At 35.6% G+C, this 72,089-nt stretch overlaps 3 protein-coding genes across 3 annotated transcripts; all 3 read right to left on the bottom strand.

The window, feature by feature from the left end:
• Positions 1-5,398: 5,398 nt before the first annotated feature.
• Positions 5,399-9,294, bottom strand: LOC139897614 (uncharacterized). Its single transcript, XM_071880306.1, has 3 exons — positions 9,140-9,294; positions 7,022-8,166; positions 5,399-6,611 (listed from the first exon to the last, which is right to left on the bottom strand). Exons 2-3 carry the CDS (start codon positions 7,522-7,524, stop codon positions 5,459-5,461), a joined length of 1,656 nt encoding a protein of 551 aa, XP_071736407.1. The 5' UTR covers positions 7,525-8,166; positions 9,140-9,294; the 3' UTR covers positions 5,399-5,458.
• A 7,649-nt stretch (positions 9,295-16,943) lies between these two features.
• On the bottom strand, positions 16,944-21,793 carry LOC139901270 (ranBP2-type zinc finger protein At1g67325-like). The gene is made up of 10 exons (XM_071883996.1): positions 21,719-21,793; positions 20,944-20,989; positions 19,947-20,062; positions 18,873-19,137; positions 18,677-18,747; positions 18,500-18,545; positions 18,293-18,402; positions 18,147-18,205; positions 17,929-18,013; positions 16,944-16,973 (listed from the first exon to the last, which is right to left on the bottom strand). The coding sequence occupies exons 1-10, from the start codon at positions 21,725-21,727 to the stop codon at positions 16,944-16,946; spliced, it is 837 nt and encodes a 278-aa protein (XP_071740097.1). The 5' UTR covers positions 21,728-21,793.
• A 12,661-nt stretch (positions 21,794-34,454) lies between these two features.
• Positions 34,455-41,590, bottom strand: LOC139897615 (non-specific lipid transfer protein GPI-anchored 1-like). The gene is made up of 2 exons (XM_071880307.1): positions 41,137-41,590; positions 34,455-34,818 (listed from the first exon to the last, which is right to left on the bottom strand). Exons 1-2 carry the CDS (start codon positions 41,489-41,491, stop codon positions 34,628-34,630), a joined length of 546 nt encoding a protein of 181 aa, XP_071736408.1. The 5' UTR covers positions 41,492-41,590; the 3' UTR covers positions 34,455-34,627.
• Positions 41,591-72,089: the final 30,499 nt, after the last annotated feature.

A 72,089-nucleotide genomic window follows, 5' to 3' on the forward strand; every position in this document is an offset into this window, starting at 1 on the left:
TAATCATTCCAAAAGTGGCAAACCCAACATTCTTGGAGAAGTCTCTTGATTGATATTTAGGGAAATTTCAGTTTGGTCAAGACTTAGTTAGTCACATTAATGCTCTTGGTTCAATTCTAAAGGCTAGTCACTATATCATTAACTTCCTAGTTTCAATTAATCACAAGTCATGTTTCATTTGAGTTTAGTTAGGGATTAATTGAATAATGTCTCTATAAGATAATCATGAAGTATGTAGAGACATTAAGGTTAAGTTATTCTTGAACAAGCAATCACACTTAGTTACTTAGACTAGACCAAATAGACAATTGACTATAGTTTCATTGTGAACCATTTTACACTTAATCTATTGGAGTATGTTAGTTACTTGAATCCTAACTAATGAGCACATGGCAAACATATTAATCAAGTTGTCAAGTTTATGAGTATTAAGCATTATTAGCAAGTAGCAAGTAATACTCGCATAGCAAGAGATAGTTATTCTAGGATCAATCATATAGATACTTGCACAACTTATAATTCATGCACTTAATAAGTTTAATGTGCAATATAACACATTACATGATTAATGTGTAAGCACACATTAATGTCCAACACATACACAAGGGAAGAGCAATCTCTAGTTGGGACTTGGTGACCATCCTAAATGTATCTAAGTGTGTTTTAGGATTACAAGTCATTTCTAGTTTAATCTTGAGAGCATGGTTCTTCATTTAGCCTTAATTAATCACTAAGTCATTTCTAATAGCAATTATTGTTCTAGTGATATTGGCTTAAGTGTGTTGGTACTTGATGATCATACTAAGAATATCTAGATAAGAATTAAGATCACAAGTTGTTGATTAACACTTATGTGTTATGCCTAATCTTGGTTAATTTGTCATTAAGATGTCATTAGGCGTAATTAATCACAATTAGTGTTTTTATGACCAAAACTCAATTGAGTATGGAGAAGGCATCTATTCTAAGCATGTTGAGAAAGGTTTCATGAATTATAGATGTCGGGAACTAGTCAAACTTTATTTGGTCAAAAATGGTGACAGAAGAAACTGCGGTCGCACTGCGGTTGACCGTGGTGGAGACCGTGCAACTTGTTTTCACAAAACTGCGATGCAATTCAGTTTGGGGTTTCACGGTTGACTATTCGGTCGACCGTATCTCGACCGTGTGTTTTCCTGAACTTTTAATTTCATTCTTAATCCTATGTTTGACTTGGTCGGTTACAAGATAAAGTATGGATTAGTGACCTTGCGTGTTTTATGTTAAGATGTCAGTCATCACTTATGCATATGTATGTGTCATCATCAAAACATATTCTTTGGTTAATTACACTTTGGTTAATCATACTTAAGTTTATTGTTTAGTGTATTAACCCACATTCAACCAACAAGCATCATAGCCTCCTTTGCTCTCAACTTTTGCAGGACTATCCGAACTTGTCACCGTGACTACCTTCTCATCAGTACCTTCAACATCACCCTTGATCAAATGTGCAAGTTCTTTTATAAACCAGGTACCTGTATGACAACTCATTCCTGAGGATTCATCATCATCTGAGGAGTCGGTTTTGAATTCAAGATCGGACAAATCCTTGGCTTTGCGGAACTTATCATACAACTTATCACTAATTCTTTTCCCAAGACACATCTTCATTACCGCTTCTACCTTTTTCATTCGAGCGTTACATTTGCGTACGTAGCATGTGCAAGATGGATCATCTTTACCTATACAACCAGCATTTCTTATGATAACCCTTTCTTCTTCTATTTCAGTTTCACTCTTACCAACAAAAACCACGTTAGCTTTCTCAGTATCAACAGAGATCGACCAATCACACACTTCATCAGCATAAGTAGTAGTCAAAGCTTTGGATTGACCACTAGAAGTTGCTTCCTTGTTCACTGTTGGACCAGCATGTCCGGGAGTCACTTCAATTGAAGTATTATGAAAAGGATTATGAAAACCGGGCTTAGGTGGTCTTGTGCATGTCCTCTTGAAATGACCAAGCTCATCACAGTTATGGCATCTCACTTTGGACATATCAAAACTAAACTTAGTATTGCGGTTCAAACTCAAAGTACTCTGACCTGTTCTTTTCAAATACTTTCTAGCACGTCTCACCACACTGCCCATAGCATACAAGATGTCCATTCTCTCAATCGCATCATCATCGATCTGATCATAGTCTTCATTCTCCAGATGACCATTAATTATCTGCCCACTGATCATATCATTGTAAGAGTTAACCACGATAGCTGCTAAGGCCATATCCTCCTGAATCAGTTCTAGAGGCCTTTTCTTGATATTTTCTGTCTTGATCACAGGTGATTGAGTCTGTTGTAGAACGCCGGAATCAATCAGTTTAGCAGTTGACTTCTGTGCTTGAGATTTGGCATTGAAATAACTAGAATCTGATACTGGAGCCGAGGTCTGTGATGCATTGGTGGAAATGTAAGCTGTTTGCAAAGGAGCATGATTTCCCGAAGATGAACCAATAATGGATGAACCAGCTATTGTATCAAGTCTCTTCCTCTTTGCTTCAACCTGAATATCCTTTTCCATCAACTTGGATGTAAAAGCCGTCAAGGTTAACGTACGACCTGATGCAATGTACCTCATCTGAATCTTTTCAATTTCATTGTCCCATTTCTCAGGAAGACCATCTTTCAAAACTGTAACTGCTTTCTCATCAGATAAATCTATTCCATAATCTGTCATTTCAGCAACCAGTAGACGATATCTCTTCATAGTTTGTCCAAGAGTCTCGGAGGGAAGAGCAGCAAACACTCTCCATTCATCTTTGAGAACCTTACCCTTAGTGGCACGGTAAGTGGTTGTTCCTTCTGTGGCTTATTGAAGAGCAACCCAAAGGGTATACGAGGTCTTGTTTCCGTTCTTGAACTGTGAGAAAATCTCCTTAGACAATGCCTGAGTAAGTTGAGCATAGCACTTACATTCCAAATTATACTGTTCACGCTCAGCAGGATTAAACTGAGCGGTCTCTTTAGGTTCACCATCCGCCCCCATTTGGCCATGCGAATTCAGTCTCAATAAACTCCCATAGCCTAGAGTCGATACCATTCAAATATATCATAAAACGCGCCTTCCAGTCCAAAAAGTCCTTTAGATTATCAAGCTTGGGAACTTTATTGGAAGTTCCGGACTCATTCTCGGAAAGTATTAATTTGTGAAGTCCTGGTGAAATCATTAAAGCACTGAGTTCATTAGCCACTTGTTCATTAGTGTCCGACATTTTAATTAATTATGTGAGAATTAAATGTAAATTAAGTTTCTGATTTAAAAGACACTCGGTCGATTGTCTGAGACACACGGTCGATTGTATAAGTCACACGGTTGAGTGTATTGGTCACACGGTCGAGTGTATTGGTCACACGGTCGATTGTCTGACAAAATTTGGGCAGCACTTCGTTACAAACATAAACTTTGGTATTTCAACTCACACGGCCGACTGTCTCACTCCCACGATCGATTGTCTTACTCACACGGTCGAGTGACAATACTCACAAGGCCGATTGACTTTGAGAAACTAACACAACTTATCAAAACACACACGGTCGATCAACTATCTCACTCGGTCAATTGAGAGACACACACGGTCGATGGTCAAGATACACACGGCCGAGTGTGTTCTTGACAGATACAGGTCGACTTTTAGGGTTTTCTAGACAAAAATCTATTTTTCGATCGATTTTCAATGGAAAACACAAAACAAAAACGTAGAACACGATTGCAATGACTCCAGAAACACCTTTTGACAAAGAAAACACGAACTATAACGTAGAAAAGAGGATTAATCGATCAAAACACAATAACACCAAAAACCTAAACTTTTTGACCAAAAAAAAAACGATTTTGATCAAGCAAACCAGAACCTGGCTCTGATACCACTTTGTAGACGAATATTGACGGATCTTAGGTCTCTTGCTATCAATCCTAGAGGCGGAATACACTAGAATCGAGTAAAACCAAGATACGGGTCGTGTCGAGATCGATTTGGTCAAACCTAGAACAAAACCTAGATTAGATCGACGTCTAAACGAATGATTTCGGTGGTAGATGGTGTTAGGGTTCGGTAGAGAAAAAATATGTCGACTAGGGTAATTGGGATGTGTAACCTCTCAAAGGAGGTTGAAACCCGTATATATATAACATATCAGACACACTCGGTCGAGTGTGTCCCTCAGTCGGTCGACTGTGCTACACAGTCGGTCGAGTGTGTGGACACACTCGGTCGACTGTGTATGCAGATTAACATATTGATTGTTTAATTAATAAAGCGCACACACACACACGAACGTAATCAATAGTCACACGTAAAAGTTATTACATAACCGAATGTATTAAACGACGACATAATCTACGGCTGGGGATTCATGCACCAACACTATTGTTGTTGTCATTTGCCCAACTAGGGAGCTTGCGATACAGGTACATGTTCGACCTCGCCACAATCGTTGATGTTTTTTTTTTTTTTTTTTTTTTTTTTTTTTTTTTTTTTTTTGTGTTTAATGTGATTTTGATGTGCTTTAAACTGAACCAAGTTTAAGGTGCTTGTGTGATTATCATTGTGCAGACTCATGCAGTTGCAAAGGACCTTTTAAAGTATCATACGTAGATTCTTGGGTTGGTTATTGGTGGTGCAGCTAGATCGAAGAGGAGAAATTGAGCGTCTTGCAAAGAGAGTTAATTTATTAGTAGCTACTCCCTGGCGACTTCTTGAACATCTACAAAACACAAATGGGTTTATCTATAAGAAACTTAAGGTAAAGTTTTTTGCTCTACTTAATGTATGATGCTAATGCTTTATTGATCATGATGAAACGCAAACTATCATCTCAATTCAGTGAACCGAGGTGGAGGGTATCGAATCTTGCAATTTGATTAATAAAATAGTTGAAACGAGCTGTGAATTGAAATGAGAAACTATGAATTGAAATGAGCAACTGTGAATTAAAATGAGCAACTGTGAATTAAAATGAGCAACTATGAAGTTTAGTTTCATTTCATATAATTTAAATCTTTTGGGGTTTGCAGTGCTTCGTAATCTTTTGGGGTTTGCAGTGTATAGTATAGTATACAAAAAAAAAAACAAAAAAAAAAAAATATATATATATATATATATATATATATATATATATATATATATATATATATATATAATAATAATAATAATAAATAATAAAAAAAACAGTTAATAAGATGCAAAAAAAAAAAAGAAAAAAAAAAAAAACAAGAATGTTTGACAATAATTTCCACCTTAAGCTTACCTTCCATACCTTTGGAATTGTTTGACAAACATACAAATTTATGAAAATTTAATCCATCCCGCCCCCCCCCCCCCCCCCCCCCCCCCCCCCAAAAAAAAAAAAAACCCACCCAGAGGAATTAATAAATCAAAATGAGTGACAATACGTAGCTAATTAAGTTAGCTAGATAATTAACACCAACTTGGTTGTATCCAAGCATGACAGTTGAAATGCGTTTTAGCTCCCACGAAACCCCCTAAACATTTTTTGACGATTTTCCCATCCAATGCGTGATACGTGTGTGTTTCAAGTGAGTACCACACTAACTGCGGGAAATAGATCTTGTTCTCCATATTTGGCGTTTTGGCATCAACGCAAACAGATGTCGTACCACCAATATATATCGTGTGTTTCCCTATACCATCTATTTTCTCCCATTTACCCCGCCTACCTTTATTTAGCTTGTATACCTCAACTTCTCCAAACTCATCACCCACAATGACTAGTAAAAGATGTTCATCATCGTAACTCATCATGAAATATTGTAAGTCGCAACTACTACTTATGGGTGGTGGTGCTTTGTCTAAAACAGTTTTTCGAACCTCTCGTTTATCCAAATTTTTTAAAACAAAGACTTCTCCATCCTTACTCAATGCGTAAAGATCTCGGCCTATAAATGTTAACGAATATCTACGATCATAATTTTCATCATCTTCATCAATACGAACCATACGCCAAGATGATTGTTCCCAAGCTCCTCCTACAGAGTAGATGAAATACCACCGTCGTTCGTTAACTGTAAATCCAGCAATTATACAATTATTAGAGGAATTAGGTGTTGCTGAGAAACATAAGCTTTTTATGTAACCAAATTCTGGAAGCTTACGAACATCACTTGTGAAGGGGTTAAATAACACCAATTCTTGTTCTAGTTGTTTTTTGCTCTTAAACAACAACCAACCATACCTCGAAAAAAACATTTGGTCGTCCACAATCGACAACACCTTAAAATTCTTCTTCATGAAGTAATTATCACCCGACAGTGGATCTGTAAACGTGACAATCCCTCGATGTTTATCTACAACCATCAACCATAGTGAGTTTAACGAATAACTACGCAATCTACTTAGAGGTCCCGCTAGACGACAGAGTTTGCATGTAGCACGCATGTACAGGTACTCCACACAGACACAATGTTCCATAATCATCCCCAACACATCAAATGGAATACTGTGCAGGGGTGAACCATTATGCTTCAAAACCTTGTCTAACATTACTACTCTCTCATCCTTTTCTTGTTTGACGGTACTCGTACATTTAGCTTCGACTCGATCATATTCTAGCCTAAATGATCAAGCATTATTATTATTTTCCCCATTATTGCAATTGGCAATTGCAGTATATAAGATGTACATATATACAATATAATAATAATAATACTCCTTCCGTTCCATTTTAATTGTCCACCTAGTATGTCTCAAAAAATTATCACTTACTAGAAATAACCATCAAAAATTTTATTTATTACTTTTAATTATTTAATTATTACCTTACTTTAAAAGTACAAGGAAAAAATTGACAATTCATCAATCTATCATAGATTTGAACTTTATTTTTTTATTTTTATTTTTTATTTTTGTTGAGGTACAATTATTATGAGACGGATGGAGTAATTATATAGATACATGAACATAATAAATAAATAAATAAATAAATAAATAAATAAATAAATAAATAAAAGGAATTATAATTACCTTCCTTCCCACATCAACACACGGGTTGTTGAGACCACTTGCAAAGGAATGGGAGAAGAGATGATAGTTCTATCTCTGACATGGTACACGTGTAATATTCCGTCCATCATGTTACGAATGTGTATATAACCCCCTAACTCGGAGGCAACTGCGGGGTTATAATATATGGAGCCATTACGACCAAGATCCAGATAAAAGAAAGCGTCTTTCAAGTCATTTATTTCTTCCCACATAACTCGAGTGATATCTAAGTCATCGTGGTCTTCATTTTCGACTTCGTCCATTGTCATACCACTCAAGTCCCATTTTTTGAGGCATTCCAACTCTTCAGACTTTATGCTACCGGTGTCTAATCGAAACAAACACACATCAACAATTTTCTTAGTTATCTCATGATAAGAAACTCTAACGCAGAACAAATCATTTCCGTATCCTCTAATAAAAGTATCATCGTCATAAGAACTATAACGAAGGGAATCAGACCAAGGGCAAGCCCCAAACATCAATAGTTAAATCAAAACTTCTCCTCTGCCCTTCATTACAATCTCAACCTGTATGACTATAAGACCCAGATTACCGTCAAAATTTAAGGCATAAAATTTACCGTTGCAACAACTTAGGCTACGTAGTAATTCACCGTCATATGTTATTCTCTTGAGTTGACTAGCGTATGACATTTCAGTCCAACTCAACTTGTTTCTTTTACGATTTATCTGGCAAAAGACAAATTTAGATGAATCACATCTCGTTAATAGGAGGACTGAAGTGGGATCATCGGGAGGAGCCGTCAACAAACATTCATTAATAGATTCACCATCTCCATCTTTCAAAATCAAAGAGGGAAGACGTACAATCTTCAAATTCATTGGGTTCCAAAGAGACCACATAACATTATCGGGATGGTTTGATAGAATCAACAAGCCATGGAAACAACCTCGGATGCGTCTTCCGTAAAACTCAGGGATTTGACATTGATATTTAATCAACGGGTTGTGTAGTGTGGAGACAAACTCTGTATCAATGCCGTCTTCTTGTTTGAAGTTCTGAACAATAAACCATGGATATTTTGAAGAAAAAAGAGGCAACTTTTCACATGATGTTGAACCATAAGAAACCTGCTGCTGCTGCTGCTCATCAGCATCCATCTAATAACAATTTGATAACAATGACTTCAGTTACTTTGAATGTTAATTTAATACTATAATCATCTAAATATATAATCGGTGGGTTAAAGACTACGTTTTTAATCCTTCCTTATTATTCAGACCTACTTAAACAAATAAGATTCACGGCTCAAACTTCATTACTACCATAACCAAATTTACAAACTTAGTGTGATAAAAACAAATTAGTAAATCCCTTTGAGCCACCACCTAAAAGGCTACTGTTTGATAACGAAAAATAATAAAGTTTACAATTACATTACAAATAATAAATAAATAATACTCGTTCTTTTCACATTGTATGAGATGCAAAAATCAGAGCACGGACAATTAACTGGGAAAAACAATTATAAAACAAACTAATAAATAAACACGCTAATCATATCAGGCCGTGCAACAAAAAGACTTAATCTTTATTATTTATTTATATGTATTTATTCAATAGATCACTTTATTATAGTTTATAAATCGAACTCATTGGTGTGATAAAAAGACTTGATTTTTATCAAATAAATACATTAATAAATCCCTTTGAGCCATCATGTTTGTGTAAGTCCAACTTGAGCAAGTGTTTGTATCTTTCAATCCTTTCACTATTTTGTGAAAGATTCTTATTTATATATTTCCAGTTTTTTGCCAAAAAATAATAATAATAATAATAATAATAATAATAATAATAAAATAAACAATGGAACCCTTTATAGCTAGCAAAGCACGGACAAGTCACATGATCACCTCGAACTTAAGCTTTATTATTTATTTATTTTTTTGTAATTTTTTTATTCAATAGATCAAATTATAGTTTATAAATCGAACCCAATTTACAAACTTGGTGTAATTACAATTACAATTGCAATACCAATTGCAATTGCAGATTTAATCTTTATTATTTAATTGACTTTTTTAATTCAATAGATCAAATCAATTTATAGTTTATAAAAAATCGAACTCATACCTCAAATTTCACCGGCATCTAATAATATCGAAATCTTCACTGAATTTTTTCCAACTTCGATTATCGATCAAAATTGAGAGTAATTTTTCCAAATTCGATTATAAATCGAAACCTTCACTGTGCGAAAATCGAGTCACGTTCTATACCTGTACCCCTGTTCCTTATTTATATGAATAAATAAATAAATAAAATAAATAAATAAATAAATATATAAAATAAGTAATTATACTTGTAAGTTGTACTCGTAACTTATAAAGTAACTGAAAATACTATTTTTTTTTCTTCTTTTTTTTTTAAACGCGGAATAATAATTTTTATTGTTATGGGAAAATATCATGTTACCATACTTTACTTGCTCCGATATTTTAGGTGTTGGCGTTGACTTGACTTGGACTCTAGACCATTGATGACGGGCTCATCTTCTTCTCGGCCTAGTAGGCGTGTTTCTGTTGGGCCGCATGGCAATAGTGTTTAATGACGCGCATAAAATACGCTAATATATCGCGCAGGCGTGCTACCGCGTAACCCCTCTAACGTTCCTAAACGTCAGTAACGCGCAATATAGAGGTCGGCCAATGATATCGCGCGTCGAGTATAGCGCTACTAAGGGAATGCACTGAATAAATGCGGGGATTGAATAAGACAAAAGACAGTACAAAACATCAAGGACATAATCTCAGTAATCGTACAAGTGGAGGAACGTGGCAAAACAGCATGATATGGAGGGGACCACGCGAGTGCACGATCCAGTGCGGCAGAATAGTACAATTCTGTATCATTCTGTCCTCTCCTCCTTTTCTTGTCGCCCACGTGGCAAAGAAGAGGACAGCTACTCTTGCCTATAAATATACACATCCAACTTCTCACAAATGGATCAATCCAAGATAGAGGGAAAAAAAACTCATCTTTAACAACACTCTATCTGCGTAGTTATAATAACGGTTCTCAGGTAACGTTCCTTGAACATCAAGCCCTAACACCGTCCAATGAGCCATCGTCTCCGGTTAACCCGAATGATGGTGGGTTACGTTTAACCACCTTTTCTGAGATCATCATCTCGTATGAGGGTTATTCACGGTACTCCGGACCGAAGAGTTAAATTCAACAAACCCTTAAATCCCCCTTTATTGTTGATCATGCATGAACCGAACCCTTTGGACTATTTTATGCTTGATCAAATGGCGCCATCCGTGGGACAAGAAAGTTAAAAGGTTTAAATATATCTTTTCTCTTTATTGTTCTAAACGATTTCCTCATTTTTTTTCTTCTCAGCCCTCGTTGCGCTATCCATAACTTAGCTCACGGAAGAAAGGAATATGCAAATATGACTACTATATCTTCGCGCAAAGATGGAAAGCGCAAAGTTGACCAGATAAGTGGAGAGATTACAAAATCTCTTATCCTGCTATCCGGTTGCATAACAGCTCGTGTGCACCTATTGTGGTTTAGGGCTACTTTCCTGAATCCGGATACAGGATAAGGCGTTTACATATGGACACCGGTAGCAGCGTGGACATAATGTACGAACGATGTTTCAGACAATTTCTAGAGTCCGTAAAGCAAGGCATCCGGCCTTCAACTATGGCACTCTCTGGATTCTCGGGGGAAGCCGACATGGCCTGTAGGCACCCTGGATTTGAAACTAGAATTGAGGCATGACAATGATGAATCTAAGACGCGCACTGAAGATGTTGAGTTCTGTGTAATGCGCGCGCACTCCAGGTATAACGCCATATTAGGCAGAATATCCCTTCAAAGATTTGGAGCAATACCGGCCACGGCTCACAGATTAGTAAAATTCTCGACAAAGCAAGGAATTGCTACTCTCGAGTCAAACCCACTTGAGGCACTATGCGCTTCAGTCACGGTGAAAGAGGAAGAGAAATCAACAGGCGAGACATCGACAGGGTGTTACATCGTGATAAATTCCACTAACCCGGATCAAAAGGTGAAGATAGGAGTGGGTTTGACGAAAGAAACACAAGATAAGTTGCGCAACATCCTCATGACAAACTTAGACGTATTCTGCTGGCACAACGCCGATATAACAGGTGTTCCGCGCGACGTTGCGCAACACTACCTTAATGCCAACGTAAACATGGCACTTGTCCGGCAAAAAAAGAGGCCCATGGCGCCAGACAAAAGTGATTGGTTGCGCGGGGAAGTAAACAAGCTGGTTAAAGCAAATATCTTGCGGAAAGTTAATTATCAAATGTGGGTGGCAATTCAGTCCTGGTCCCTAAGGCCGACGGATCGTGGCGCCTGTGCGTCGACTTCAAAGACATTAACAAAGCGTGCCCGAAGGATAACTACCCTGTAACATCCCGCCTTTTCCGTTAAATTTCCATTTAACTATTTTAAGTCCGTTATATATTTGTAACATCTTCCGTTGATACGCGTTTTAAATTATCTCGTTTAGGTAATTCACGCACCCGATTCAAAGTGGAGGGACTAAACTTGCCAAGAGGCCAAAGATTTGACTAGGTCAACTAGTCAAACCTTCAACCTCATCCATTCATTATTCCATTTTCATTTTCCTTTTTCTCTCATACTTCCATATTTTTCTTAAATTCTCCATTACAAAGATTCATCATCTAAATCACATCTAGCAAGCTTCAATCAAAACAAATTACATATTTGGAATCCTTGCAACTTCCTCTTCGATTCCATACCGATTACATCTCATTTGGGTAACTTTATAAAATCACTAGATTTTATGTTCTTGATGTTTTTAACTTATAAAGTTGTTAATTAGTGTCTATGGCTCGAGTCTAACATGAATATATGATTTATATGTTCGATCTTGTTATTTGAAGTAACTAGCATGAACATGAACTTTGGTGTGTTTAATTGATGATTTGGTTGCTTAAATGTTGTTGTTATTATAAAGTACAAGTATTAAATGTGTTCCTAGTATCACTAGCTTCAATTTGATGTGTAGGTTGCTTTAGAAAACTTCATAAACTTAATTATTGATTTTGGTGGATTTGGGTTAGGGTTTGATGAACTTGAAATGAACCTTTGATGGTTTGAATGACATGAGATGTTATTAGTAAGTGTTTAGTTGTATTGTATGTTTAATTATCTTCGAAACGGCATATCATTCATGTAAATTGGTGGCCCGAATCGTTAAATTGCATTTATGAACTTGAATGCATTAAATGATGAGCATTGAATGTGATATTGGTTGTTGTAGGTATTGAATTGTTTGGTGAAATGTGTTTAGTTGTTTTCTTTGTCAAATTACCTTTCCAACAATATAAGATACGAGTTTTAAGTATTTACGGTTCATAAATTAGACTTGTTTGAAGTTTGGCTCGTTTTGACATTGAAGACGACCCAGAAATTCTGATCAGGTACTCACCGCGGCGCGGCCTGGGAGGCCGCGGCGCGGCTTAACACTGACCCAGATGGTCTAGGACCATCAAAATGCTCGACCTTCAAAACACGTTTTAGCCCGCGGCGCGTGTCTTCCAGCCGCGGCGCGGCTTAAAGCATGGGCAGATGGTTGATCACTTTTCAACTTTCATTCGATTTCAACTATGCCACACGCCTCCAATTACCCCGTAACTTGTTCTAACATGTTTATATATGACTCCTAACCTCAGAAAAATAGTTCGGGACCCACCCGAACGCGTTGACTTTTTCGTTGACCTTGACCCGACCAAAGTTTGACTTTTTGTCAAACTTAACCAAATGATTATGCAATCTTTCTAACATGATCATATACTTGTATCTTGCATGAAACTTGACAAATTGATTCACATGCCATATAATCGAGTCGTAACGAGCCATAGGACTAATTGAACATCTTTGACCTATCGTGTTTACCGTTATTGATACAACCTATTTGTTTAGGTCAAGACTAGCATTGTTCTTTGCACACGTTTACTTGTTGAAGTACTTTATTACTCGTGTACTCAAGGTGAGATCATAGTCCCACTTTTACTCTTTTGAACTTACATTTGGGATGAGAAAACATAAAAGTTTCGTTTTACTAAGTGAACACAAGTACATGAAAACAAGCATTCTACATACGAGTTTGAACAGAAATCCTCAATTCGATTATCATTAGTTACACTTGACGGGTGTAAGCGAGAACTTATGTTATATGGCCATATGGGTTTGACAAACCCTCATTCGAACGGTTCGCTACCGTTACATCGGATGAAATGTATTTTCGGGAAACAGTGTATGTTCTAACACTATTGTGATGGGGTTCTATGGAAGGAAAGTTAAGCCTTGATAATTGGGTGCTCGTGATATAACAACTTTTAGAATGTCTTACTATTATTTAAACGTTGCAAATCTTGTGGTTCGACTTACTTTTACTCACTTACTTATTTAAACCTATGATTTCACCAACGTTTTCGTTGACAGATTTCTATGTTTTTCTCAGGTCCTTGAACTTTAGGTGATACATGCTTCCGCTCATTATTTTGATACTTGCATTGGACGTCGAGTATATATGCATATTTGGAGCGTCTTTTGGCTACTTCTAAAGCGTGTCGCAATTGTTTCATTTGTACTTATAACTTGTAAAGAAACTTTTGGTTGAACAATTCTTGTAAACTTGGGAACAAACTTTACTTTTGAAATGAATGCGACATATTTTGGTCAAACATTATCTGTAAAGACTTATGACCACGTAACGGGACCTAAGTAGTCGGCGCCGTCAAACATGATTTGATCGGGTCGCTACATATCCCTTGACATAAATTGTTTGAAAGGTCGAATCCCTCGGGGGATTCGGGTTTAAGTGCTTCTTATACGCGTACAAGGGTTATCATCAAATCCCCATGGCAAAGGAAGACGAAGAAAAGACGGCATTTCACACGGACCATGGCATATACTGTTATACAAAGATGTCATTCGGTCTCAAGAATGCTGGCGCTACTTACCAACGCATGATCGATACGACTTTCGCTAAGCATATTGGTCGCAATTTGAAAGCATACGTCGATGACTTGGTCATTAAGAGTAATAGCAAGGAACAACTGCTAGCAGACATCCTCGAAACCTTCGACACACTGCGCAGCGTTAACATGAAGCTCAAACCATCAAAATGTAGTTTTGGAGAAGAAGACGGATCATTCTTGGGACACGTGATCACCACTAGGGGGATCAAAGCTAACCCAAATAAGATTGAAGCCATTGAACGCATGCCATCTCCAAAAACCAAAAAACAAGTTCAAAGTCTAAACGGTAAACTTGATGCGTTAACTAGATTTCTGTCAAAAGCAGCTGAAAGGTCGCTTCCTTTCTTCAGCACGCTAAAGAGTTGCGCGAAAAGGTTCGATTTCAAATGGACCGAGGAAGCTGAAAAGGCATTTCAAGAAATGAAAGCTCTACTTCAAAACCTTCCCACCTTGACCGCGCCAATTGCTGGAGAAACCCTTATCTTATACTTAGCAATTGCGCGAGAAGCCGTTAGCTCAGTTCTGATTGCTGAAAGAGATGGGGGTGCAGGCACCTATATAATTTTTGAGTAAAGCAGTGACTGGAAGTGAGCTAAACTATCGCTCGAACGAAAAGTTCGTATATGCGCTCGTGATAACTGCACGACGGCTACGGCGATACTTCCAAGCCCATCCTATAGTGGTATTGACAGATCAGCCGATCAGACAAATCCTGTATAAACCAGAAACGTCGGGACGACTAACGAAGTGGGAAATCGAGTTGGGAGAACACGAGATTAACTTCTGCGCTGTAAGCGCAGTCAAAGGGGGCAAATATTAGCAGATTACCTAGCAGAAACCACTTCCGATATGCCTATTGCACTAAATATGGAAAACGTTACACTATCAACGCCCGAACTTTGGGAGTTGTATACTGATGGTGCGAGTGGTCCGGAAGGAGTAGGTGCAGGATTATTGCTCACGGGTCCCGATAAGGAGGAACACACTTATGCGCTTAGGTTCAACTTTAAAGCGACGAACAATGAAGGAGAGTATGAAGCCCTGTTGGCAGGTGATATGACCAAAACGGACGCTTATGTTTTAGTGTTTAGTTTCGTCGGGCCGCACGGCCGTGTATCGAGGTCTCCCAGCGGGGATGTACTCGTATTTTAAGGTCGAGGCGTAAATCTACTACTCGTTAGGGTGAGTAAGGGAGGTATAACCTAGGGTCGTTTTTAAAGAAGTCTACAGAAGCGAACCTAAAACCTGACAAAAATAATTAACAAGGAGTAGTTGTGTTTCTAATTTGGGTTTTCTAATTTTCTAAAAGATAAAGTAAATACAGATGGGTAAAATTTGTATTTCAGATAAGGTTAAAGATGTACATGCTATGATTTCGTTAGTTACGTTGCTGAGTTGTGTAATGACGGCTCATGAATAGTTGATAACCCTTTACCCGTTATATTGGTCCTACCGCCCCTGTCAGAGGACTGACATGTCACTGGGCATAATGTATGCGATAGGCTTGAAGATTCTGAATGGGCAGCAACACCTATTCCCTTGACGCCAGAGTAACACAACTACTTGTTAACACTAGACGGCTCTTTTATTATGAGCGACCCGATAAGGCAGCATATTAATCTATCCATTTGGCCCAAACTTTCTTAAACATAAGCTAAAGTAGAGGGTATCCTTTATCCGAGAGACATGATACGTTTCCGACGCTTTCGTTAACGATTGGTTTATAAAGATCAGTTAGGTTCTTATTTAAAAGAAATCAACCATAAAGGAACGGCATGGCCAGACAGTAGTCTCCATGTGAACGTTCGGTTATCCTAACGGTTCCAATCCTTTATGGATTTAAACAAACAGTTCCTATTACTAAAGAACCCCTCAGACGGAGTGCAATGTCTAAGACCGTGTTATGGTGCAATGTACTCTTCAACAGTGAGGTCGTTTCCATGGCCATACATAGCAGAGGTATAGAGTACTACAACCATTGTGCCTCCTCGATATACGTACTACGTTTATATGCGTAGTAACTACTCTAGCATAGCCTGAGGCCGGCCTTGTACTCCTAGTATCAATTAGGGTTTCCATTACGAAAGAACCTCTGTCGAAATCCGTAGGGTAGGTTGCCTTACGACAACCGTTGTGCCTCTGACAAACGCCCTATGTATCCGGCAGTGGTATCTTACCAAGGGGTGACACAGATAGAAAAACCAGTCAACAATTGCTTTAGGTATCCACCATTCTGGTCTAGTGATACACCCAACACCTTGTGTATTGTTTGTTGGAGGTCTCAAGTTGGAGTCTCTGTCATTAATGTTCAAGGTATTTACTCAATTTATGAAGTGACTTTCATTTATGAAGTGACCCTATGAAGGTTTTACCAACCCTTATTGCAGGATTTAGGCCCGCTCCGTTGCCCCTCGGGATGGTTTAAGAATCATGTCCCTATAATGCGGTTCAAGTTTCCGCATGAAAGCGCGTGTGGGAAGGAAAATGATCGGGTGGGTGGGTCATTCTCCCGTCGTTGATTCCAAATACTTTCTTTAAAAAAAGAAGGTAACAATAGCGTTAGCCTTTAGCATTACTTGAGTTGGAACGTATCCTAACACCATATAGCATAATAAGAGGTAGATATTTTATTTTATTTTTAAAATTACAACACAGAATCATATGCATAAGAATGATCTATATACAAAGACCTATAAATAAGATTAGCGAAAATATACCCCCAGTTAGGCTTGTTGGAATGACTTAAAATGATTATTTTGAGTGTATCAACATTCATAGAAAATTGATATAATGTCACCTATGTACAGGCGTACAAGCTTTCATAATTATTAATTAATTAATTATTAATTAATAATGTTTAAAAAAAGGAACAAAAAACTATACTATCAATGAGACTGCTTCTGACCACTGAACCCCTGGTATGACCACAAACAGAGACTACCTGATCACTGAACCGCCGGACCACAATAAAAAAAATCAAAACCGAAGCAAGACTACCAGAACGAATATTTAAGAGTAACGGATTTGGGACTACTTAGTATATATGTGCACTACAGTTTATTACTCCGTATCAGTTTAGCCACAACCAGAGTAAGAACTAGCCTTGGACTTTGATACATTGGTTCCAGCTAAAAACATCTTTATTGTAAAACCGTCTTTAGACATGACCACAACGAGAACCAACATTTGATATAACAGAAACCAGGAACCTAACCAGTTCAGGTTTGGTTTTACGGTATTTTTTAAACTCCAACAAGCACATAAAACATAATAAAAGATCCAATTACTCTCAGATAATAAGATGACATATAGTAGAATGGTGCAATAATAACCCCCACAACACTTACCCAATCAACCGAATATCATATCTCGCTGAGAGGACACATGCAGAAATCTTTAAAGACCGCACTTTGCAATTTAATTTAAATATGCCACAATTTGACAACATGAACGTAAAACCAAAGTAACTCGAAAACCGCAGCAACAAGAAGACGAAGACGACGACGACGACAACCACGACATGACCGACTTTCAGACCCATACTGAGCAACTGCTGAACGACTCCTAGTACTTCACTGGAACAGTAGACAAACGTGAATTAATAAAAAATACAACAAGTATAACCATACACTACAACATAAAACTAAACTACTGTTTTGAACGTGGTGACGTTTGGTACTTTAATCTGCAGTCGGGATTCGTTATGGGCTTGATAGCACGGTGAATCGAAATGTGTATTAAATAAACAGATGCTATGTAAATCGTTAGCAATGAAAATCGGTTTACAATAATAATAGCCAAGTGTAGAGAAAAACAAAACAGCTTTAAGGAATTAAAGAATAACCGGATTAAACATTTTACAAAACCAACCTGATCATTTTCTTCTTCTTGTTTAACAGAAATCTGGGATTCTAACGGTTTGTCTGCACCACAGTTCTGTCTGTTACATTTCGTCCTAAACGGATAATTTATGTTGTTACACTTATCACATTGCCAGCTTCCCTCGGGCATATTGGTTTCGGAAATAATATTAGTACATATATAAATTATATACCAAAACATTACATATTGGTAAACCAAATTTATACATAAAGTACTTACTAGGATTCTTGACCGGTTTTGGGCCGTTCATATCAGCGCCATAAACCTATTGATTATAATAGTCCACGATAAAAAAGCAACATATATTAAGCTTTAATGTATTCAAAATTGAAATAAAGATAGGGACTCAAACCTGAGGTGCTGGTTTAGGTGTACCGCATTTCCTCATGTTACAAACTGTTCTAAACGCAAAATTGACATTTCCACATTTTGGGCATGCCCAATCATTTTCTCGGATTCCATCTGAAATTCAAAATGAGTAAAATGATGATAAAGGAGTCATACTCATTATTAAATGCCTCGCAGCATGTAAAAACAACCAGATACTCATATAGTATACCTTTCTTTTGAGACGTTTCTTCAGAGAAAAACCCGGGTCGTGGCCCCTGGTAAGTTACGAGAATCAGTTGTCAATCAATTAAAAAACACATGTTTAAAAGCTAATAAATATTTAACTTAGCATCAAAACAATAACTTGTAAGCCCCGTAAAATAAGCATGTCAATATTTATACATACCATGGCTGTCTGACCCATTGGCAATCGCAAACCAAATTGTTCCATCAACTGTGGTAAGCCATAAAGACCACCTTCACAAAAAATGTAAAACCACATGATGTCATAAAAACACCCGATAGAAACAATAAAATAGCAAAGCTTCTGAACAATACAACACAAACATGAAAAAAAAATATAAAACAACATGAATACATACCACTTCCTAACATGGGCCCACCAGAATACGGGGGTGTGTGTAGAGGTCGGTACAGATTCCCGCCGGATAGACGGGTATTGTAGTTGTAATGATAAGCAGAACCACTTGATAATGGACCATCATAAGGAGGCACAGATGAGCCATTAAACAGAGATGCACCATAAGATTGTACACCCATGTACATGGAAGACGGTGCACCAGAACCCCCATAAGGAGAAGATGCTGAATAGCTTTGTGGTGTCAGCATTTGCCTTGGAGCAGATTTCTGAAATACAAAAAAAATTTAGTTATTATAGTGGATTGAATTAATACCACAATAGGATAATGTCAAATCCATGAATACACAAAGAGCAAAATTGAAAAAAGACATGGTTAGGGTGCGTTCGATAAAACAGAATGATTAAGCACTCAATGGTTCAGCATATGAATGATTTTAGGTTCTGATTAAATTTTGTTCTATACGAAAATATGCTATTTGATAATCATTATAATTGAACTCTATAAATGATGTGAAATTTATGTACTAACCTTTTAAATGGAAAAAAAAAAAAAAAATCTAACTTTTTTTTATAGGTGTTTTAGAAGTGATTTAAGGATGATAGTAAAGAATATTTATGTGCTGAATGGGGTTTAAGAGAAACTCTAAATGGTTAGCAGTGCTGAATGACTCAGAATCATTTGTCATTCGAATGTTAAAAACAAATGCATTGAATGCTGAACAAATTAGCGTTGAGCGTTGAACCATTCAATCAAGAGGTAAACAAACACACCCTTAGTCACAAATAAAATTTGGTGTAATTTAGAACTAACGTGTTGATACTAGCGCTATTAAAAAAGAAATAACTCCACGAGGAGTGAAAGTCATATGATGACTCGAATTTTGAAGTTGGGAAATGAAGGGAATATCATTTATACAACCAACAATCATATCGACAAAAATACCTTACTTAGAACACAAAAGGGAGACAGAAACAACTTTATATCTTGTAAAAAACACCTTCACATTTATTGCCTAAGCTAAAGCTAATAGCAGCTACAGCATAATAAGTATAAAAGTGACTTGCGGGGACTTACTGAATTATGGTCAGCTGGTCGAGGCTGAGTACAGTTGCGCATGTTGCAAGTTGTCCTAAATGAGAAGTTGACATTCCCACAGCTAGGACAGGTCCAGTCATCTTCTCTACGACCGCCTGAAATCATATACACCTCCAATAAATATAAATATAAATATAAATATAAATATCAAAAACAATAACTCCATATTTCATTAGACTATTATACAACCAAAAAAGGGGTTAACCCAAAAAACAGAAGTATTATCTACATTACACATGCATGTATAAATACCTCTTAAGAGTAATTTTCATCTCACACAAAGTAGTATAGAGTAGCATTTGTATTCATGTCCTTAAATATACACATTAAACTAAATCTACAAATATTGAAGCTAAAACTATATATATTAACAGGAATATAGAACAAAACTAGCAAACTCCAATTGTACTACAAACCCTCAAAGTCTTTCAGAAGACGGTCCCATTTTACATTAAACTAGCACGATATCGTAGAAAATCAGCGGACGAAAGATGATTTATTAAGGTACAATATAATGTAAATGTATCGATAATACGTGCTTGTAGATTATAACTATGTAATTAATAGTGTATATGAAATTGTGTGTAATATAAAAAGATTATTATCAAAATATGGTAGTTTTCATAGTAGGGGGAAGATAGTATTTTTGATTGTTGAGAAGATATGAGTTTAGAACCATATGTGATAACGCTTTATATTTAATATAGATATATAAAGATATAGAAGAGTTTTACATAAGCTCAAAATAACAAATTATAAACCAAGAGATTTAATCCAGTCACCACACTTCAAATTACTGGTTATCACATAATCAAATTACACATAAGAACAAGTGACCATTGACCAGTGATGTAACCCAAAATTTACAAACTTTTACGCAGTTATGCCACATCATCGCGCATACAAATTTACAAAAGTTTTCTAACAACAATAATCACCAAAATATTACAGTATGAATTTAAGTAGCTGAACATACCATCGGTCCTGGCACGTTTGACTGCAGACGAGTTCCTGTTATCAAGCTAAAACCACAAATAACACAAAGTATTATTAACAATATATGAAAACCCTAATTTCGCATATATTATATTATTTATATTTATAATTATATATTCTACAAATACAACAACAACAAAACCCAATACCACATAAGTGGTGTATGGGGAGGTGAGATGTAGACAATCCTTCCCCTATCCGGGAATAAAGACAAGTCATTTCTCCACCTAGAGTGAAAACCCTCTCTCTGTTCGGCGGATAGAGAGATTGCTTCCGAGTGGACCTCCGGCCAATAAGTAGGAAAATTTAAAAAAAAAAAAAGATTTAATTAAAATTGAGACGCCATGAAAATGGTAAAATCAAATTTCCATAGGTTTTAAATCCCGCCTGAAATTTGATTTAGGCTCTTAGAGTCAGTCAAAGTCAAGTCGCCAATAAATAGACGCTACCTGTCGACTCAATAACTAGAGCCTTTTATATATTCTACAAATAATAAAACTAAAACAGATCAACGAATCAAGCGTATATAACAAACAATGTATACTTACAAATAATAATAAAAACACATAAATTGACTGTCGGTAAAGTGCGATTTCGGATAAAAAATAAATTAATTAAAGCGTATTTCATGACGGATCAGCGAAAGAAGTAACAGAGATGGAAGATAACAACGATTAAAGTATATAAAAGCAGATCCATTAATAACACATTCGAATTCTGCTAAATTTATAATTGTGATTAATTATAATTATAACCTGAGACATGTCGACGGCGTTAGGTAAAGTTGGTCGAATTAACCGTGAAGAAACCTGCAGACGATCAGGAGAGAACCAAAGTTTTCGTGATAAACCAAGTGGTGTCCAATTATTATTTACACTATACATCATGGGCCTAGTGTTGTCATGGGCCATGGAGAAATGTCTAAAATTTAAATTTGGCCCAATTGAGTTTGTGTAGTTTACTACTCCGTATTTTTTTATTTTTTATTTTTTTTTTGGAACGGCTTTACTACGTATTTAACATATGAATTTTTATAACGACGGGTCTAGTTATCGTTAATGTCCCTAAATGAATAATACATGATGGTTATTGTTGACTTTTAATTGACGGTTAATATTTTATTGAAGAATTTTATACACCTTAACAAGAGCCCTTAAAACTATTATTAGAAAAGTTCTTAATATTTAACATAAAATCTAAAACCTAAATGCTACTTTTCTAAACATATATAACAATTATGCCCTAAAAAATATATCTGAAATACCTTCGTCACTACCACCGCACACCATGGAAATTGAACGTTGCTCATTGCGTGTATCTTCGCTGAATTGTACGAGACCTTGTGTGTTATATGGCTACATGTAACCCGTAAAAACAGCTATTACATTTTGCGTGTTAGCGTGTTGACCAAGATTGATCATTGGATGAGATTTTCTGATACTTCTCGCGATATGTGAGAAAAGATATTCTATTAAAGCTTTATTCAGAATAATAAGATTTTCTAGGATAATTTTTTACGAGATTATTTGACATTTAAGAATTTTGAATAAAACCAATGAACTTGTATAAATAAATAGTGTGGCAATATTATTTTGTATTTTTATTCTCGCTCAAGATACGGAATTTTAAATGGTTAATATTTATTGGTACCCAAAACTGATGATTACAAAAAAATTTCCTCCTTCACTATCATGTCATGCCAACAATAACTAAGACTTCATTTAATAAAACTGAATGCTTTAGCGCTGAATGGTCCATAATCTGAATGATTCAAAGTTTTTGAATAAACTTGGTTTTGAATCAAAATAAGCTGTTTGATAATCATTTTGAATCAACGATATTATCAGGGTAAAATTACCTTATTAATGTGTTACGTGAATAAAAAGTTCAATATACTTATTTGTTAAGTCATATGGATATGATTTGAAGAAAATATTAGATGCTAAATGGTTAAGAGATTGTTTCAACTCTGAATGATTCAACATTGAATGATGAACCGTTCAGTAACATATGTTATTCAGAGTTCAGTAACAACACGCTGAATGTTGAATGGATCAGCATTCAGCGCTGAATATATTGAAACTATTCCATAGGTAAGAACTAACAATCAAAGCGTCTTATATTTCTTCTTTTATGCCTCATTTTTTTTACTGGAAGTGTTTGTTTGAAATCGGCCGCCTAAGATTAGTGTTTTACCACCGAAAAGATTATATTTCGAGGAGATTCGTCAATCAATTCTTTCTGCTGGAAAGATCGCGCAAACTTCGATCCAATGCTTCAAAACATCTACGATTATTCATTGGTACTACATGAGGTTGGATATGTACTATTATTGGATGGAGGCCTAGTTGAACTTAAATTTGAGGGGAGGTTTGTTGGATTGCAAACCAAAGTCCAATATCAGATATTAAATGGGTCGACCAACATGTTTGGTCGAATATTCCTGGATATTTGGAATATTTAGGCATGGTTAGATCTCCTCTCACTGAAAAAATTAATTAGAAGTTGTCGAATAGGACGCGTTCGACTAGCATTTTGGGTTTGGTTGACATTTGTACACATAGCAAGCGAGTTTTCTGCGGGTGACCGATTAAGAAATTTTAGGTGATGGAGAAAGTGAATAATCTTGTAAGTCACGAAACTTGAGCTTTCTAGAGCGTGTCGAGAATTCGGTAGGAGTTTTGTAATCGACAAAAGTATCGGGTTAGTGAGAGTTTGATGACTAGTGGGAGTTATGGAGACGGCTACGTGATGTGGATCACCTGTCTTCGCAGGATTAGTGGGTAGATTTCGGATAACCCTAGATACTCGGATACTACAATTATACCCACCAATAGCAAAGAGATTTGCAACTGACCGGTGGTACAAACTAAGTTCTTCTTGGGTAGTCTCATTTTATTCGTTTACTCGTACAGTGGGAGCGTGCTTGAAATGTAGAAGATGTGTCCGCGAAATTTATAGCTATGATATGGGTCTATATACTAGAGTGAAAACAGATTAGTTAGAAGATGTAGATTTCAAGGTTGTGACTGCGTTATTAGTGGAGCCTTGATGAATAGTCTACAAAGGCGTCTGTTGGGGTTTTCTGATTATTGAATAGGAAAATCAAAGATGCGGGATTGGACGTGTTTAGAGCGATGAGTGAGGCGGTGTTGTCTATTGAAAGATTCTTCGTAGTTGAAGTTTCGCATACATCAGTTGATCTTCTTGTGTAAGAAGATAGTGGTGCAAGAAATCGAGATGACCCAAGATGGTAACTGGAGATCGGATTGACCCTTAGCAATTTTGATGTCGAAAGACTTCTTTCCCTGCGGTGTGGAAGAGCGGCGTGTCCCGGATAGTTTATATGACGGTATCAAAAGTCTTAGCAGAGAGGAGATTGGGAGTTACTATTGATGTTTAAACAACGTTGACAGTTGAGGCAGTTATTGATTTCTACTTTCGACAAACAGTGTTGAAGACCTTGTATAGTTGGAATGGAGATCGGTGTTCGGGATTTGTTGAAAATTTTCAAGTGGAAGATTGTTGAGTTGTGAAGAGTTTGCTCCAAGTCATAAAGTGCGAGATTGTTGAATGTTTAAAGAAATTGATCAAAGGAAAAAACATTCATGTCAGACTTGGTGGACAAATCATAGGATTTTGTTGCCTTTTATGTATATTTCTAGGATTGCGAAACGTGAAGCAAGTTATTGACTTTTTTTTTAAGCAAGTTGTTATTGATATTAATATATCTTTTACTTGAAAGACAAGTTTACTTGTTGAACCGAAACTAGTTAGGAAACTTAAAGGTTTTTGTTGGTGCATATTTGTAATCCATAGTTCTATATGTCTTTTTGGTTACATTCAGTCATGTAATAACGTTTAACATTGTATTTGTGACTATTGAACTTGTGTGTTTGTGTGTGTGTGTGTGTGCGCGCGCGTTAATGTTTTATTTCAATAGTTAAACTGGCAACACAGTCGACCGACTGAGTTCACTGAGTCGACCGACTGAATACACACAGTCGACAGACAGTTAGTCGACCGACTGTGTCTGGTGACTGTATATATACGAGTTTAAGCCTCTTTTGTGAGGTTACTCATCCCTTAACCTTTAACCCTAAACTGTACCTTGTTCGTTCCAGTAGTTCCTTATGAAATGTCCCGTTCATATCAATTATAAACGTTTTATATTAATTGGTTTCGTTGCGAGGTTTTAACCTCTATATGAGACGTTTTTCAAAGACTGCATTCGTTTTTAAAACAAACCATAACCTTTATTTTATCGATAAAGGTTTATTATACATAACAAAGATTATCAAGTGATGATAATCTAAAATACACTTTTTCACACGTCCGTTACATAATGGATTACAATAATATTATACAACAATTTATTTTCCGAATGCAATTTTTAAACAATATTATACAAGCATGCTGACTCCAAATCTTGTCTTTAACTAGCATGTAACAGCGGAAGCTCTTAATAATCACCTGAGAATAAACATGCTTAAAATATCGACAAAAATGTTGGTGAGTTATAGGTTTAGCCTAGCCTATATATATATATATATATATATATATATATATATATATATATATATATATATATATATATATATATATATATATATATCAAATTGTAATAATAGACCACGAGATTTTCATATTTATAAGCAGAACCTCTCATCTGCATAAAGATAAAATCATTCATATGAATTGAAAACCTGGTAACCGACATTAACTTTAATGCATAGAATATCCCCAAACAGAACCTCTCGTCTGTATAATAATAATCTCGAAGTACTAAAGCCATCCATAATCTGAATGGGGGTTGTTAGGCCCAATAGATCTATCTTTAGGATTCGCGTCAATTAGGAACAGAACCTCTCGTCTGCCTAATTCTTAGGTTACCAAGCTAAAAGGGGTGATATTCGGTTTAATAATCCAACCATAGAATAAAGTTTCGAGTACTTGTGTCTATTTTGTAAAACATTTAAAAATCTGCATGTATTCTCATCCCAAAAATATTAGATAGTAAAAATGGGACTATAACTCACTTTCACAGATTTTCAATTCGTCGAGATTTAAACTTGGCCACGGGTTGATTCACGAACCCAAGGTGTTTTCGGCCAGCCTTCGTGTCGTGTGATCTATTGGTTGTTTGATACACCAATGGTAGGGTTGTAAGGACCATGTTGCGGGAACTATCGGTCGTTTTATACGTCGATGGTGGGGTCGTGAGGACCATGTTGTGGGATTAGTGAGGCGATAGCCGTGTTTCGCTCACATGTTTATTACGGGTGTGACGATGATTGATTTCGTACACCTTGGGTTTTGCGTTTCCATAGTCGTTTTGGGCGCTATCGGTTCTAGCCGTTGGATTATGATGTTACGGTAGTTGTGTATTGGTCGTATGGCGCACTACAAGGGATGTTTAGTGATTGGTGTAATCCGTAAGGGTTCGTTTGGTTCGGTCTTCATCGTTTCGGGTTGTTGACCTTAGGTCGATATTTGGTTGTTTTAGCATTGTACTTGGAAAGGGTACACTATAGGGTTGATATCTCGGTACGAGATCGGTTGAGTTTTCCTGATGAATGGGGGATTGAGCGGGTTTTAGTGCTCGGATTTTAGTTTCGATAAAATCACGGTTGACGATTTTAGTTGTTGAAAGTGATCCATTGGGAAGAATTGTCTAGGGAAGTTCGTATTGAGACTTGAGTGAGGATCGTTGAGTAGGTACGGATTGTTTAAGTGGAGAAGATCACGAGGACGTGATCGAGTTTAAGTGGGGGAGAGTTGTAAGACCCAAATATTTATTGTACATAATGTATTTATGGTGTACTATGCATGTATGAAGTGTACGAAGCATGTACGTGTTGCTTGCTCGAATGTCGAAGGAAACTGGACGTTGTCTGAAGTGACAAGGAGTGTACGTATCTTTTCAACCCCAAATAAAGTTTGTGTTAATGCTTCAAAGCCTTACCATTGGAAAGGAAATCTTATTACGTTCCCAACGATATTTGATTCATCGAAAACGGAGCTACGGTCAAAAAGTTATGGCCAAAACAAGTTTTTGAAAACTGAACTGTCAGTTGGAGCGGCGCCCCACCTTGTGGCGCGGCGCGCCGATCACTGCTGAAGCAATTTTCAGCCTTTTTAAAAGGTCTAAATGAAGGGTACTTTGGTCTTTTCACTTGGGGTCGATTTGGGGTCATCAAAACTGATCCTTTGATCAGTTTGGATCACATTTTCACTCATCAAACACTCTCATCTTCAAACCCTAGAGTGAGAGTAGAGCTTTAGAGAGAGAGAGAGCTCCAATTGGAGAAGAAGAAGGGTGTTTCGGGTCAAACCTCGGGTATTAAAGTTGTTCTACTCGTCAACGGCATCATTTTGGCGGTATTGGTAAGTTCTAACTCCGAATTTCATCTTAGTGATTTGATATTCAAGTTAGGGTTTGAACTTAAATTGTTAATAAACCCATTCAAACTCTTGAATTGAGTTTGTGGATGCTAGTAATCGGGTTTATTGTTATTGTTGGTGGATTTTGTGTTGGTGAACTAATTGGCCATGGTTAGGACTTGTAATTGGGTTTAATCACTAGGTTTAGTGATTATGGAAGTATTGGAACCCATTTATGGTTATTTGGTTGACTAATTTTGAATATGGGTCAAAATTAGGGTTTAGTGGTGATTATGACCCAATTGTCGATTTAATGAGGTTTGTAAACTTAAAATGGATTAAGTTGAAGTATTAAACCGAGTTAAATGTGTTTTGGTGTCAAAACTTGTAAAGGGTGAGATTTTGACCTTTATGGGTCAAAATTAGGGTTTAAGTATCTTTTTGGGCAAGATAGGTGTTTATCACCTATGATCGGGTTTAATTGGCGTATTAAGACCATTCTCACTTGTGTTAGTGATTATTGGTTAATTTTGGGCGCGGTTTGTGCTTGGAAGTGCATTTGGGTCGAATTTACACTAAGTGTCGAATTGGGTTGGTTTGTAAATCCAATCTAAGTGTGTTGTTGAATTTGTGATAATGGAATAGGTACTTTCCATTGACGAGTTGCGGATTACTTGGAAGCATTCATCAAGGCGACAAGGTGAGTGTTAATATCCTATATGCATATGTATGTGTAGGATGGGTGCGGGTCGGGTGAAGTGGTTCTCGGTTATAGAGCTCACTTCACATATAGGTGGATTGATGGACTTGGATATAGGTCCAATTGGCACGGTTGTGCGTTTTGGTTGACCACCTTTGACGAGGTGCACACTTTGTGTGTACGTTATCACATGGGCGTGTGATGTGGATTATATAACCCCAATGGCGAAGGGTTATTATTGTGAGTGGAATAATTATGCGTTCATGTTTAGGGCGTATTTGTTTGTGGATGTTATGGTAGCATCGAGTGTGAACCACGAGCCGGTAGCACTATAAAATAATTGATGTGAACCACGAGCCGGTAGCATCGAGTGTGAACCACGAGCCGGTAGCACTATAAAATAATTGATGTGAACCACGAGCCGGTAGCATCGAGTGTGAACCACGAGCCGGTAGCACTATAAAATAATTGATGTGAACCACGAGCCGGTAGCATCGAGTGTGAACCACGAGCCGGTAGCACTATAAAGTAATTGATGTGAACCACGAGCCGGTAGCATCGAGTGTGAACCACGAGCCGGTAGCACTATAAACGAGTGAGACTCAAATGCGTATGGTGTGAACCACGAGCCGGTAGCACCATAGCGTTATGGTTAACCTTGGGTGTTTTTACGCGTTGTTATATATGTATATTGTATACGTATAATGTTGCATTGTCGTTATGTGGCTAACCTTATAGGTGTAGCTAATTGGCATCGTTCACATCGTTACTGTGAACTTATATTTGTTGATATTATTAGCTTGGTGCTTAGTGTTTGTACGGTACGCCTAGACTAGCTTGCCTTTATGCTTGGACGTTCGGTATGCGGTATTTGTTATTTGGGTGGCGAATTCATTTTATACATATATATGTATGTAGTATATTATCACTCACTAAGCGTTAGCTTACCCTCTCGTTGTTGACTTTTTTTATAGATTGCATGCGGACGGTGGCTCGGGTAAGCGCGAGGACTAGAAGACTTGCATAGTTGCTTAGAGACTTGCTTCTGGATTGTTTAGGATTGGGTAGCGTATCCCCGATCGCCATGCTCGGCTTTATTGTGTATTAAAAGTTTTATGGTCAAAAACGTGTAATTGGTACTTAAGTGGTAATTTGGGTCGATGTGGGCCCCGCTTTGTAAAACTCGTCCACACCTTAGTTATGTGCTAGTTTAACATATATAAACTTGTGTCTAAAAGCGTTTTGGTTAAATGTGTCGGGAACTCGCTTATCTTTTTCGCACTTAAAAGTCCCGGGGACAGCCCGTTTTGGCGCGGCGCGCCAGGTAGGGGGCGTGGCGCGCGGGTATGCTGTTCAGGAAAAAAAAAAAAATTTTGTTGTGAAAATTAACGGGTTTTGTCGTGGTTTGGTTTGGGTTGTTACAAGTGGTATCAGAGCATGGTCTAAAGGATTTAGGTGACTTGAGATAGGTGCCTAGACTTAGACTTGTGTGTGCTTAAATTGTTGCGGGACTTGTAGGATTACGGGTCAGAATGGGTTTGGTTAGTGCCTTGGCTATAGGTTGACTAACGTTTATATTAGTAATGCGGATATTATTAATATGTTGTTGTGTTGTGATAATAATTCTCGCGTGTGTTTGTACCGCGTAGAATTTTGGTTGTGTTCGTGTATATCATCGAGCGAGACGGTCGTTGTACTAACGAGTCGATGCGGCATGTGTGCGTAATAAGAACTTGCAAACCTTATTACGGGTGCAAATCGTGTCTAACAAGTGATGTACGATGAGTGTTTAGCAAGATGGGGATGTTTCGTGCGTACGGTTTTACACGTTCGTGGATAAATCGTTTGGCATTCTTTAGAATGACGACGCGAAACGAGACCGAGGTGAATGACGCGGAGTTTAACACTAGGGTTGCGGCCGCCGTTTCGGAGCAAATGGGTGCATTAGAAGAAAGAATGGAAAGGAGCTATTCCGAACTTCAAAGTAGTGGTGAAATGGAGCGTTATCTTAAGAGCTTCATGAGGACTAAACCCCCGATGTATGATGGAAAGCCGGATCCTTTAGTAAGCACAACTTGGATTTCGGACGTCGAAGGGTGTTTCCGTACTATTGATTGCCCTCCCGAGAGAAAGACGAGACTCGCTACGAGTTTGTTGCGGGGTAGGGCAAGGGATTGGTTGGATGGTAAGATTGATCTTGTCGGTGGCGAGACGTTTATGGCTTTATCGTGGGACGACTTTAAGGAGGAATTCTTCGAGGAGTTCTGGACTTCGGCCGATTTCTGGGAATTGCGTAATGAGTTGCGAAATTTGCGACAAGGATCTATGGATTTGAGTACTCTCAAGACGACCTTTATGGCGAAGGCTCATTTTTGTCTGGAGTATTTGGGGAATGATCGTTTGTTGATGGGAGATTTCTATCGGACCTTGAATGATGACTTGAAAAGTAAAATTAGCCGGGGTCAAGCGAAATCATTTTCGGAATTATTCGACTTGGCTAGAGGTTTCGAGTCGTATTCACGATCGAAAAAGGGTGAACCTTCAAGTGAGCGAAGGGTCGTTTCTTATGGTGCTCCGAGTAAGAGGGCTAAGGGTCCGAGTGTGAGCACGGGTGGTACGCGAACGGGTATGTCAGATTCTAGTGCGGCCAGGAGACGTTAAGGTACGTTTAATTTTGATAAATATGTCTTTTGATTATTTATTAAATGCCGTTTGAGTTTGAGTTGTTAAATGCATTGTGTTGTGCATGTTATTGTTACGGGTGACGTTCCTAATGGAAGTACCCTATGTTGATGTTTGATTGACGGGCGAAGGGCGTAAGACTGGTGCAACCAAGCATTCCTTAGTATTTGGAAAAATGTTTCTACCAAGCCATGGAAATGGTTTTGGTGTTCGATTGTTAAGCGCGTGTTCGCTTTTATGTTGAAGTGATGAACCAGGAGGTTCGTCGGGTGATTGGAACCCTTGAGATCGAGTGTTTAAAATCTCGATGTGTGTTGGTAATGGAGTCTTTATGACGCGACATTAGGTGCCTCTTTTATACCTACTAGCGTGGTGTTCGACTCCGAGTGTGTTGTGGTTACATTGTACTTAGGGTACCGGGGTGAAACCCTTAGGTACATGAGTGACTAGGTGGAATTTGACAAACTAAAGCAATTAGATGATTGCGAGGGTGTAGTTTGTGTAATTTGTGGTACACTTTTCGTTCGAAGTGCTTAAGGATTGTTTGAAATCCTTCGCGTGCTCAAGGACAGAGCAAGATGTGGTGATGGGTCGTGTGAACCCAATTGTTGGTAAAGTCTACCTGTGGTAGCATTGTGAGGTTGTACGAGGTGTGGATATGGAACGTGGTTCTAAGTGGGGGAGTTACACTCCCGCACGAGGAAGTTTTAGTGTGAGATTTCGGATGATGCTATTGGTAGATCCGGAAAATGTTGTCGAGACCTGGTTGGGTCGATTTGTGGTAGAGTACAATTTCGGATAAATTGTACTTATGGTTTGGATTTGAATCATCACCGAGATGGTAACGTGGTAAATCTCGTTGAGAGATAATGGACGTGTTTGGCGAGCAAGGTGAAATCCTCCGGTTAAGGGAGGTGTATGTCGGGTTCTCTTGTGGAGAATTATTGTTTGGTACCTATGTTTGGTATAGGTGGTTCTTGCTCGATTATGGTATGGTTGTTTGATGAAGCATGATCTTTAGGGTCCGCTGACTTCATCATGGGAATACGTGATTGGTGGAGCATGACTTTCAGGGTCCGCTGACTTCATCATGAGCGTGGTGTTATATCGGTGAAGCATGATCTTCGGGTCCGCTGACTTCATCCGGTGTTGAGATTGGTGGAGCATGACCTTCGGGGTCCGCTGACTTCATCAAGGGAGTAGTGTTATGTCGGTATGGTGTAACACTATCGGGAAATGCGAGTACCGGTGGGAAATGCGAGTACCATTCCTATGTTGAGATTGTGAATCGCGTGTGGTTTCGGATTCACGATGACGCGTGTGGTTTCGGTCATCTTAACTAAATGAATCTCGTGTAGTTCGGATTCATGGTGACTCGTTTAGTTCGGTCATCTTATTGAGGTAGTAATCTCGTGTGGTTTCGGATTACTAAGGCTCGTGTAGTTCGGCCAACCTCGATGTTATGGAAGTGAATCTCGTGTAGTTCGGATTCACGAATGACTCGTGTGGTTTCGGTCATTGTATTGAGGAGTGAATCTCGTGTAGTTCGGATTCACAAATGACTCGTGTAGTTCGGTCATTCCTCCGGGATAGTGACTCTCGTGTAGTTCGGATTCACTATGGCGCGTGTAGTTCGGCCATTCCCGATTTTTGTTGTTGTGAAGGTAGTGAGTCGCGTGTAGTTCGGATTCACTAGGGCGCGTGTGTTTTCGGCCAGCCTTCGTGTCGTGTGATCTATTGGTTGTTTGATACACCAATGGTAGGGTTGTAAGGACCATGTTGCGGGAACTATCGGTCGTTTTATACGTCGATGGTGGGGTCGTGAGGACCATGTTGTGGGATTAGTGAGGCGATAGCCGTGTTTCGCTCACATGTTTGTTACGGGTGTGACGATGATTGATTTCGTACACCTTGGGTTTTGCGTTTCCATAGTCGTTTTGGGCGCTATCGGTTCTAGCCGTTGGATTATGATGTTACGGTAGTTGTGTATTGGTCGTATGGCGCACTACAAGGGATGTTTAGTGATTGGTGTAATCCGTAAGGGTTCGTTTGGTTCGGTCTTCATCGTTTCGGGTTGTTGACCTTAGGTCGATATTTGGTTGTTTTAGCATTGTACTTGGAAAGGGTACACTATAGGGTTGATATCTCGGTACGAGATCGGTTGAGTTTTCCTGATGAATGGGGGATTGAGCAGGTTTTAGTACTCGGATTTTAGTTTCGATAAAATCACGGTTGACGATTTTAGTTGTTGAAAGTGATCCATTGGGAAGAATTGTCTAGGGAAGTTCGTATTGAGACTTGAGTGAGGATATATATATATGAATCGAATGATGTTATGAACATCATCACTACCTCAAGTATAGTAGGCAAACCTACTGGAAATGATGAGAAATTAACTTGAGCTTCAAAGGATCTTTGATGGCTTGGAAGTTCTTGAAGTAGAATCATAACACAAAAACAAGTTCAAGTAAGATTACTACTTGAATTAAGATTGTTATAGTTATAGAAATTGAATCAAAGTTTGAATATGAGTTTTACCTTGAATTAGAAAGAAAAAATTACTGAGATAATTTGGATGTTCCTGATCTTTCAAGTGTTCTTGGAGTAGGTAATTAGAGAGGATTTGTATGTGAAATTATAGAATGGAAATGATGTAGTAAATGATGGTGGTGGTGGCGTGATTTTATCATGGAAACAAAGGCTCCTCATTTTGTTATTTTGTGTAATAATTCATACTTGAAGACAAGTAATGGTTCCCACATGTTGGTTAATCATTTAAGGCTGCTAAGAGCTGATCATTGAAGTGTATATACTAATAGTATATACATATAGAAGCTGAGTATTGTACGAGTACGAATACAGATTGAATACGAGTAAATAGTGTGGTACTGTAGCAAATAGTATTTTATTGTAGCAAATAGTTTTTTTGCTGTAGCAAAGCGAAAATTTACTATAGCAAATAGTTTTTACTGTAGCAAATAGTATTTTACTGTAGCAAATAGTGTTTTACTTGTACATCGTTGATTTAATTGTATTTCTTCTTATATAGATATATAAAATAAAAACTTACATCATAAAAAAATAAAAAAAATAAATAAAACGATTATATAATTATCACAAGTTATGATGTTCGTGAATCATCAGGCAAACTGGGTGGTCAATTTTCTACATAAACTCATTTCAATTAATTAAGTCTTAACAAGTTTGATTGCTTAACATGTTGGAAACATTTATTCATGTAAATATTAATCTCATATAATATATAATCATGAAAAAGTTCGGGTCACTACACCTTACGTCCATAACTCGCAGAATAACACTGTTAGGAGTCGTTCTAATCTAGTTTTTACACCTAGGTTCGACTAATTCGTCCCCGATACGACCCGTTATTCGATTGATCATCTTTTAGTATTTTTCGCCTCTAGATCGAGTCACAAACGATTCGAAGATCCTTAATACATCGTCTACAGTTTTAAATTTAATGTTTCCTCTATAAATAGGCTCATAACCTCATTCGGTGTGTACAATAATAAAGAAAAAAATCTGTAGTTCGCACCCGTAAACTAAGCCTTCTCCATGCGATTTTAGTTGTGATATAACTACGTAAAATGCTTGTGTCGTTTACTTTATTTATCGTTTATACGTTAGTTCTCAGTTTGTTGTCGTGACTTCATGATTGGTGATCAATCACCTATCTTGTTTGGGTCCGGATCATAATATATTCAATAGTATACATGGTTTGAACCTAGTTGATATCAAGGTTAAAACCGTAAATCAATGTCATACACAGAAAGGAGATGAAAGAAGTTATTATTTTACACGATAAGCTAAATTTGACAAAAGTTCATTACTCTCACGACCACTACAAACTTTAAAATGTAGGCGCCAAAACCGCTTCTTAATAAACAAGGAACGAAAGCACACAAATTGTAATTGATGCTAAGAGTACTGTTGGCGCCTCATACTTGAATCCATATGAACCGGCTGTAGTAGGAGACGATGGTGTTGATCCTGTAGTAGGAGTAATGGTGCTTGAAACATTATTAAAGATCGCAGCATCGGGTGAATTTGGCGGCAAGTTTAAGAGCTCTGCAATTGAACAAAACATACAAGTAATCCTTATTAATCATTCATTCATGTATCTAAAAGGAAAATGGATATACACATTAGATTAGATTTTTACACACACACACACATACATATCATATATACATATATATACATATATAAACACATATAGTTATTATTTTTCATTATTTAAGTAAAAAGTGTAGTTAAAAAGGTCGATGTAACGAATCAAAATAGGGTTCACATTTGACCAACAAAAGTCAATAAAGACACACAGCGGGTACCTACTAATCTTTATGTTTTACGACTACTAATTAATGCCCATAAATTCAATTGAGCATGATTAAATGAAAGCAGGGACCCCAAAAATGTATGTATATAAATATTGACGTGCTGTTTAAAAAATCTCTTTGTCTGAAAATATGAAGATGTTTTCTGAAGGTCTGTATCTGAATAGTGAAAATTGTTTGTATTTATGTCTGCAAATAACTTAATCTTGAGTACATCACTTAGACACATTTCTAAGTCTGCGAGATTGCAGTCAGAATAAGACATTATTTTATCTTATGTTTTCTGAAAAAACAAACAGTCTGTCAGTGGCGAATCTAGGATGAAAACTCAATGGTGTCCCGATTTATTTTTTCAAAGCTAATTATATTTTATGTTACTTTAGTGGTTGATTACCTCTAAAAAACTATAATTCCACAAATATATGGGGTCCTATAGCTGATTTTAGTAGTGTCTCTTACATTTCGAATTTTGATGAGTATATTGTAAAAAAAAAAAAAAAACCAAATCATATAAAATAGTAGGGTCATTGGACCCTACAAAGTTGGTTATAGATTCGCCCATGAAGTCTGCAATAAAAATATCTGCGAGCACGTAGATATAAGTCATAATAAAATTTGCAGACTAAAAAACAAATAACACCTAATTGAAGAGTTTAAGTTAATTAGCTACTATAATAGTGGAATTATTTCCCATCCATAACACCAATGAGCTTTTGTGAAATGATGTACCAATCAACACACATAAAGCTCAGCATTTGGTGTGTCATTTTGTTAATTAGTTACTAATTACTCTCTCCGTTTCAGAATTATTGTTTAAGTTATTTTTATTAATTTAAAAATAATTTTATGAATTTTTTTTTATCATTCCTTTAGTTGAATGAGTTATTTGAGTAAAAAAGTTATTATAAAGAGTATCGGTAAATTTGTTTTATATTATATATGGTACATTCTCAATTTTAAAAAGAATTTAATTGGAAATTAAATGACTTTTTATTTTATTATTATTTGAAGTAAGGGACAATTTTTTTGAAACAAACCAAAATAGTACGATAGACATTTTTTAGGATTAAGGGAGTACTTATTACTATTCCAATAGTCTCTTTTTGAGAATTTTTTAAATAAACGGGCTTAGGGTGTGTTTGGATGAAACTAGCTGGAGCTGGAGCTTATGAGGTAGAGTTGAAGTTGGAGCTTATTTTTGAAGCTGATAGATGGAGCTTATTATTATTTATAAGTGTTTGGTAAACTAGTTGTAGCTTATTTTCTAGTTCATAACCTCTATTTTCATACGGTGTGTTTGGCGACGAGCTTATAGAAGCTTATTAGAGCTTATAAGAGCTTGAGCTTATGATTTTAATAAGTTACAAGTTATAAGCTCTGTTTGGCATGCAACCAAAAGTAGAGCTTATGTAAAAAAGAAGCTCTAGAAAAAGAAGCTTTTAGAAGTAGCTTCTTGAAAAAAGTAGAGCTTATGATAAGCTTCAGCTCCAGCTCCAGCTCCAGCCACCAGTTCCAGCTCCAGCTCCAGCCATAAGTTCCAGCTCCAGTTAATTTCGTCCAAACACACTCATAAGCTACTATATGTAGCTTATTATTTAAGAGCTTATGATTTTCATAAGCTCTACTTTTTTTTTCTATCAAACGAAGTTTATGATTTGAAGCTTATTAAAATCATAAGCTCAAGCTCCTATAAGCTGTCATAAGCTCCAACAAGCTGTTGCGCCAAGCACACCCTTAATATTATCAACATTGAGAAGATAGTTTGTTTGACGAAATTAACTAATAACTGAATTTAGTAGTTATTGTCGTAAATTCCCTGCTCCTAGGTTCTTTTATCGTTCGAGCTAATTCGGCCGGATGAAAGGAATAAGAACAACACCTCCAAAGTCGGTTGATTCAGCTTCTTTGGTTGTTTAGTCTAATCGCTTGTTGAATGATGTTGTTCTTTGCTTGTTCTTCTTTTCGTCTTTGTGTTTGATGCTTGTTTTGTCCATATTGTTTTGCTATTTATGTTAGGTATTGTGCTTCCGCTATGGTTCGGTTTGAGTTAGCTAAGTCTAGTTCTGTTTTGATTCTAGTATGTTTACTTTCAATGAGCCGTTTTGTTTGTATGTTTTATAATTCCTTCATTTATTGATGAAGGTACTCTTATTGTTATAGTAATCGTTATTTTAGTCAAAAATATCATGCCACCAAACATGTTCCATAACTATTTAAAGATAACTGTCCAAAAGTTTTTTTTATACATATAGATATATAAATTATGTATTCAGTTAGTTCTTTTTTTTATACGTCGGTATTAAGATCATTGAAAGGAGCTAATAGTCACCTACTTGATCATATCCAGGAAATCACAAATCATGCTCACTTCCTACACTTGTTAAGAAAAAACCTCAGAATATTGCACCTAATGATAACCCTTTGAAGAAACCTTGCTAGATATGTACAGAACTTACTATTTGCAAGAAATCTCTAGAGAACTCAATCATCAATTGCAAAGTAAATTGAATTAAGAAAATCTGCATTTGAGGTTTGAACTTGACCTCCGGATACTCAAAAAAAAAAAAAAAAAAACAATAACTACTCAGCTAAATGAAGATAATTATTCAGTTACCTTTAATTTGAAAAACACTACATGACTAAGACCCTTTGTAACAATGTCAAAGAAACGTCGTGGAATCTGATGTGGATCAAAACCCACGCCCTAAATGGGTTAACAAGGCTTGGGTTGAAGATTGAAGTAATAGTATTAAGTTCAAGTGTAATCAATGAGACTATTTTTATCGATCATTACTTGTGTAATTTATATCTATCTATATTTATATCTATCTATATATTTATAGTAATTGAGTCCTAGAATCATAAGTATGGTATATTAAATACGTTTAACTCAATAAAATTTACCCATGCAAATTAATAGACGGGTAAAAAAGGTTAAAAATTATTATGATAAAAAAGTAAACAAAAAAATAAATCATGTTTATTTAATTATACATGTAAATATATCGATAATGTTTATTTAATTAATTTATATATATAATTATTCATATTTATAATTATGAATATGATTATGATTAATAATAATAATTATCTTTATTATTATTACATTTTAGTTATAATTTATATAAGTATGATTATTATAGGTGTAATGTTTTTTATCCATGTAAATATATAAATCATGTTTATTTAATTAATTCCATAAATAATTATATATATATATATATATATATATATATATATATATATATATATATATATATATATATATATATATATATATATATATATGAAAAATGAAAAGTTTGAAACTATTGTTATTATTTATGTCATAGGTTAATTTTAAATTTATGACAAAATTATGATAAGAAAAATGAAAAGATTAAAACTAATCATATAATTTATGACAAATACATTTTACTTTTTATGAATGAATGATTATAACTAAATTTAAATTAAGGAAAATAAAAAGATAACAGTTATTGAAAAGTTTATAGCGTAACTCTTGGTGGTGTTACATATATTTATTATATTAGTTAATAAATAATTGTTAATTTCATATCAATTGTTATTCAATATTATGAACCTTCAATTTTATTCTATTCACAAGTTTTATATTGTGTGGTGTAGTCAAACGTAATGGTTCATGTTTATATTTAGAAGTTTTTTATGTACTCCAATTAATATGTAATTACTTATTGTCACATATGAAGTCATAAAGAGATACCTTCTAAAATTTAATGGTTAATTGTAAAGGTAATATATATTTTAATATTATGAATCATACTACAATATTTATAGTTTATAGTGTATTTTGGCATCATTTGTTAACTCATTTGACCACCTTTAGTAAACTTTTCTTTATATATACTTACATTAGTACATATGACCCGAATGTGCAGATTTTATAGTGACAAACAAAACATATGCACAAAATCCTATTTAACCACTTGCATAATGGGACCAACATCAAATTTCACTTCGAGGTTAATATGTTTTCAACCAAACTCCCGCCATAACTCTAACCATTCGGAACACGAATTTAAAAATAGTGAAATTTGAGACAAGACGCGCAACGCACGGACATTGCCTTCTAGTTAAGAGAATGATGAAGTTTTGTTGTTTTAATCCGATATAATGAATAATGAATATTTTATATTAATTATTACAAAGGAAAAAAAAAGATAAGATAAGATAAAGAAAATGGTAAATATTTATGAAAACACCCAATTTTCTTAAATATATTTTTAGGGTACTAGTGTTAGTTAAATAACTCCATTTTTGTTAGATGTATAAGAGTGCTCCCAACCAAGACTAAATTTCTTCGAGGACTAACAAACCATTCAGCGCCACATCAGCACCTCCATCTCACTTCCTTCCCAGCACTAAACCAGGACTAAACACTCCCAACAATGACACTCTTTTCTCACCCACTATATTAATTAATTAATCAATTGTACAAGATTAGTAGCAAAAAGTACCACAAAACTTGCAAGCCTTCCGTCCTCAAATGTGTTGTAAATGGACGGAAACATGGACGAGATACCTAGGCACCACCCTGGACTAAAGCTGGCTAGGTGGTGCCATTGGTGTCCTCCTGGACTAGAACTTGGGGGGCTCCTGGACGGGATCATTGGGAGCACTCTAAGTATTGGGAATTGTGGGTTGAAAACCAACATCTAAAGCAACAAGCATGAGATTTACGTGTCAAATTCTTACTGATTCACGAATTATTTTAATTAATTATTTATCTATTCTGTCATTCATATTTTACCACATAATCACAACACTTCCCACTCACACTTTTAATCCACACAACCATTACTTCACACCGTCACATTATTAAAAGAAATTCACACCATAAACTCACAGACCCAACCATTATAAACGGTCTAAGAATCAAGATGAAATATGGTATCATACGGTACAAGTGACCAGTGAGCATTCTCGTACGATGGCGATTTTTCAAGGGCGTACTAAATAAAGACCATATTATTTTGGTTATTTTATTTATTTATTTATATATGTCTATGTATTTATTTCTTAAACACTTTTTTAATTAAATAATGTACTACGTAGTAATATATACAGTTTAGTTCTAGGTATGTTCTTGTTGTTGAAAAAGTTAAGGTCTAAAGGATAGTATTCTACTCCTATTAAAATAGCTCACCACTAAAAACAAAATTATTTTTTAAACATAACTCTAAGGGTGACACTAAATGATGTTAGTAAGATAATTATTGTAAATGATTATTAGTAAATAATGATGCATGTCTTAATATCTTGAACATAACTTTTAAGATTATATTTAGAAAATTTCAAAAATTTAAAAGAAACAGAACTACATCACACGTTAAACGCTAACACCAAAACCTCTAGTAAAATGTCGTCTCGTAGTGACGAAACACTATCAACGGCGTTATCACCAAATACGTCGTTTGAAAACGTTGGTTTACACCACTTTTTTTCCTTCTTTTTGAGAAGTTTTATTAATCTAATTTCATTATAATTTTATTTCGTAAAAATAAACACGTGTTAAAAACGTAACACTGCTACTGTCAAAATAATATTTTCATGGTTCTTATTTAAAAAATCGAATTCTTGTTGTCCGAATATAAATTAACATCTAAGGTAAAAAATTATTTTTTTCCTATAAGAATCGCAAATATATAAATATAAATTCCATAATCACCTAACCTATACGAACGCAAATTCGATAACCCTTAACCAACATATATAGTCATCTAGAGTGTAATCAGGACCTAAAACGTTATAGTCATCTAAAGTCAAATATATATAAAATTTTATTACTATAAAGATAACCTTTAGAGTCATGGTTAACTCACACAAAAATCTTATAGAGTATAAAATTAAATAATTAGCATTTTAAAATTAATAGTTAACCACTAGTCCACTACATACGATATTTTTTAAGTCTGTTAACAATAACCCTATAATTACGTTTAGAAAAATCCATATCCATAATTATCAATCAAATTCAAATTCAAATTCAAATATCAAATTAAAAAAAAAAGGATATTAGAGATATTACTTGGGCAATCACTGATGCTCGCATTAGCAATCTTACAAGCAGAAGGTAACTGAAGAAGCCTAGTTTCTTGAATATTCATCTTCTGTAAGGCAGGATTCGTACCATTATGAATCTGTTGTATCAAAAAACACAAACATGCTGGATTACTTTCTTTCATATTCATAACAGAATCGCAACATTTTTGTTCCGGTTTATCTTCTTTCCCAGACGCAAACGCCACACACGTCATCACTTGTGGCAACTTCTGTGAACATTGTTCCGCTAACGACTGTGCGGACCCACTGATCACAAAACCACATAGCACGATACTAACTGTTACCAGTGACATCAAACAATAACTTTTTGTTACAGCCATAGTGAAAGTATTATTGTAGTTTTATATACTCTTTCTGATATTATATTATATGATATGATATATGATGATCGATATGGTGATGTGTATAGATGGAAAAAGGTTTTTCTGGAGATAGATAGATTTATAGAAGAAAAGATTTAATGAGTGCAGTTGGAAGTTGACAGAATTAAATGATAAACTGCGATTGCAGGTTGCAAGAAGGTGTGGTTGTGTACAAGTATTTAATGAAATTTGATATCATCCTAAAAAATATACTCCCGAGGAACTAACAATAAAACACTTATCAATTCGGTCGGTACAAACTTTTAAGGACTTTTTTCGCTAAAAGAGTAAAAGGTACATACGTTTTGTTTTTTTTTTTGTTTTTTTTTTTTTTTAAAGTCAAGTATCTGAATTCACTGATGTGGTAACAACCCACACACCCGATCATTTTTCACGCACACATGCATTTTGAATTTGGGGTAAACTCAAATCGCATTACAGAGACCTGATCCTTAAACCATCCGGAGGGCAGACGGAGCTTAGTGAAATCCTGGAATACAGATAGATAAAACCTCCCTGGGGTCACTCTATAAATCGGGTAAATACCCTGAAACGTTTTAAGGAAGGAGACTCGAACTTGAGACCTATCCAACACAAGGTGTTCAGCGTACCACTAGGCCACAAGGATGGAAACGTTACATGCATGCATGTACATAACCAGTATATTCGGCCTTGGCAAGGCCTGGTTTAGTCACCTCACCGTAAAGCCGAACTTGACAACGGCGGGTTAGCCTTACATGACATCCAGCTCGAACCTCATTTGCTTTTTGATAAAACCTAATAAAAATTGGTTTTGCGAAGCTAGTTTTGTTAGTTTTATCTCAGTTTTTGTTGAACCCGGTCTCGTCAAGGCCGGATTTTAAAAACCCTAATTTCGAGCCAAAATTTCTCTACATAAATATGTAGTTTCCAGGCTCAGTTTGTTCAAATCAATTAAATTGACAACTAAATACAACACATTTTCACGACTACAAAGTGATAATAACTGAAATGATTTTATTATCTACAACACATATATTACACGAATAAAAACTGAGAATGACTTAACAACTAACTATTACAAATCATCTTCTAGTAGGACGGGTATTTCTGTTATGACCATTTGCAATGCAAATACCACTTCTTAGTCTTTGCCTGGTTCTGTTGTCAAGATCATCCATCACATTTGGTATACGTCGTGCACGAATCCTTCCTCCTTAGGTGATTAGTCTCGATGAATCGGATTAAATGATCCAAGTTGCATCTCTCAAGTATTCCTCGTCGTTATTTGGATTAAATAATTCGTTAGTGTAATTCTTACTAACCGTTACCCTTGAATCAACCTAATGATGTCCACATACAACAATGACATGAAAGACAGAAAATCTTCGGTGTTGCCATCTTCCACATGAGCACTTTTTCTCTTCAAACTTCAAAGTGAATTCGGTCCCCCATCCCCACTTTTTAAATAAAATGAGTGGACCTTGGACACACCTTGATCGATATTTTAGACTGTTGTTGTGTAGGTATTTGCTATATTTCATGGTGTTGATAGAGTTTCACATTTTCCTAGATAGCGGTGACGTGCAACTGCTAGCATCCGAGGTTGCTTGATAAAGTGAGTTCTAGTGTAATCAAATGTATATTCAATATACACTATGAGCGGCATCATATGAGAATGACGCAACATATAGCCCATTTTATCGAATCGACCTCATTCACATAATCCCAAACTGATAGAACAACATATTTAATTGATCGAATCCCACGAATGTAGAACCATTACCACTTTAACTGACATCACTTTATAAGAGTGTGGTTCTTAAAATTTTTCATTAGGTTGTTATGAATGTGTCGTAAACAAATCGATGATGCCAACCAACCATTTCATTCATCGCATTCAAGATACTTGGATGTCAACCCGAAATAACATACAACTGTCTTTTGGTATGAAAAGCGACATAAGTTTGGAACTGATGAAAAAACCAAGCCCATCTCTCATCTGTTTCTTGGAAACTATTGTGAAAGAAACAGGCGTAGTATTCATGTTAGCATTTTTGGTAATTACAGTAAGCAACTTACCCATGTAATTATCTTTCAAATAAGTATCATCGATACAAATGATAGCAATAAACCTTTGAAAGGCTCTAATAGGCGGTCCGAAATCCCAGAACACATAATTGAATGTAACCACCTAAGGAGAGGTTTGAGGACCGTGTAAAAATTGAACAACTGTATCGTTATCGTTGTAAAGTAATTCAGCTAAATACATGGGTAAATCAACAAAGTTACTTTCCCAAATTCCAAACATTCGTTCAATTTTCGATATGCCTAGCATTACATGCCTTAACGTAACTGCTTTCAACATGCCAAACATGTTTTAGTGTGCCTGGATGCAGTTAATACGATACGCAATGTTTTAATTGATTTAACCACCAATATTACTAGAAATTAAGACGTTAAACAACGATTGTTGTTACTTGGGACATTTCCATATCAATTGTGTGCATCTTTTTATTTAGAAATATGAGAGACACACTGTTAGTTTCTTTTTGAACCACTTACGGTCCACATACATTGCCTTGGTTCTTGTGGACCATTGTAATTTTTACTTGTTGTAAGACATTATGCTTTAAAATATATTGTCCTAGTATCTAGAATAATCATATATTTATTATGCTTAATATTCCAAAGCCGAACAACAAATGGGAGTTCAACTTTGCTTTTAAAAACCATCCCTATCTGAATTTCACCATTCTCTTTAGTCCAACAATCCCATTCTTTTTTGTCATTGTCATCAAACGGAAGTTGATTACGAGCATTAACTTCTTCATTAAGAAACCTGAAACGTGAAATACGGCATGTATTTGTAGAGTTTGTTCAACCTCTTACTCGTTTTCGGAGTCTTCTGAAACATCTTATTCTATGCTAAAACCTTCTCTTGTATTGTTACTTTCTTCAACTTCATATTCATGTACACTTTTTGAGTAGTTGTGAGATGTGGATAGACCAACGCCCTTAGTTGTAACAACTTGTGAATTTTTCATAATATTATGCAACTGATCCACCAAACTAGATTATTGTGTTGAAACGATTCACTCAAACTGAAATTCATATTGATCATTATGTTAAGTCTAACTTTAGTGCCATTTTTCATTTAAAATGACCAAATTGCCCTTAGTTATGTATTACAAGATTAACCTCATTTCCATTTTTATTGTACAATGTGTATATGTGACTATAAATATACATCTTTCCCTCCTTAATTAGGTTAGTCATTTTAGACATTCATAACAAACAGTCACATCACAAACCTTTTTTCTAATTTTACACACACTAGAACAACAAAAAAACACACACATACAAATAACTAACCTTCATGATTGTTAGGATAAAACACGATACAACTTAAGTGTTAGAAATAGTGTAGATTTATTACATTATTTAGTATTTTAGGTTAAAGTAGAATTTAAGCTTAAAATGTAAGTTTTGGTCCCGATTAATAACATGAAGTATTGTAAAGGGGGTTTTACTATTCTTTTACTAATTAAAATAAATTTAGCATAGCTAAGTATAATTGAGCATATATAGTTAACAATTCAAGACAACAATATTCAAGAAACAAACCAATGTCAAAATGAGGGGAACAGAAGAATGCATTAAACAAGGGGAAGCATAAGAAATTCATATAGTTATGGCTCCATCATACAAGCTCCCTCTCGTCAATCAATCAAGACAACACAATTTTTCAACAACACTTGAAGACAAAACAACCAATCTAAGAGATCTACAAAAGACGAGATAACTTCCAAATGAGATTTTTTTTTAAGAAATCAACAACTAGTCAACATCAAACAAAAAGGCGTCAAAGATTATGAGAATTTTCTAAAGAAGAGTTCTCTACAATTCAAAATTTTAAGTCAAAATTTAGTAAGTCCTTCATATCAACCAAAATCATCAAAGGGAGATATTTTTATATCAACAAGAAGATAAAAGACAAAAGGAGATTAAAAGTACAAATCAAATCAGATGGGGAGATTGTTAGGTCTAAGTTTTATTCATATAATTTGTGGTGTAAAAAGACCAAATTGTCATTAGTGATGTAATCACAAAAATCACTCCATTTACCTTTTTATTGTAGTAGGTGTATAAGTGACTAAATATACACCTTTCCCTCCTTAGTTAGGTTAGTCATTGGTATCGGCCAAAAAGTCACGTTTTTACCCCCCGATATTAAGCTCTAAATCCTTAAAGTTCCAAACTTTGTCGCCAAAATAATCGTTTTTTTGGTTAATTTTGTAGATTAAGTGATTACAAAGGCGATGCAAAAAGAATAAAGTAAAATGGAGCTAAAACGAAGATTCTAGAGCGAAAACGGTGAAAGACAAGTTACGACCAAGGAAATCAATTTACGTTCCAGGAAACACAGCTGACCAGGGCAGGCCATACGGCTTGCCATATGGCTTGCTATCCGGCTTGCCATACGGCCTGCCAGTATGTAAAATGGCCTAGCCATACGGCCTCAGCAAATGGGCACACAAAACGGCTTGCCTGGCTATACGGCCTGCCATATGGCCTGCCACACATCCTGCCAGCCGTATGCAGGAAAATCTCAAGCCTATTTAAGGAGCTTTTTGTATTCATTTTTACACACACTCAATTTGTACCTCAATTTAGATTTTCAAGCTTTTTAGTTAGTTTTTAGTAGTAGCTAGCTTAGCTTTTATTTTTCAAAAGATATCCCGGCGAGTCCCTACAATCTCGGGCAGATTTCTTCGGCCTTTTCAGGTTTTTATCCTAAACGCTTGTCTTATTAATTAAACATGTATTGTTATCATTTTTGTTTGTTCCAATATTACCATGTTAGCTTAATTAATCTGTATGTTGCCATGATAGAAGTTTGGGTTAGCGTAGTTATGTTAAATTAGTACGATTACCATTGTTATGCTGAATTTGTGATTCCGATAAACTTGTATGCTAGCATCTTAAGGATTGACCAACCTAGGTTGCGATCAGGACTTGTCCACCTATATGAACTTAGCTAATTCATAGGATTAAGACCCCTGGTTATATTGTATCTGAAGATTTTATGAACTCGGTATGGCCGGAGTTCCCGAGAGACATCTAATGCGCTTTCAGGACACGTAACTTAGGAATTGAGACATGAATGGCCTAGTATGCCTATTGACTGTTCCAAGGAGACGTCTTAGGATTAGAACTCAACTCACTAATAAACCTAGTGCTTTACTAAGGATAACCTCTGAGGTATAGTTACCTTTCAATTATACAACCAAGTGACATACTTTTCACTACTCAACGAGAACTCCAAGAGTCTAGAGATAAGTAGGTCTGTGTAATTGGTTCATCCAACCAGATCTACACCATTCTAATCTTAGCTTTAATATAAACATAATTACCTTTCCCTAGCCCAAACTGATATCTTGGTCAACATTTCCTTGATCTGCATACTCCGGATATCCCTTCATCATCTTTACTTTTCTGTAATGAGGATTATTAGCTTAAAACTAACTACTATTTTTTATCTAGGTAATTTAACTCAAGACAATTATCCACTTGATCTTCAATTCGTTAAACAATTCAAAAGTACGACCCTAGGTTAACTTACACCTTCTACCTTAAAAAGTCAAAATTAAATTTAAGCCCCGTAAAATATAAATAATAAACCACTGTTCTCCCTCTCGATTAGCTGATTCTGACGCCTTGCAGCCTAACGACACCACATAAATAAAACCGTCCATTTCGGTCATATCATAAGGAGAGTAAGTTTTTGGCGCCGCTGCCGGGGATCGAATATTTCGATTGAGAAAGATTTTAAACGGACAAAAGTATTGTTTGGTGGTGTCTAAGAAAGACAATTATACACGGACTTGGTTGTTGGATTTTTCGAACAGTCTCCAATTATATTGGAACCAAAAGGATCCTTCTTATCTGTAGTCAATCTGGACACTTAGGTACGAAGTAATCTGTAAGAAGTCCTATCAATTAGAATATCCGATAAGGTTAGCGACCAAATTTCAAGAATAATTGTTTTAATTAAATTATCGATCCTTTTAGTCAATTAATATTTTCTAAAAGTTACTTTTTATAGTCTTTTAAAACAAAAAATCTAAAAATGGAAAAACCAAACACCCTTGCTTCTATGCAAAAGTCATGCTTAGAAGAAAGTGGAGGACCAATCACCTTAGGAATCGAATGAATTCTTGAAATCAGTTCACATGTGATCAAACTGGTCAGTATGATCTGTAATTTTCAAGGATTTTCGACTGACGATCCAAAACTTTCACCTAAATAAATTTATCAGTCTGGTTGACTCTTTTAAAAATGAAGAAAACGAGAAAAACTTTTTAAAACTTAATCTTTTTCAATATTCTTTGTCTACACGCGCTTTAACGTGGTATGATGAGCTTAAACCGAATTCAATACTTTCATGGGAGGAATTATCTATAAACTTTTTAAACAAATTTTATCCATCCTCCCTGCAAACCTGTTTAAACGAGTCATTGTATCTAGCATGGAATAGAGTCAAAGTGATGCTTAAAAGTGTAACGACCCAAAACTTTAAGGAAAGAGACAAGGAGCGCCGCTCCTTGGTACAGGAGCGCCGCTCCTGTACGGGGAAAAGCTAGGTCTTTTGTTTAATTGTGAAATAAAAGGAGAGGGCCTTTTTGGTATCTTGTGATGTCGGTTTTGGAGACTAAATAAGCAGATACTAACACCAACCTCTCATTCTTCATCCTCCTAAACACACACACAAACTAAGTGAGAAAGTTCTAGTGATTGAGAGCTTGATTTGGAAGGTAAGAAGATAGAATCTCACCAAGGTGCAAGTATTAATCTTGTTCATCTTGCTTCTAGCTACGAGGTGATACTAGTGGTGAGTCCTAACTCTGAATTTCCTTCAATTTGAGGTTGGGGTTTGGAATTGCATGTTATTGATTTAACTCATCTAGCTCACAAATGGGTATTGATTGACCCTTGTTGGTGGGACTTGGTTTGGAAAATGAGTTGGTCATGTGTAGACTTGCAATTTGGGCATAATCATAAGCATTAGTGATTTTGTTGGTGAATGGAACCCATATGGGTGTTCTTGGTAGTGGATTTTGGGTGTAAACCCTAATTGAGTCAAAATGGGTCAATTGGTCAATTTGGGTCATGAAGTGCTTCTAGTCCTTGACCATAAGATGTATTGGGTTGAGTTTGGGACCAAATCACTATTTTTTTTTAGTGATTTGGGGGTATTGGATCTTGTTTGACCTAGTTGGTATTTTGGGTGCAATTTGGGTCAAAGTTGCACTTGTGGGTTTCGGGTCAAGCTACTAGTGTTCATAGCTTGATGTTGTGTGATTTATGGTAGGTAACTCGCTTTTGGAGCAATCTTGAAGTCCTAGCTTGGTTTTTGACTCATCTAATTATTCAAGGTGAGTGGAGTATTTATATGTGTGTGTATATAAGTTGTTTGCTTGCGGGGTTTAGTGGCGAGTACTATCCAGTTGTGAAGGATTTTACTCTTTGTTGGCCACTTAGTGCATTGTGGTGAGTGATGTCTCTAATAATGACTCACTCTTTTTTGGCCACCTTGCGTTTGGGGAAAGTGGTGAGTGCGATTGCTTGAAGCCCACTCTCAGTTGGCTACTTGTGAGGATGCGGGAAGTGTTACCAATTGAGACTACACTTTTCGCTGACTACGTTCGGGTGTACATTGTGACGACCCGGAGATTTCTGACCAAATTTAAACTTAATCTTTATATGATTTCGAAACGATAAGCAAAGTCTGTAATATTGAGTCTCAAGGTTTTTGAACTGTTTTCATGAATGCATTTAACCTCGACCACTTTTGACGATTCATGAACAACTATTTGTAAATAGATACATATATATTTAAAAATATAAATATATATATATTAATTCGAAATATAATTTGAAATATTATATTATTTAGTTATTAGAATTAATTATGTTAAATAAAGTAATATATGATATTAATTATAACTTATAATATAAATAAAGTACATTGAATATATATATTTGATTTCGAATTTATTTAGTAAACGATAGTAGCACTCATTTGTCATTCAATTGATAGTAAACAAGTTAAAACGAACTTATGTGATTTTAAAATAAACGGTGATTCGAAAATGAGTTATATAAATTTTAGGCTTATTAAAAATGTATTTTGGAGCTATTTGTTAAATTTTAAAACTTTTTATATTTTACTTGGGATTGTGAGTGAATAATTAATGTAATTTTTATTTAATAGTTAATGATCGAATTATATACCATAATGACCAAAATAAATAAATATAGTTAATTTAAAAAATTTGGGATTATTCTGTAGACTTTTATCCGCCACTAATTTACAAACGGAGTACGAAATATTATCCACGATAAACTGTCGGTAGATAACTAAAAGAATGTAGCTTTCTTTATGTATGTTGATTTAACAATATTATATGTATTAAGTCATGTGGAAAATTGAATCCAATTTAAAAGCACTATTTTTGTTTGTGCAACATATTTAACTAATATATACTTGATACATATTTATGCAAGTAAAAGAAACCACCATCCCGTGTTGCTACAGGTATTTTGAAAAGAATCCCATGTTACTGTTTTTATAGATATTTCATCTCTTTCTATCACTCATATATATACATATATTCATATGCATATATATACACAAGTATATCATCACTACCAACCATCTTGTTCACTAATGTGTTCTTCTTTCGTTCGATTACAAAACCAACTCGAACACCTTCCATCACTTGCTCGAAACCACCTGATTTCCACATCCGTTTCCTATTTCTTCGACCACCAATCATCTCTGACAACAACCTCCACCACAAACCCACTTCATCTTTATAAACCCGTCACCATATCACCATCCTACGACCACCACCACATGTGCTATTGTTTCTTATTTTGACGAGCAAGAACAACCCGGCTACTCCATCTCCACACCCATATGCTCGATCACTTTCCACAACCACCCCCGCCATCACCTAAACCACCACCTTAATTATCATTATACTACTAATGTTACTAGTCCGATCATCAACGTCAAACCCAATTTACCAATGAAACCGAAGGTTGTTGTTGCCTTGTTCGACTGACCATGAAAACTGAGACCATTGTTGGTTGCTGCTACTGCTATGCGTTGCCTATTGTATCCTTTCTGTTTCTTTTGTTTACAGCTACATATCACCACTACAGCCATCTTCACAACCATAATCGGCCATCATCTCCTTCATTATCTTTCCCTCTCTCTCTCTCTCTCTCTCCCTTTCTTCTCGATATTAACCACCATAAAACTCGCCACCCCTTTCGTTAGTTACTACTACTCCTGCTGTGTTTTTGTTGCTATCAAATGACCACCTCTGGCTTGTATTTTTCTCCTATCTTTTGTCCAAACAGTCCAACGAAACCACCATCTTCAACCTTGAACAAACACCATAAACGAATCACTGTTAGGCTATATGTTTCTGTTTTCAATCACGCTACACCACCAGCACTCTCGACTATTATTACTTTGCACCACACCATAACTACCGAAACCTGCAACCACAATCATAAACTACTGCACTTATTTTTCTGTCTTTCCTGATCGAACAAACAACACTTTAAACCATCACTACTTGCTACTGCTGCCTTTTCTTGTTTTCCTATTCAAACAGACCCACACACAACACCACAAGTTACAACCATCGTAAAACTATTGTTATGATTTATTTCCCGTTTCTGATTAATAACGAGAAAGGTGATGGTCCATTGATGTTAATTAAATGATGATACAGTAACCTGACAATGAAAGATGACGTGTAAAGTGTGATGATTGATGTTCGATGGAATCCAGCTGGTTACATCAGATCGATATTTTTTTTGTTTTTGTTAATGGACTGCTAAATTTTGGCTGTGCATAATAATTGATTGTGTTGTGAACGGGTTTTCTTTTGGGCCTGTTGGGCTGCAGGATACTAGAGCCTATATTGGGCCATTTATATTGTAAGATTTCTGTAACACAAACGAGGTTGATATATACGCAATAATTGATGATGATGTGATGAACGTAAGATAATGATGATGAATGTGATCATGACGAAATGATATGAAGAAGAAACAGTCAGATAGATATATTGGATATATAGATATAGGCCGTGTTTTAAATCAGAAAGACATAAACAGATCGATGGTTAGGGACATGTGTGTTTATGGGTGAGCGGGAGGTCGCGGGTTCAAACCCGGGCTTGGTCAATTTTTTTAAGGACAACTTCTTTGAGGTAGTTACTTATTTATTTATTTATGTATTATTATTATTATCATTATTATTATTATTGTTATTATTATTATTATTATTATTATTATTATTATTATTATTACAAATAAATATTATTTATATAAAAAGATATATATTCATTTCATATATCATAACTAAATTAATATTACATACTAATTTTTAAATAAAATGTTATTATCTATAAAAATATAAAATAGTTATAATTAATCTAGTTATTACAATAACATATAAATTATTAAGATAACAAGTATATTAATATTAACAAATCAATTTGTTTGAATATTATTACATGTTTTAATATATGTAACTGATATAGGTTCGTGAATCCGAGGTCAACCCTGCATTGTTCAGTTCAGTCGTATGCATATTTTTACTACAAAATATCGTATCGTGAGTTTCATTTGCTCCATTTTTAAATGCTTTTGCAATATATATTTTTGGGACTGAGAATACATGCGCTGCTTTTATAAATGTTTTACGAAATAGACACAAGTAATCGAAATTACATTCTATGGTTAGATTATCGAAATCGAATATCGCCCTTCAAGTCTGGTAACCTAAGAATTAGGAAAATGGCCCCTAATTGACGCGAATCCTAAAGATAGATCTATTAGGCCTAATAACCCCCATTCATGTCTATGGATGGCTTTAGTACTTCGAGATTATTATTATACAGGTGCCGATGTCTGTGGGGATATTCTATGCATTATGGTTAATGTCGGTTACCAGGTGTTCAATCCATATGAATAATTATTATGCAGATGGCTATATGCATGCATGATGTTTATGAGAAATGGAAATATGAAATCTTGTGGTCTATTAAAATTATGGAAATGATTGATTACGATAAACTAATGAACTCACCAACCTTTTGGTTGACACTTGAAAGCATGTTTATTCTCAGGTATTAAAGAAATCTTCCGCTGTGTATTTGCTCATTTTAAAGATATTACATAGAGTCACTCATGGCATATTTAGGACAATACCTCACAATGGGACCAAATGTTGATGACTTCATCCAGATGGATTAGGATGGGTTATTACAGGTGGTATCAGAGCTGGTTTAAGTTTTCACGTCAGCTTAATCGTAGAGGGGGTTCTCACAGTGTTACCTGTGATGAAGCATTGACTCTTACTCCTCGTGATCCGGATATGGTTGGCTTTGCTGAGAGGCAGGGCTATAAAATCAGTGTCTGAGGTACGTTCAGTGGTCACCAGGCAGTTAGCTGGGAAGGCACTGAGTGGGATGCATCCCCACTAATTACAGGTGGTATCAGAGCGGTGGTCTTAGCGAACTAGGTCTTGCATTAGTGTGTCTAACTGATAGTTGTTTAGATGCATTAGTGAGTCTGGACTTTGACCGTGTCTGCATGTCAAAAGTTTTGCTTATCATTTCGTGTCAAAAATTACCTGCTTATCATCCTTAGGAAATTACCTGCTTATCATTTTCTTAATCTAGACACATGTTACTGCATTAATTGCATGAATAGTGTATAGACAAAATTCATATCTTAGCGTATCTGCTAATTCATATTTTAGCGTATCTGTTACTGTAAACTTTGCCTGACATATTCCGTGAATTCCTCCGTAATCCACGAAATCTTTTGTTCTATATATATAGATATTCTATGTAATTAGAATACCATCCGATGGCTGAAAAATCATTTCATATCGAAAAATCCTTTATTCAATTGTACGAAATGGAACTCGCCACTAGTTCAAGTCCCTTGGATTCCAATATGGATTTTCACTCGAGCTCCAAAAGCAGTGTGACCGGAATGAATCAACCAATCAGCCATCATTAATTCTGGATGAATTGGGGATGTGTGATGACCCAGAAATTTCGACTAAATTTAAACTTAATCTTTGTATGATTAACATTTCCGACACGATAAGCAAAGTCTGTAAAACTGAATCTCAAAATTTTTGAATTACTTTTATATATTTAAATATCCTTCGGTTGTTTTCGACGATTCGCGAACAATTATATGTAAATAGATACATATATACTATAACATGAAAAGGTAACAATGTATTAATTGTTTGATACCGTACATTAAACTTATTGGTTTAAATATCTATTTGAATGTATATGATAAGTTGAAATATTTATTATTAAAATTTATTTATAAATAACTTCCAATGTGTATTTAAAAACTGATTTATGTATATTAAAAAGATATATACATATATATAATAAACGATAGTAACATTCGTTTATTGATTCAATTGATATTTAGATAAGTTAACTAAAGCGTTTAAGATGAACCAGTTAAACACTAATTTGTTACAGTGTTTTCAAATTGTCACATTACTCAAAATGCTACAGTGTTTTCGAAAATCACTATTTGCTACAGTGAAATTGACTTTGCTACAGTGAATTGCTACAGTAAAACGCTATTATAAAAATTTATTTTAACAAATAGCGAGATGATGATTTATAGAAGTAAATGACCAAAACACTCGAAAGTTTAAGATACACTTTGAGTGATATAATTAAGGGATAATTTAAGGCTATTGATAAGGCTAAAAAGGAACATATATTTCATAGCATTATCCCCTAAGAAAGACAGGATTTTAGTTGTAATTGTTCCATATTCAAGTAATATTCGTTTATATTTAATAAGTGCGAAGACAAAAGGCGAAAACGAAGAATTGAAGACGGAAAGGTCCAAAATGCTCAAATGTACAAGATACAATTAAAAAGGTTCAAATTATTGATGAAGAACGTCTAAAAATGACAAGAGTACAAGTTGCGGAACGCAAAGTACACGATATAAAATAGTACGCAAGGACGTCTGAAAATCCGGAACCGGGACCCGAGTCAAGAAGAAACGCCCGACGCAACGGACCAAAAATATCTAGTCTACTATGCACAAGAATAAAATATAATATATAAATAATTATATTAATTATTTATATATTTATATTTATTTTATATTATGTCGACAAGCTAGGAGCCAAAACAATGTGAGCTGTCCCTGGTCCTCATGCGAGTCGCATGGCCAGAAGGCCATTTCCATGCGAGTCGCATGACTCCAGATTCCAGGCCAGGTACTATAAATTCAGGTGTTTTGCTCGAATGAAAAATCAAACACACATACACAAATATATATTACTCCGTATAATATTTATTATTATTATTATTATTATTATTATTATTATTATTATTATTATTAAGATTATTATTAATCTTATTAATCTTATTATTAGTATTATTATTTTTGCGATACAAAAATAATAATGTACATAAAATATTACGACGGAGTACTGTCCAAGTAATTTTCAAAACGAGTTTCCGAGCGAGCTAGAGCTAAGGAAAATATGGGTTATTGCCAAGGAGGTTATGGGTAATGTTCGGGGGTATTTTTGTGAATCAAACCTCGTGTTTATTATCTCCGATGCGTCTACGTGCTTTCCTACAATATTGTATATCAATATTAAACTGTGAGTTTCATAAGATCCCTTTTACTCTCTACATTTTTGGGCTGAGAATACATGCAAATGCTTTATTAACCGATATACAATATTTATATGCGTGAGTTTCATTTGCTCCCTTTTACTCTTTATGTTTTTGGGCTGAGAATACATGCAAATGATTTAATAACTGTTTTACAATATCTATATGCGTGAGTTTCATTGATCCCTTTTTAATTGCTTTTGCAATATATATTTTTGGGCTGAGAATACATGCACTTTATTTTAAACGCAATGGATACAAGTATATACTAAATTCTACACTGAGTTTGAACCGAAAATCCCTTAGCTTTGGTAACTGTTAACTGCCAGTTATAAGAACTGGTGGGCGCGAGTAGTAGTATATGGATCCATAGGGCTTGATATCCCCGTCCGAGCTAGAGCGCTAGCCTTTTAACGGACGTATGCTATTTGAGAAGCGTACACGTTGGTTTGCGTGTATTATTAAGATGATTATACAAAGGGTACAAATTATATAAGCATTAAAGTTTAGTTACCAGGGTGCTCAATTTTGTAGAACCGATTGATAAACGTTTCGGATGAAACAACTGAAATCTTGTGATCCACCTTTTATGTAAAACCTATTGATAAACGTTTCGGATGAAACAACTGAAATCTTGTGATCCACCTTTTATGTAAAACCTATTGATAAACGTTTTGAATAAAACAACTGAACTTTTGTAATCCACATTGATATACGGATTATGTGTAATATTAAAACTATGAACTCACCAACCTTTGTGTTGACACTTGAAGCATGTTTATTCTCAGGATTCTAGAAGTCTTCCGCTGTTTGCTTATACGTGATAAAAGATATGTGCTTGGAGTCATACATGCTATATACAAGAAACTTGCATTCACCAAACCATTACCATGTATCTTATTTTGACTGTATTGTCAACAGATGTATTATTGTAAACCATTTAAATGGTGATTGTCTATACGTAGAAATCATCAGATGTTAAAAACCTGGAATTTATATATTCATTTATGAAATACCTTTTCAAACGAATGCAATGTTACAAAACGTATCACATAGAGGTCAAATACCTCGCAATGAAATCAATGAATGACGTGTTCGTCCATATGGATTTGGAGCGATCGTCACAGGATGGGTTCGTAGTCGACTTAATCAATGGAGACGCGAAGAAGGCGATCCTTTCCACCAACCAAATTCACCTCTTGGTGAAGAACCTGAAGCACTTACCGGTGAACCTGTCTGAAACACCATATTCACCCTCATTTCCAAGATATCACGTAATGATTATATGATATCAAAAATTCTAAACCTTATTCATTCACTCGTTCCTACCGACAATCATTCCGGAGTAATAAGTCAACGAGCTTCGTGCCCGAGTTGTAGCCTTAGAAAATATGGTGCAAAATGTACCAGCTTCAGCAACATCACCGGCACCAACAGTACCACCAACATCAATACCAGTACCACCAACAACAACATCCGCAGCACAAGCCTCAACACTACACGCATCAAACTCACAGTCTGTACCTCCAGCATAATCATCATACTACATGATGTCCTACATCGATTATCTTCGTTCTACATGACGTTCTACATCATTTATCTTCGTTCGACATGACGACTATGTAATCTCTAATGTTTTAGAGATTATATATTCTTGTTCTAACGGAAAAATCAAATGAGTTTAATATCATATTAACTCATTAAATCCATGACTACATCTGAAGAAAATATACATGTACATATGTTTTCATAAAGATTGTAATTAAAAATTCTTTTTACAAACTGTTAATGGTGAAAATATTTTAACAGGTAGGTAATACCCGAGGAATATTTAGATTTCACATTAATAAGTTATGTAATGACCCTACTTTTTCCGTTATCCTTTACCGTTAACTATTTAACGACCGTTAACTGTTATTCATGCCACGTCATTTCTATGACCTATATTATTATTTTAGTAATACTATATTAATTATTATGTGTTATGTGAATATTTGTATTCATATTTTAAGTTATACGTTTCTACGTGTCGCGGATTTCTGTCTGGTGAATCTTTTCGGTTTTCAAACCAACGGGCAAGTTTTTGGGATTTTTAAGTCCTAATTATTTTAAATATGATATTTTAATGTCATATGTTTATATTTAGTGTTTATATATTTTATTCATCGCGTATTTGTTATCTCTCCGAAAAAATCAATCGCGTAGTAGCATTTTCGCGTTTCGGGCTTCGATCGGGCCACAAGCTAATTGACTTTTTAACATTTTGGAATAGTGGGGCCCACTTCCTTGCTGATTTTGGCTGAAAATTCCCTTAGGGAGGGGGTGTTTTGTCAAAAGTTGCAAACTAGTGTTCATTAGATCAAAACTCACCACTTCCTCATTTCTAAGCTAAAAACTTTTCTTCTTCTCCTCCCTTTGCTCCCATTGCCGTCACCACCACCATAAACAACCATCATCATCTTCATTTTTCAAGCTTAAAGAATTAGGGCTTTTATCATATCCGGATTGTACTCTTCGTTCTCTACGTGATTACATCCTTTGTTCTTCGATTTGGGTCGGCGTTGTGATCATTCCTGATCACTTTACTTCGTTTGCTGTTCGCATTTTGTGTAGTTACTTCGTTTGCTTTAAGGTGAGTTATAGTCCCATTTTTCTATTTTAAATCTTTTGGGATGAGAATACATGCATTTTATTTTTCATATTGGACACAAGTGGAAGTTGGTTTAAATTATTCATTGTGAGTCAAACAAAAATATTCCCTAATCTGGTAATTATAATCACTGGTTTCTACTGGTGAACACGAATCCTATGGATAGATCTATCGGGTTTGACAACCCCATTTCGAGCTAGTCGCGCTAGCAATTTATAATCGGAATGTATTAGTACTTCGTATTTAGTTGAAGATACACTTGTTCGGTGTATATTGTTTATTGTGTTTGGCAAGGGTAAATAAATGGTTAAGTGGTTACCAGGTGGCTCACAAAAAATGGAATAATGTTTTTATATGTTTTCTAGCATATAATTTTGTGGTCCAAAAAGGAGTTTTTATGTTTTCAAACATAAATTTTTATGGTTTAAATTAAATATTGTTTGCAATATTAAACCTATAATTCACTCAACATTTTTGTTAACAGTTACTCGCATGTTTTATTCTCAGGTTCATGATTGATTGCTTTCACTGTGCTTAGAGAGTCTGCATATTTATGATGGCAGCTTTTGTAAAACATTAACTTGCATTCTATTTTGATACATTTAATAGTAGATGTTGTTGACTTGTTTTGGTCAACTTTTGGTTAAGTCATAATGTATGGTTTTTCTAAACTTATATATTTTGGTAGGTTTCCTTTATAGGAAATCATTTTTAAATAAAGAATGCAAGATTATTTATCAAATTCATATAGAGTTATGATCAAGCTGTGGGACCAGGATAACGATGGTCGTCAAGTGTACTTTGACGGGTCGTTTCAGTTGGTATCAGAGCATTGGTTGTAGGGAATTAGGCTGCATTGATGTCGTTACCCGAGTCAATAGGGTGCATTAGTGAGTCTAGTCTACAGCCCGGCCTATAATATATTATTATATGTAATTATTTGTATCGTGTTGGTATGTATATTGTTATCATACATACATATCTATTATGTTCTGAAACCGGGAGGAACTCCCATTCCGATTTAAACGTATTCTCCGACTCATGCGAACTTATCCTTATAAGAACACCTCGGGTAGTGAAACCGAGGGATGTCATTCTTGACTTCTGAAATTCTCGACATTTCTATGTAATCTATTATGGTTATGTATATAACATTTGAGTTATATTACATGAGATGTCATTCTTGACATCTAAATGCTCGGCATTTCAATGTCAGCTATTATATTTAGGTATATAATATTCTTGTTATATTACGTACCTTTGTGCCTTTGTGCACTGGTGCTTTGGTTTTTGAACCGGAGAGCGTCATTCTTGACTTTTAGAGATTCTTGGTACTTCGAAGAAATTTTTATGTCATCGCTACTCCTATTCGTTACTTATGATGTTTTTGCCTCTTGTGCTATCCTTAGCACATTGTTTAAGAAATTGTTTTAGAGAAATTGTGTGGAAATTCGAGGTTGATTGCGTGTCCTGACCTCATGTAGTGCTATTGGAATGGAACTATGAATTAGTGAAATATAATGGCGTCAGGCCAACGTGATTATATTACGTTAATTCAAAAGAAGTCCCAATATTGTGACATGAGGAATAGAAAGCGAGTCAAAGAAAATTTTTACACTACTCATTCAGAAATTTCGATGTATTACATGGGTAGGGAAAATATTCATTATCTTAATTGTTGATATACGAGAAGCTCGTTTTAACCAGATTATCTATCTCATGCTCTATCCTTCATAACTCGCATGTTAGCAATAGCTTCGCTCGGGAACAGTTTTGACCCAAGGACTTATGTCTTGATAATAGTCAAAACAACATTTAACTCATTGGTTTTCATGACCTCGTAACATTTGTTGGTCAAATGTCGCACGACTATTCAAGTCCTTTACTCGATCTTCCACGATCTTACTTCAACTTGTAACCTCTGATATGCAGATACTCTGTTTATCATCGGGAGTTTTACACATTTGTTTAATTGGACGGTTCTCACGAGATTTATGGGCGAATAGAAGTAATGAAATATTTTGTCATGTATACAATTTATAAAATCATATATGTACGTATGGATTCAATTTACCCTTACCTATTTTGGCTAGTATATACTAAATCATACCTTCAAAATTATTTTTAAAAACCACTCATTTATTGAGCTGTTTGACTAAGTCAATTTGTTTTATATAAAATGGTACACGTTGTACATACATCTAAATTTACTAAGAACTTCGTTCCGTTTATGTTGTCACATCAAACGTTTAAAGCTTTTTCAAAACTCCTTTGATTGATTTTATCAAATTTTCGCATTACTCTACAGAGTGTTTGAATCACAATTCTTCTCATCCTCCGTTTAAGGATGAAACTTACCATTAAGTTCATTGATAGAAACTCTTACACCACTTTGGATGCCGGTTTTATAAAATTTGTTGGAAAGTCTTTGCGCTCATAACATTTTCCCTCTTATGGTTGGACATGGCCGAAACGCGGACCGATAATTAATTTTTCGGGGTACACTCAGTGGTCACCCTATTGTAGAAAGGGCGCTTGGTGGGTTTCTACCTCAACTGTTGTTATAGTGGGTATCATGGATATATATACACTAGACCGTTTGAGGAGTTTCTACTCTCAATATTCGCTGTCAACCGCAACACCCTCGTAAACATCAATCCTAGGATTCAATACTTTGAGGTACACGAAATTATTTTTGGAGATTCATCTCACCTGGAGTCGACCATTCTTTATAACCCATGATTTGCGTTCTTTTCATCGGCACATAAATTTAAGAATATGGATGAATCCTAGATTTCCTCGCTCATTGTACAAGGAAGTTCACTCTCGTTGAAATATCACGCCTTTCGTACGTCTTTCTTTTGGAAATGTAATAAAAATTTACTTTGAAGTCCATGATCCTCGTTATCTCCTTCGAGAGAATTGCCTTATATATATATGTATGCGACCGATGTGACTACTCCATATATTTCTTCCTTCATTGTTGCAACTTTATTCGTCCCAGTTCGTCCAGTTGGGAAGCTCCTATTTTGTTTGTTAAGAAGAAAGATGGTTCGTTCCAATTGTGTATTGATTATCGCGAGTTAAACAAGCTTACTATTAAGAACCGTTACCCTCTTCCTAGAATTGATGATCTGTTCGATCAACTTCAGGGTTCGTCTGTTTATTCTAAAATCGATCTTCATTCCGGCTATCATCAGTTACGTGTTAAAGAATCTGATGTTTCGAAAACTGCTTTTCGCACCCGTTATGGTCACTTTAAATTCCTTGTTATACCATTCGGATTAACAAATGCACCTACAGTGTTCATGGACCTCATGAATCATGTGTGTAGACCCTATCTGGACAAATTCGTTATTGTTTTCATCGACGACATCCTTATTTATTCAAGGAATGATGAAGAGCACGAAGAACATTTGAGGTTAGTGCTTGATCTATTGAGGAAAGAAGAATTGTATGCTAAGTTCTCTAAGTGTGCTTTCTGGTTACGAGAAGTTCAATTCCTTGGACATATTGTTAGTAAACAGGGAATACAAGTTGATCCGGCTAAGATTGAGGCGATTGAAAATTGGGAAATTCTGAAAACTTCTACTCAGATTCGTCAGTTTCTAGGGTTGGCAGGTTACTATAGAAGATTCATTCAAGATTTCTCTCGTATAGCGAAACCTCTGACTGCTTTAACGCACAAGGGGAAGAAGTATGAGTGGAAGGATGAACAAGAGACTGCTTTTCAAATTTTGAAAAAGAAGTTGACTACCGCTCCGATATTGTCACTACCTGAGGGTAATGATGATTTTTTTGTTTATTGTGATGCTTCACGTCAAGGCTTTGGTTGTGTTTTGATGCATTGAAAGAAAGTTATTGCGTACGCATCACGTCAGTTGAAGATTCACGAGCATAATTTTACAACTCATGATTTAGAGTTGGGGCTGTTGTGTTTGCGCTTAAGATTTGGAGACATTATCTTTATGGGATCAAAAGTACTGTGTACACAGATCACAAAAGTCTTCAACATATCCTTGATCAGAAATAGTTGAATATGAGGCAACGAAGATGGATTGAGACGTTGAATGATTATGATTGTGAACTTTTATATCATCCGAGAAAGGCCAATGTGGTGGCAGATGCGTTAAGTCGTAAAGAAAGGACTGAACCTCGTAGGTTTAGAGCCTTGAATATGACAATTCGAACAAACCTCGCAAGGCAGATTCTCGAGGCACAACAAGAAGCCTTGAAGGAGGAGAATTTTGTAAATGAGAATGTAAGAGGCATGGCTAAGAAGTTTGAGGTACGAGCAGATGGTACTAGGTACTTTACGGGACGTCTTTGGGTTCCGAAGTTTGGTGATCTCCGACAACTTATTTTGGATGAGGCTCATAAGTCTAGGTACTCTATTCATCCTGGTTCAGGAAAGATGTATCATGATCTTAAGGAGCTGTATTGGTGGCCTAATTTGAAAGCTGATGTAGCTACGGATGTGGCTAAGTGTTTGACCTGTGCTAAGGTCAAAGCTGAACATTAGAAACCGTCTGGACTTTTGGTGCAACCCGAGATTCCCGAGTGGAAGTGGGAAGGTATTACGATGGATTTTATTACAAAGTTATCGAGAGTTACGGGTGGCTGTGATACCATTTGGATGATTGTAGATCGACTCACAAAGTCAGCTCATTTCTTGTCGATTAAAGAAACTGATTCGATGGAGAAATTTACGTGTTTATATTTGAAGGAAATTTTTTTGAGGCATGGTGTTCCCGTATCCATTATTTCGGACCGAGACAGTCGATTTACATCGAGGTTTTGGCAGTCCTTACAGGAAGCTTTGGGAACAAAATTGGATATGAGCACTGCTTATCATCCACAGTCTGATGGTCAGAGTGAAAGGATCATCCAAGCATTGGAAGACAGGTTCAGAGTGTGCGTAATTGATTTTGGTAATGATTGGGATAGGTATTTGCCACTAGCTGAATTTTCTTATAATAACAGCTATCATGCAAGTATTAAATCCGCACCTTTTGAAGCGCTGTATGGTAGAAAGTGCAGGTCTCCTGTCTGCTGGAATGAGGTTGGGGATGCTCAACTCACAGGTCCAGAAATTATTCATGAGACTACCGAGAAGATCGTACAGATTAAGGAAAGTTTGAGAACCGCCAGAAGTCAGCAAAAGAGCTATGCCAATAAGAGAAGGAACGATATTGAATTTCAGGTCGGTGATCGTGTTATGTTGAAGGTATCACCTTGGAAGGGCATGATACGTTTTGGTAAAAGGGGAAGCTGATTCCTCATTTTGTTGGACCGTTTGAGATTATTGAGAGAGTTGGACCCGTGGCTTATCGTTTGAAATTGCCACAAGAACTCAGTGCTGTTCACGACGTTTTTCACGTGTCGAATTTGAAGAAGTGTTTGGCTAAGGCCGATGAGACTATTCCTCTTGATGAACTTCATGTTGATAAATAACTCCATTTTATTGAGGAACCAGTCGAGATTATGGATCGAGAGGTTAAGACCCTCAAGCAAAGTAGGATTCCTATCGTTCGAGGTAGATGGAATGCTAGACGCGGTCCCGAGTTCACTTGGGAGCGTGAAGATCAGATGAAGTAGAAGTACCCGCATTTGTTCTCAGATGATGAGTCAACCCTTGCACCTGCTTAAATTTCGGGACGAAATTAACGGGAAGGTACTGTAACGACCCTACTTTTTCCGTTATCCTTTACCGTTAACTATTTAATGACCGTTAACTGTTATTCATGCCACGTCATTTCTATGACCTATATTATTATTTTAGTAATAATATATTAATTATTATGTGTTATGTGAATATTTGTATTCATATTTTAAGTTATACGTTTCTACGTGTCGCGAATTTCTGTCCGGCGAATCTTTTCGGTTTTCAAACCAACGGGCAAGCTTTTGGGATTTTTAAGTCCTAATTATTTTAAATATGATATTTTAATGTTATATGTTTATATTTAGTGTTTATATATTTTATTCGTTGCGTATTTGTTATCTCTCCGAAAAAATCAATCGCGTAGTAGCGTTTTCGCGTTTCGGGCTTCGATCGGGCGTTCGGGCCACAAGCTAATTGACTTTTTAACATTTTGGAATAGTGGCCTACCCCCTTGCTGATTTTGGCCTAAAATTCCCTTAGGGAGGGGGTGTTTTGTCAAAAGTTGCAAACTAGTGTTCATTAGATCAAAACTCACCACTTCCTCATTTCTAACCTAAAAACTTTTCTTTTTCTCCTCCCTTTGCTCCCATTGCCGTCACCGCCACCATAAACAACCATCATCATCTTCATTTTTCAAGCTTAAAGAATTAGGGCTTTTATCATATCCGAATTGTACTCTTCGTTCTCTACGCGATTACATCCTTTGTTCTTCGATTTGGGTCGGCGTTGTGATCATTCCTGATCACTTTACTTCGTTTGCTATTCGCATTTTGTGTAGTTACTTCGTTTGCTTTAAGGTGAGTTATAGTCCCATTTTTCTATTTTAATTCTTTTGGGATGAGAATACATGCATTTTATTTTTCATATTGGACACAAGTGGAAGTTGGTTTAAATTATTCATTGTGAGTCGAACAAAAATATTCCCTAATCTGGTAATTGTAATCACTGGTTTCTACTGGTGAACACGAATCCTATGGATAGATCTATCGGGTTTGACAACCCCATTTCGAGCTAGTCGCGCTAGCAATTTATAATCGGAATGTATTAGTACTTCGTATTTAGTTGAAGATACACTTGTTCGGTGTATATTGCTTATTGTGTTTGGCAATGGTAAATAAATGGTTACGTGGTTACTAGGTGGCTCACGGAAAATGGAATAATGTTTTTATATGTTTTCTAGCATATAATTTTGTGGTCCAAAAAGGAGTTTTTATGTTTTTAAACATAAATTTTTATGGTTTAAATTAAATATTATTTGCAATATTAAACCTATAATTCACTCAACATTTTTGTTGACAGTTACTCGCATGTTTTATTCTCAGGTTCATGATTGATTGCTTTCGCTGTGCTTAGAGAGTCTGTATATTTATGATGGCATCTTTTGTTAAACATTAACTTGCATTCTATTTTGATACATTTAATAGTGGATGTTGTTGACTTGTTTTGGTCAACTTTTGGTTAAGTCATAATGTATGGTTTTTCTAAACTTACATATTTTGGTAGGTTTTCTTTATAGGAAATCATTTTTAAATAAAGAATGCAAGGTTATTTATCAAATTCATATAGAGTTATGATCAAGCTGTGGGACCAAGATAACGATGGTCGTCAAGTGTACTTTGACGGGTCGTTTCAAGTTACACTGTACATTTTTCGAATCTAATTCAACAGTCATTTACTATCTTACTTACATCCACAGATATACGTATCCGTTCACTGCAGAATTGCCATTTTCATTCAATTTCATATTTGAATTTTGACTTATCATAATCCAACAAGTGGCATAATGAAGAAAATATTTGACAAAATAAAATTTGTTAGAAACAAACAAATTAACTATGAGAAATGCTGTTAAGAATTCACGCTAACAAAATCCTAGCTAACTGTTCCTAGCTAACTGTTAATTCCTTGTTACATTTTAATTATCACAATTTAATTATCGCAATTTAATTATTGCAATTTATTTATCGCAATTTTAATTCTCGCAATTTTATTTATCGTTATTTAATTTCTGTTATTTATTTTACGCACTATAAATATCGTCGGATAAATCGGGATGCATATACAATGTTTTGACATATCATATCGACGTCATCTATATATATTATTTGGAATAACCATAGACACTCTATATACGGTAATGCTCGAGTTAGCTATACAATGTTGAGGTTGATTCTCAAATAATATATATACTTTGAGTTGTGATCAAGTCTGAGACTTGTATACAATGGGTCACGACACGTATTAATTAATTCGAATATTATATATCAAACTATATATGAATTATTGAACTACTAACTGTGGACTACTAACATTGAACAATTAAAATGAATTAAAATATTGATTATAACATATGAAACTAAGCATTTCTTCAAGTTTGCCACTTGATCTCATCTTAAACCTCATTTGTATCTTGACGATTACAATCTGCGTTCAAACCTTTCATGATTCTTGAAAACACCTCAATCGAGAGGATGAACCAACCACACTTTATCTACGGAAGGAAAAGATTTATGCATATAGTTATGCACCTGAAAAAAAACTCTCGAAAACTTTGCAAACGTTTAACACGTAGCTGTGCTAATTCCTTGGCGTTGTTATTACCGAAAATAACTTTGCAATCTCTTTCCAAAATTAGTCAATTTTGTCATAGCTCCAGCAAGTCAGCTTTGACTTTTTAGTCGGACTAAGCCTTGTTATAACCTTGATATATACGTTGTCTTTTTAGCCGTCATTACCAGAGAACCTTTTATATTCTGCCACATTAGCAGTAAACTTACCAACAACTTCATTGATCTTTGACTCTTCGAAAAATCATTATATTCATGTATTCACCTGCATCCTATAACGATAATTACCATACCCAAATATCGGGAGGCATCAATCGATAATCTCGAATTTCTCAGCGATTCTACGACAATATATATATATATATATATATATATATATATATATATATATATATATATATATATATATATATATATATATATATATATATATATATATATAATTTCTATCTCCTGGAATTACGAACTTCAAATCTGAATTTCTGAAAAGCGCTTTAGCCTATGAATCAGTTTTATGAGTTTTGGAAAATGCTGATAAAGCAGCAAAAACTATAGATGACTTTAAAAGTCAAAAGTTTGATGATAAAGAAGGATACGTTAGAAAAACTCAAAAGAAAAATTTGGTAATGATAAACGGATTGAGCAAACCATGAAGAAGGCTGTGGTCAAATCACAGAGAATAAACCTGCGTTCAAAAAATTCAAATGATTCAGTATCCGCTGAAGTCATTAACGAATACCTTGCTCCTGACTCTAAACCTTTATGGACAAATCTTCATCATCATCCATCGATATTAGAAATTCTAAGATATCATCGTATCTTTCATTATAAATATCCTCGATATTTCTGAAGATATTTTCATAACTATTTTTATCTAAAATCATTTATCTCTTCGCGATATCAGTGTTACATCAGAAAGAAAACTGTTTTAGTTTCTAAATTCTGAAAAAAATTTCGAATTTAAAATTTGAATGTTTTTGAAGTAGTGTTGGAGACTGAAGCATAAGTTAGTATAATATAATGACACTTGATCAACGTGATTATATTACAGTAAGTCATGCTGAGTTTCTAATGGAATATGATGATTCACAGACCCTAACGTCATCATGTGCCATGTTACACAACTCTTGCATTCTACTTGATCTCTAATTATATCAAGAACATATTTCTTGATATTTCTCTCTTTTCCCGTGACTTCTGGTAATTTAACCGATCAAGATCGTGCTATTACAATCTCTCTCTTAGAACATGAGACATGGTCATTCGAAATTTCATACCTACGAAATTCTGGACCATTATTTGCTGTACTTAATGGATAAAAGAAAAAACAAAAGTATGGAACTCCGAAATATAAAGGAAACGAAGGTAGTGGATTTATAGTGAAATATTAGACAGAGCAATCAAGCCAGATTATTGAATTAAATCAAAGAAGATCCTAATTTTCTTAATTTTCGAAGGATCAAATCATTTATAAATTTTGAAGATTTTCTCTAAATCCCTTAAATTTCGGAAATCAACCTTGACTACGTCACCGGTTAAGACGAATTTTCATTTATTCATTTCACTCTTTTACGATAGCTTCACTCGTACTCTTCGTGTAATTGAATTATTTTATCCATATTACTCAACAGTAATAAAACTCTATTTATCAACTCATATTCGCCAGGAAAACATTCTTATTGTTAGCCATGACGATCTCGATCAAGTTTCGAGGAAGAAATTTCTTTAACGGGTAGGTACTTTGACGACCCGGAGATTTCCGACCAAATTTAAACTTAATCTTTATATGATTTCGAAACGATAAGCAAATTCTGTAATATTGAGTCTCAAGGTTTTTGAACTGTTTTCATGAATGCATTTAACCTCGACCACTTTTGACGATTCACGAACAACTATTTGTAAATAGATACATATATATTTAAAAATATAAATATATATTAATTCGAAATATAATTTGAAATATTATATTATTTAGTTATTAGAATTAATTATGTTAAATAAAGTAATATATGATATTAATTATAACTTATAATATAAATAAAGTACATTGAATATATATATATATTTGATTTCGAATTTATTTAGTAAAAGATAGTAGCACTCATTTGTCATTCAATTGATAGTAAACAAGTTAAAACGAACTTATGTGATTTTAAAATAAACGGTGATTCGAAAATGAGTTATATAAATTTTAGGATTATTAAAAATGTATTTAGGAACTATTTGTTAAATTTTAAAACTTTTTATATTTTACTTGGGATTGGGAGTGAATAATTAATGTAATTTTTATTTAATAGTTAATGATCGAATTTTATACCATAATGACCAAAATAAATAACTATAGTTAATTTAAAAAATTTGAGATTATTCTGTGGACTTTTATCCGCCACTAATTTACAAACGGTGTACGAAATATTATCCATGATAAACTGTCGGTAGATAACTAAAAGAATGTAGCTTTCTTTATGTATGTTGATTTAACAATATTATATGTATTAAGTCATGTGGTGAATTGAATCCAATTTAAAAGTACCGTTTTTGTTTGTGCAGCATATTTAACTAATATATACTTGATACATATTTATGCAAGTAAAAGAAACCACCATCCCGTGTTGCTACAGATATTTTGAAAAGAATCCCATGTTACTGTTTTTATAGATATTTCATCTCTTTTTGTCACTCATATATATACATATATTCATATGCATATATATACACAAGTATATCATCACTACCAACCATCTTGTTCACTAATGTGTTCTTCTTTCATTCGATTACAAAACCAACTTGAACACCTTCCATCACTTGCTCGAAACCACCTGATTTCCATATCCGTTTCCTATTTCTTTGACCACCAATCATCTCCGACAACAACCTCCACCACAAACCTACTTCATCATTAAAAACCCGTCACCATATCACCATCCTACGACCACCACCACATGTGCTATTGTTTCTTATTTTGACGACCAAGAATAACCCGGCTACCCCATCTCCACATGCATATGCTCGATCACTTTCCACAACCACCCCCACCATCACCTAAACCACCACCTTAATTATCATTATACTACTAATGTTACTAGTTCGATCATCAACGTCAAACCCAATTTACCAATGAAACCGAAGGTTGTTGTTGCCTTGTTCGACTGACCATGAAAACTGAGACCTTTGTTGGTTGCTGCTACTGCTATGCGTTGCCTATTGTATCCTTTCTGTTTCTTCTGTTTAAAGCCACATATCACCACGACAGCTGATATCGGCTAAAAAGTCACGTTTTCACCCCGGTATGAAGGCCCATAAACAAGAAAGATTCGAACTTTGTCGGAAAAATACCCACTTCATCGGTTAGAATTGAAGAACAAGTAATTATGAAGACGGTGCAAAAAGAATCAAGAGAATCGGAGCTAAAACGAAGATTCTAGAGCGAACACGGTGAAAGACAAGAAATCAAGTTACGATCCAGGGAATTCATGCTGACTAGCAAGCCATACGGCCTGCCATACGGCCTGCCATATGGCCTGCCAGTATGGAAACGGCCTGCCATATACGTGCCACCACACGAGCCAACAAACGGCCTGCCTTGCATACGGCCTGCCAAATACGGCCTGCCATATACGGCCTGCCAGGCATATTTGGCAATTTTCAAGTCTATTTAAAGGGTCTTTGTCATTCATTCCAACACACACTTCAGTTCACTTCTTTCTCTCTCTTGTACAATACTAGTCATACTTTCAAGGCCTTCTCATCTCCGAGCGGGAAATTAAGTACCCGTAGGCGAACGCTGAATATTGTATTAGGAGCGGTCTGGAGTCTTGAAGTTGTCACTTTTGTATTCGGAACTCGTTTAATCTACTGGTACTTATATACTTTATCTTATATAATGTTTTATGATATTATTGCCATGATTAGCGAGTAGTTATCTTTAGTGTATGCTATGATGTAAGCAGTTATAATGCCGAAATAATATTATGGTCTGTGTATGTTGTCGAAATGCTTTCCGATTATGCTTTAAACTCAATCGCTTTTCCAACTAATAGAACGTAGTTATAGGCTCTGTTATTGGGAAGTCGCGAACCCCGATTCAGAGTACACTATCTGTGTCACCCCTTGGTAAGAGAAGTCTATCGGATACAACGTAAGATCGACCGAGGCACACCGGTTGTAGTAAGTCTAGCGAGCTTTGGATTTCGACTGAAGACTCTTTCGTAGTGAAACATCTGACTAGACCCTTAGTACATTGTCGGTCCTAGACCATGCTAGTGTAGTCACCAAGCATATAAACTTCGTACGTGCACGCTGAAGCACATCGGTTGTTGTAAGCTGTACCTCTGCTAAGTAAGGCCATGGAACACGGTTAGTGTTGACCAGTACACTGCACCATAACGCGGTCTCAAGCATTGCACCCCGCTTGAGGGATTCTTAGTTAATTAAGGAACTGTTTGTTTAGACACATAAAGGATTGGACCGTTAGGATAACCGAACGTGTTCTTGGAAGTCAGACTTGACTTGGCTATGGTGTTCTTTATGGTTGAAATCTTTTTAAGGGCCTGACTATCTATTACCAATCATTAACGAAAGCATTGAAACACATCACGTCTCTCGAATATGGTAAACCATGTATTCTATTATGCTTAAGAAAGTTTAGACCATTTTGGAATGTTAATACGTCACCCAACCGAGTCGCTCAATTGGATGAGCCGTCTGAACGTGTATGCCTGTAGTCAGACTGCACGGGCGTCGAGGGTAAGGGACGTTGCTGTCTATTCAGAATCTTCAAGCCTAACGCAGTACCCAGTGACATGTCTTATGACAGGGGCATTTAGGACCAGTGTAATGAATACAAGGCCTCTGCCTATTCATGAGCCAGCATTCCATAATCTCGGCAGAATAACTGATGAAGTCATAGTATGCACTTACTTTAACCTTATCTGAATTGCAAATTTTATCGCATTTACTTTATCTATCTTATAAATTAGAAAATCCCAAAATAAATATTCACTACTCCCTAACTATCTTAGGCTACAATATAGGTTCGATGTTACTGATATCTCAAAAATACAACTCTAGGTCATACTTCCCTTACTTATAAGGAGTAGTAAGATTTAGGCCCCCGCTAAATATAAATTTAAAACAGTACCCTCTCCCACGAGTGGCTGATCCTGGCGAGCCGCGGCCTAACGACACCGCGCAAATAAAAACCGTCCGTTTCGGCCATATCAATAGCCATCTTCACAACCATAATTGGCCATCATATCCTTCATTATCTTTCCCTCTCTCTCTCTCCCCCCTCTCTTCTCGATATTAACCACCATAAAACTCACCACCCCTTTCGTTAGTTACTACTACTCCTGCTGTGTTTTTGTTGCTATCAAATGACCACCTCCTGCTTGTATTTTTCTCCTATCTTCTGTCCAAACAGTCCAACGAAACCACCATCTTCAACCTTGAACAAACACCATAAATGAATCACTGTTAGGCTATATGTTTCTATTTTCAATCACGCTACACCACCACCACTCTAGACTATTATTACTTTGCACCACACCATAACTACCGACACCTGCAACCACAATCATAAACTACTGCACTTATTTTTCTGTCTTTCCCGATCGAACAAACAACAATTTAAACCACCACTACTTGCTACTGCCGCCTTCTCTTGTTTTCCTATTCAAACAGACCCACACACAACACCACAAGTTAGAACCATCGTAAAAATATTGTTATGATTTGTTTCCTATTTCTGATTAATAACGAGAAAGGTGATGGTCCATTGATGTTAATTAAATGATGATACAGTAACCTGAGAATGAAAGATGATGTGTAAAGTGTGATGATTGATGTTCGATGGAATCCAGCTGGTTACATCTGATTGATATTTTTTTTGTTTTTGTTAATGGACTGCTAAATTTTGGGT

This window comes from Rutidosis leptorrhynchoides, chromosome 3 (assembly GCF_046630445.1).
Source record: "Rutidosis leptorrhynchoides isolate AG116_Rl617_1_P2 chromosome 3, CSIRO_AGI_Rlap_v1, whole genome shotgun sequence".
Lineage (NCBI taxonomy): Eukaryota > Viridiplantae > Streptophyta > Magnoliopsida > Asterales > Asteraceae > Rutidosis > Rutidosis leptorrhynchoides.

Bases quoted from the DNA above. Each gene is read 5' to 3' on its own strand.
- LOC139897614 (XM_071880306.1), bottom strand. From the start codon at position 7,524: ATGTTTGGGGCTTGCCCTTGGTCTGATTCCCTTCGTTATAGTTCTTAT. The intron at 6,612-7,021 runs GTAATTATAATT...TTGATCATTTAG, and splicing joins GTGTTGATGTGGGAAGGAAG to GCTAGAATATGATCGAGTCG.
- LOC139897615 (XM_071880307.1), bottom strand. From the start codon at position 41,491: ATGGCTGTAACAAAAAGTTATTGTTTGATGTCACTGGTAACAGTTAGT. The intron at 34,819-41,136 runs GTAATATCTCTA...GTTCAATTGCAG, and splicing joins GAGCATCAGTGATTGCCCAA to AGCTCTTAAACTTGCCGCCA.
- LOC139901270 (XM_071883996.1), bottom strand. The intron at 18,546-18,676 runs GTATGTATAAAT...GTAACTTACCAG, and splicing joins CAATGGGTCAGACAGCCATG to GGGCCACGACCCGGGTTTTT. The intron at 18,403-18,499 runs GTATACTATATG...TTTGAATTTCAG, and splicing joins AGAAACGTCTCAAAAGAAAG to ATGGAATCCGAGAAAATGAT.